This window comes from Aulonocara sp. 'chitande type north' Nkhata Bay, linkage group LG17 (genome assembly GCF_057382095.1).
Source record: "Aulonocara sp. 'chitande type north' Nkhata Bay isolate Kocher_YH1m ecotype deep benthic linkage group LG17, A_spYH_male_GT1.1, whole genome shotgun sequence".
NCBI lineage: Eukaryota > Metazoa > Chordata > Actinopteri > Cichliformes > Cichlidae > Aulonocara > Aulonocara sp. 'chitande type north' Nkhata Bay.
Genome location: NC_141360.1, coordinates 21,485,299 through 21,556,480, shown reverse-complemented (window position 1 = coordinate 21,556,480; position 71,182 = coordinate 21,485,299). Strand labels below are relative to the sequence as shown.

General features: G+C 42.2%; 3 protein-coding genes across 11 annotated transcripts; all 3 read right to left on the bottom strand.

The window, feature by feature from the left end:
* Positions 1 to 24,684: 24,684 nt before the first annotated feature.
* On the bottom strand, positions 24,685 to 31,719 carry LOC147310040 (uncharacterized). Its single transcript, XM_086269809.1, has 7 exons — positions 29,325 to 31,719; positions 27,768 to 27,910; positions 27,438 to 27,677; positions 26,689 to 26,763; positions 26,401 to 26,550; positions 25,982 to 26,041; positions 24,685 to 25,146 (listed from the first exon to the last, which is right to left on the bottom strand). The coding sequence occupies exons 3-7, from the start codon at positions 27,612 to 27,614 to the stop codon at positions 25,042 to 25,044; spliced, it is 567 nt and encodes a 188-aa protein (XP_086125935.1). The 5' UTR covers positions 27,615 to 27,677; positions 27,768 to 27,910; positions 29,325 to 31,719; the 3' UTR covers positions 24,685 to 25,041.
* A 3,829-nt stretch (positions 31,720 to 35,548) lies between these two features.
* saxo6 (stabilizer of axonemal microtubules 6) lies at positions 35,549 to 52,955 on the bottom strand. Of its 7 annotated transcripts, none has more exons than XM_086268099.1 (16): positions 52,743 to 52,955; positions 52,173 to 52,272; positions 51,947 to 52,078; positions 51,419 to 51,559; positions 51,179 to 51,273; positions 50,959 to 51,099; positions 49,820 to 49,981; positions 48,672 to 48,775; positions 48,511 to 48,598; positions 42,247 to 42,473; positions 41,992 to 42,171; positions 41,210 to 41,292; positions 40,283 to 40,344; positions 39,959 to 40,205; positions 35,885 to 35,947; positions 35,549 to 35,797 (listed from the first exon to the last, which is right to left on the bottom strand). In XM_086268099.1, exons 1-16 carry the CDS (start codon positions 52,758 to 52,760, stop codon positions 35,688 to 35,690), a joined length of 1,953 nt encoding a protein of 650 aa, XP_086124225.1. In that variant the 5' UTR covers positions 52,761 to 52,955; the 3' UTR covers positions 35,549 to 35,687. The 7 variants fall into 7 exon arrangements, 5 of the variants coding, with proteins under 5 accessions (XP_086124225.1, XP_086124226.1, XP_086124228.1 ...); XM_086268100.1 differs by having other exon boundaries at positions 48,511 to 48,553; XR_015125577.1 differs by lacking the exons at positions 35,549 to 35,797; positions 35,885 to 35,947 and adding an exon at positions 40,479 to 40,605 and having other exon boundaries at positions 40,132 to 40,205.
* A 5,046-nt stretch (positions 52,956 to 58,001) lies between these two features.
* LOC147310038 (ras-related protein Rap-1b) lies at positions 58,002 to 66,671 on the bottom strand. Of its 3 annotated transcripts, none has more exons than XM_086268194.1 (8): positions 66,564 to 66,671; positions 62,573 to 62,642; positions 61,469 to 61,537; positions 61,313 to 61,369; positions 61,091 to 61,231; positions 59,787 to 59,930; positions 58,685 to 58,773; positions 58,002 to 58,544 (listed from the first exon to the last, which is right to left on the bottom strand). In XM_086268194.1, exons 2-7 carry the CDS (start codon positions 62,627 to 62,629, stop codon positions 58,687 to 58,689), a joined length of 555 nt encoding a protein of 184 aa, XP_086124320.1. In that variant the 5' UTR covers positions 62,630 to 62,642; positions 66,564 to 66,671; the 3' UTR covers positions 58,002 to 58,544; positions 58,685 to 58,686. The 3 variants fall into 3 exon arrangements, with proteins under 3 accessions (XP_086124320.1, XP_086124318.1, XP_086124319.1); XM_086268192.1 differs by having other exon boundaries at positions 58,681 to 58,773; positions 66,564 to 66,669; XM_086268193.1 differs by having other exon boundaries at positions 58,681 to 58,773; positions 62,573 to 62,645; positions 66,564 to 66,640.
* Between the last annotated feature and the right edge of the window lie 4,511 nt (positions 66,672 to 71,182).

The window sequence follows — 71,182 nt, the reverse complement described above, 5'->3', positions numbered from 1 at the left end:
CGGCCCCAACTCATCTCTCCCTCTTACCAAGCTCACCAGAGAAGAGGTCTCCGCCTCCCTCCAGGCTTTGAGGAGGTTGAGGTGATAAATCTGCGTGGCTCCGCCCCTGTCCGACCGTACCACTTCATAATCAACGTCCCCCACTCGCCGTGTGACCACGAAGGGTCCTTGCCACTTGGCGAGTAATTTAGAGCTGGAAGAAGGAAGTAACACAAGCACTTTATCTCCCGGTGAAAATTGCCTAAGTTCCGCCCCTCTGTTGTACAGGCGTTGCTCCCGCTGCTGGGCCTGGAGCAAATTCTCCCGTGAGAGCCTCCCAGTGTGTGCAGCTTTGCTCATAGGTCCAGCACGTACTGAATTTCACTTTTCGCAGGGCTCGGACCTTCCTCCCAGTTTTCCTTAATCAGGTCGAGCACCCCCCCGTGGCTTCCTGCCGTATAACAGCTCGAAGGGAGAAAATCCCATGGAGGCCTGGGGCACCTCCCGCACTGCAAACAACAGAGGGTCTAACCAGCGATCCCAATTGCGTTCATCTTCGCGAATGAACTTACGAATCATGGATTTTAAAGTCTTATTCGGCCCCTCCACCAGCCCATCAGTCTGAGGGTGGTAGACGCTGGTCCGAATAGATTTAATACCCAGTAATTCGTACAGTTCCCGCAATGTGCGTGACATGAATGACGTGCCCTGGTCAGTCAGTATTTCTTTCGGAATACCGACTCGGGAGATGACCTGAAACAGTGCCTGCGCCACGCTCTTCGCTGAAATGGTGCGCAGCGGCACTGCTTCTGGGTACCGCGTTGCATAGTCCACCAGGACCAGCACAAAGCGATAGCCGTGTGCACTCCGGTGCAATGGCCCGATGAGATTCATGCCAATACGCTCAAACGGGATCTCCATCAGTGGTAATGGGCGCAACGGCGCCTTTGGCACGGCCGGCTGGTTAACCAGCTGGCATTCTGGGCACGACGCACACCAGCAGCGCACGTCGGCCCAAATGCCCGGCCAATAGAATCGGGCCATTATGCGCTCCAGAGTTTTCTCACCACCCAAATGCCCTGCCATGGGGTTCGAATGAGCCGCCTGGAAAATCGTTTCCCGACGGCTTTGCGGCACCAACAACTGTGTGCGGATCTCATTAGTGTGAGTGTCGCGACTCACTCGATAAAGCCAATCGTTCCGCAATTGGAAATGAGGGTATTTTCGCGCAGCGTCAGGGCGCACCAAGTGACCATCAATATCCATCACTTGGTCATAGGCTGAGCGTAGGGTGTCGTCCCTAGACTGCTCTAGTGGAAAATCTTCCGTGGGGTGCACAACAGGTCGACCCCGCGTCACCGCTGAGCGCCGCGCAAACGTTACACAAATTTATAGACCGCGATCGCATCCCCGCGTACTGCCCCAGTAAGCTGTGGAACCCCACCAATTCGTACCCAAAATAAGGGGATGCGACAGGCGCGGGCTAACCGCCGCCTTCACTCTATGCGTTTTGCCCCTGAATTTCAGCAACAGTGACACTACCGGGTACTTGTGAATATCCCCGTGCACACATTTAACCTCCACCCAGTCAGCCTCCAACAATGCCCCGGGGCGAACCAAACTTTGGTGGACCAGAGTCTGCGTGCAGCCCGTGTCCATCAAAGCATGGCGAATATCCCCTTGACACCTTACCGGCACGCGGTACGTCCCTCCTGGACCGGGGGCGGCCGCTGGAGCACCGGCAACACGGAACACCTGCCCCACCTCCATGAGCGGACATTCTCGGCACAGGTTCCCCCGGCCGCCCACACTTCCAACAGTCCGGCCCCGGCGTCTGTGCGGCTCCCCGTGGCTCCGGGGCAACCTCGGCGGCCACCGGGGTTCCGGCGGGTAGCAGTGGCCGGAACGGGTTCCTGGGGTTCCACCCCGCTGCCTGCTCTGTTCCCGCCGGGCCGCCGTCCCTCCGCTGTGACGCCGCCGCCGGTTGCCTGGGCGGCGGAACACGGGCGCTCCGCCGCGGCTCCTTGGACCCAAGAAACACTAGCCGGAGCGACTTTGACAATAGCAGAACTTTTATTAAACACTGTGGGTTTGTACAGGGACACAGACACTCCCGCTCTCTCTCTCTGCTGTCACGTCCGTCCTCCCCCTCCGACTGTCACTGCCAACATATAAAGAGACACAATCACTGTCAGATCCCAACACACCTGTTCACCCCGCCCCTGCGCCGCCCCAGGAGCTCACTGCGTCACCCCTCCTCTGCAGCTGGCCAGAGACCACACCCACGCCACATTCAGTTTTTGGTGATTGAAACGCCGTTTACATGTGGACAAAAGGTCCAAACACATAGAAACAGCTGCATTTTCAAAAATACCCGTGTAGGTATGGACATAGCGTAAAAGAGTTAGTAGTTTATTTTCTTACTACCTGTAATTTATTTCAGATTACTTGTATCTAGTTAATTGTTTACTAAATGTTTGAGGTGTGAAATAAACCAAAATATGGGTGTGTGTGGTTAAAGGATGTGCTTGCACGTGCATGTGCTTGCACATGCGGGGGGCGGCATTTTTCTTGTAAAAAAAAAAGGGGGGCCTGGCAAAAAAAGTTTGGGAACCACTGCTTTACCTAATCACATGAGCCAAGGTGTGAAAACAGGTGTGGGTCACAATCAGCCAGGGTTTCGGGTGAGCTCATTGTGAAATCTTGCCCCACCCCACAATCATGACAGGGTGGGGCCAGGTTTCACAATGAGGCCTGTGATGTTCTCCTTTATCTTATAGTGGACAGAAATTATTTTTTGGAGTGGCACAAATAATTTCTGTGGCATCTTATTTGATGCAGACATCTGATTGTTCTGTAAATAGATTGAAATGGTTATATAAAAAAAATATAGCCTTGGCTGCATTTTAAGGTAAATAGCTACAAATAATTTGTTGTTTGCAAAACTTGTGCATAGGTTTTTAAAATGTACAAAATGTACAGTTTATACTATGGACATTTTGACCCCAAAGCGCTTTACACTACATGGGGGCGACCGTGGCTCAGGGGGTTTGAAAGCGCATCTGGTCGCCGGTTCGATCACAACGACCTGGTCGTTGTGTCCTTGGGCAAGACACTTTACCCTACCACCTACTGGTGTTGGCCAGAGGGGCCAATGGTGCGATATGGCAGCCTCGCTTCTGTCAGTCTGCCCCAGGGCAGCTGTGGCTACAACCGTAGCTTGCCTCCACCAGTGTGTGAATGCGAGAGTGAATGAATAGTGGCATTGTAAAGTGCTTTGGGTGTCTTGAAAAGCGCTATATAAATCCAATCCATCATTATATTTGCATTTAAAAATGATTTTTTTAAACATGTTTGTGGTTGTTACAGTAAGCTCCTTAGACTATTTATCTTGCCTTGTTTGGTATCATGTTTTTCAGCACAACCTCACATGTCCGAATTTACAGTTAGTTTTTCGTGGGGGTGGCTGTAGCTCAGGTGGCAGAGCAGGTCAGCCACTAATCAGAAGGTCGGTGGTTCGATCACAGGCTGCCTCCTGGCTGCATGCCAAATATCCTTGGGCAAGATACTAACCCCATGTTTGCCTACTGGTGGTGGTCAGAGGGCCCGGTGGCGCCAGTGTCCGGCAGCCTCGCCTCTGTCAGTGTGCCCCAGGGTAGCTGTGGCTACAATGTAGCTTGCTATCGCCAGTGTGTGAATGACTGAATGTAGTGTAAAGCGCTTTGGGGTCCTTAAGGACTAGAAAAGTGCTATACAAATGCAGGCAATTTACCAGTTTTTCATTTTGGCATATTTTATTAACACAATTGATCTAAAATGAGACAAAAAACATAAAATCAGAGTAGGAAACAGTTATTTTTACTGTAACAAGTTTACAAAATCATTTTTGAAATGCAAATATAAATTGTACATTTTAAAAACCTGTGCACAAGTTTTGCAAACAACAAATTATTTGTAGCTATTTACCTAAAAATGCAACCAAGGCTATTTTTTTTATATAACCATTTCAATCTACAGGGTGGGCCATTTATATGGATACACCGTAATAACATGGGAATGGTTGGTGATATTAAAGTCCTGTTTATGGCACATTAGTATATGTGAGGGGGCAAACTCCTCAAGATGGGTGGTGACCATGGTGGCCATTTAGAAGTCGGCCATCTTGGATACAACTTTTGTTTTTTCAATAGGAATAGGGCCATGTGACACATCACACTTATTGGTAATGTCACAAGAAAAACAATGGTGTGCTTGGTTTCAACGTAACTTTATTCTTTCATGAGTTATTTACAAGTTTCTGACCACTTATAACATGTGTTCAATGTGCTGCCCATTGTGTTGGATTGGGGCAAAAAAGTATTTAGTCAGCCACCGATTGTGCAAGTTCCCCCACCTAAAATGATGACAGAGGTCAGTAATTTGCACCAGAGGTACACTTCAACTGTGAGAGACACAATGTGAAAAAAAAATCCATGAATCCACATGGTAGGATTTGTAAAGAATTTATTCGTAAATCAGGGTGGAAAATAAGTATTTGGTCAATAACAAAAATACAACTCAATACTTTGTAACATAACCTTTGTTGGCAATAACAGAGGTCAAACGTTTACTATAGGTCTTTACCAGGTTTGCACACACAGTAGCTGGTATTTTGGCCCATTCCTCCATGCAGATCTTCTCGAGAGCAGTGATGTTTTGGGGCTGTCGCCGAGCAACACGGACTTTCAACTCCCGCCACAGATTTTCTATGGGGTTGAGGTCTGGAGACTGGCTAGGCCACTCCAGGACTTTCAAATGCTTCTTACGGAGCCACTCCTTTGTTGCCCGGGCGGTGTGTTTTGGATTATTGTCATGTTGGAAGACCCAGCCTTGTTTCATCTTCAAAGTTCTCACTGATGGAAGGAGGTTTTGGCTCAAAATCTCACGATACATGGCCCCATTCATTCTGTCCTTAACACGGATCAGTCGTCCTGTCCCCTTGGCAGAAAAACAGCCCCATAGCATGATGTTTCCACCCCCATGCTTCACAGTAGGTATGGTGTTCTTGGGATGCAACTCAGTATTGTTCTTCCTCCAATCACGACGAGTTGAGTTTATACCAAAAAGTTCTACTTTGGTTTCATCTGACCACATGACATTCTCCCAATCCTCTGCTGTATCATCCATGTGCTCTCTGGCAAACTTCAGACGGGCCTGGACACTGGCTTCAGCAGCGGAACACATCTGGCACTGCGGGATTTGATTCCCTGCCGTTGTAGTGTGTTACTGATGGTGACCTTTGTTACTTTGGTCCCAGCTCTCTGCAGGTCATTCACCAGGTCCCCCCGTGTGGTTCTGGGATCTTTGCTCACCGTTCTCATGATCATTTTGACCCCACGGGATGAGATCTTGCGTGGAGCCCCAGATCGAGGGAGATTATCAGTGGTCTTGTATGTCTTCCATTTTCTGATGATTGCTCCCACAGTTGATTTTTTCACACCAAGCTGCTTGCCTATTGTAGATTCACTCTTCCCAGTCTGGTGCAGGTCTACAATACTTTTCCTGGTGTCCTTCGAAAGCTCTTTGGTCTTGGCCATGGCGGCGTTTGGAGTCTGACTGTTTGAGGCTGTGGACAGGTGTCTTTTATACAGATGATGAGTTCAAACAGGTGCCATTCATACAGGTAACGAGTGGGGGACAGAAAAGCTTCTTACAGAAGACGTTACAGGTCTGTGAGAGCCAGAGATTTTCCTTGTTTGAGGTGACCAAATACTTATTTTCCACCCTAATTTACGAATAAATTCTTTACAAATCCTACCATGTGAATTCATGGATTTTTTTTTCATATTCTGTCTCTCACAGTTGAAGTGTACCTCTGGTGCAAATTACTGACCTCTGTCATCATTTTAAGTGGGGGAACTTGTACAATCGGTGGCTGACTAAATACTTTTTTGCTCCACTGTAAATGGCCCACCCTGTATTTACAGAACAATCAGATGTCTGCATCAAATAAGATGCCACAGAAATTATTTGTGCCACTCCAAAAAATAATTTCTGTCCACTATAAGATAAAGGAGAACATCACAGGCCTCATAGGCTACGTCCACATTAGCCCGGATAGATTTGAAAACTGCGTTTTCGTCTGAAAACTGCGTTTTCGTCTGAAAACGCTCCGCGTCCACACTAGCATTTTTAGTCGTTTTCACAGAGTTGTGCATCCACATTGAAAAGGCCGAAAACGCTTACGTTCCAGTACTGTGCATGCGTGAAACACAAGAAAATTCGACCTGCCTCATTTCTGTCTGCTGCTTATTTACTTTCCGTCTCTTTGAAACGTCGTGGCAAAATATCGAGGAAAAGCACCGAGTTTTTTAAATGGACTAAAAATGAGGTGGAGTTGTTGTTGCAAGTAACACAAAAGTACAAAGTTGCAAAAGCGAATGAGAATTAAAGAATTTGAAGAAAAGCTATCTGGAGCATGTACTGACTGATATTAATCTTTAATTGATTAATTTTAATCTTTAATTAATCTTTAAAATTGAGAGCAAACAAAACAACTGCTGTATAATGCCCTCCGCTATCTTAGTTTAATTGGTCACTTGACTGCATCACATGACTAAAATGTGTCAACGTTTTCAAAAAGTCTTCGTTTTCGCTGTCCACACTGCGACGCGAAAGCACCGTTTTCAAATGTATCCATTTTGGAGACCGTTTTCAAAACGCTGTGTTTTCCATGAGTGAAAACGCCGTCTTAGTGTGGACAGGAGGCCAAAATGGAGAGAAAAGAATGCGTTTTCAAACGAAAACCCTTAGTGTGGAGGTAGCCATACCTGCAGGCCTCACAGCAGGAGGTGTATCACTCCTCCTGTTTCCAACCTGGAGACAGCCAATCTGTGAGCTGGTTTGCCCCCCAGCTCCCAGTAAGCTGAAGACACCTTCAACTTCCTGTGTGTTGACAAATAGTAACGCATCCGCATCGCATTTTCTTGGTAGTAACGGTAACTGAATTGTAACAATAGAAATAATAATTAGTTAGATTACTAATTACTGAAAAAACTAGTACCGTTGGTAACATCGTTACTTTTAACGCAGTTATTCCCATCACTGCTAACCACTGACCAACATATTTACATTAAGTCACTTCAACCATTGGTTGAGCATATAGTTGCAATTTTAGAGCATCGATTTTGTGCTTTTCTGTGATAATTATATAACAGGAATTAAATCCCCAGTCATGTGGCCACTCCTCCACTTTTTCTATTGCTTTTTGCAAATGTTTGCCTATGTGTTGAACAGTCCTTCCCCTCATTCAAATTGCAGCAACTTATGCATATAATGAAGAATGTATACCTCTAGATTTGAAAATATGTCATTATGTAGTTCCTGTTGGTATACTAAGTACTGCAGCAGGATATGTCCTGTAATCTATATTTTCACCAAATGTGCTGTTTGCATACAAAGTCTTCTGAAGTCTTCTAGATTTCTCCTAGCCCCCCTTTTCAAAGCACCATGAATGAATGAACTTCCTTCTTGTTAAAACACATTAATATTAACGTTAGTGATTATGAGGAAATGATCACTTCCTTTGGTGGAAACCCTCCTAAATTACCATTCTGAAGAAATAATAAACTGCTAGATACTAGAGTAAGATCTAAACATCTTGTTCCTTCACCATTATTAAGGCATACAGTGATCTGTCATCAATCAGCTCTTCTACTACATCACCATTACTGTCTGTGTGACCGCTTCCCCATAAGCTGTTGTGACTATTCAGATTTTCTTTTTTTTTATTTATACCATATCAAGATTTTATTTTTGCACAGATTATAGTTCAGTAAGGAGAGAGAATTAGAAAGAATGAACATGATTTATTGATAAACAGAATATAGATAGAAGTGTTTGGTGGTTAGACTCCAATGTCCCATCTTGGCAGAACAGAACTCGAGCTTTGAAAGGGATTAGAGAAGGAGACCCCGGTGCTTAGATGGTGGTGGTGGAGATCAAGGTGACTTGAATGGAATTTGTAAATTTTTGTCGTAAACTGTAAATTGTAAATATTGTAAAACTTTTCTTCTGTCATTTAATGGTCGGGCATTGTACAGCTACAAGCATTTCACCCCCATGTCATACTGTGTATGGTTGTGTGTGTGTGACAAATAAAATTTGAATTTGAATTTGAATTTGAATTTGAATTATTGAGTGAAGAGAGGTGGAGAAGGAGAGGGGGAGGTGGAGAAGGGTGTCCGCAAAGGAGAATGGCAGGTTCACAGTGACCATTAAAGTACGCGACATGAATGCTGATTGGCCCGGAGAATGCTGGGAGAGGATGATTCGACTAGACCAGTGATAACACAAACAGCTTGACAGCGTGGGGAAGTGGGAGTGATAAAGTTTAGATTTAGCCAGCAGCACCTGGGAGCAGATAGATCTGAGGCCACAGACCTTCCTTATTGAACTTACACATAAGCTTCATAAATTAACCAACTTCATATTTTCTTCTTTATTTGTATCACACATTTCTAAGTTAACACATTTGACATCCTGGGGTGATGGAACCTCAGCAAGATAACTAATTTTTAACACATCCTCCACCACTTTGATAGTTTTCTCTGTCACAGCTCATGGAATCAAATCCTGGAATACTAAAATCTAGCTGAGGATGCAGCCAATTGTCTTAAATGAATATAATGTGCTGAAGTATTTCTAATTCATGAACATCTTTTTTGAATTCTTGACCATCAGCAATGAGACTATGAGCAGTATGATCAGTACCATGATTATAGGGTTAATCCTCAATATTTCTATTTTCCTTGACTTTACCTGCTGTTAGCAGCTGTATGAATCTCATCAGCTTTAGCATCTCTGAACTCTAGAAATCTTCCAGCCGCTGTTACAATGGTTTCATTTTGTCGCTTTTCTTTTTGAGCTGTGAAGAAACATTAACATTATGGCAGATGAACACCACCAGATTCGCTTTACTCACTTTACTCACAAATCAAAGTCAAAGTCAAAGTAAACTTTATTCTCATTTCTGCTATATACAGTACAGTATATAGAGAGATGAGACAATGAGAGTCCAGTTCTATTCAGTGCAAAAGAACAACAATTAATATAGGAAGAGTAAGAAATAAATATACACACTTTAAGAATAAGGTAAGGGGAATACACTTTGAGGTAAAAAGGGTTAATAACAGTCTTCAATTGAGATTTAAAGTGGCCTTGAATTGCTTTAACCCCCTGGGCTCCAGGGTATAATTGGCTGTTTTTGACTACTTTTGCTTTTACCTCTATATTTCACCTTTAAAAACTCTTCATCTTGCCTTGTTTGGTATCATTATTTTCAGCACAATCTCAAATATCTGAAATATTTTTTCATTTTGACATACTATATTAGCACAATTGATCTAAATTCAGACAATAAATTTAAAATCCAAGTTGAAACATTTTTTATTTTTCACTGTAAAGACCACAAACATGTTTAACGAATCATTTTCATAACTTGAAATGCAAATAGAAATTGAACATTTCTAAAAATTATGCACAAGTTTTGCAAACAACAAAGTTATGTGGTACTATTTACCTAAAAATGCAGCCAAGGCCTCAGGTGTTTTTTTATATAACCATGTAAAACTATTTACAGAACAATCAGGTGTGCTGCATCAAATAGGAAGGCACACAAATTATATATGCAACTCAAAAAATAATTTCTGTCCACTATAAGACAGAGGAGAACACCACAGGCCTAAACCCTGCAGGTCTGACAACAGGAGGTGCATCAGTCCTGTTTTCCATGTGGGGACAGTGTTTACACTGGAATCTGCCTTTGGTGGCTTTTTTTGGAGCAAATGTGACATTCAGCAGTATAACTGACACACAAAACAAAACAATGACTACACTACACACTAACTATAACCTCCAAACACACTAAAACATCACTAATGTCTCTCATGTGAAAACTCGCGATCTCTCTTTCTTTCGCTCACCCGCTTTCTCTCACTGGCGTCACTCCTAAAACTGCCCTCCCTCTCTTCCTAAACACTAAATGCCACATGTTGCCATATCATTTTTTTGATTGGTTGACATGGCACAATTTAACACCAATAGGGAAGGGGTATTTTTCTTTTTCTTTTTTCACTCGCAAGCAGAGAGTGTTTGCTAGCGCTGTCCTTAGAAAACGCCGTTTTTACCATTTCTTCTCGCTGTAAACACCACTGTTTTGTTCAGAAATAAAACGTCACGTGTATTTTTTATCATAACTCTGGTTTTACGTGGCCTATTGAGACAATTTTAAAACTGGTATATAGTTTGAAGTTCACACTTTCGACCCACATTGAAATGAAGACTCTGGGTCGCTGCATCTTGATCACCAACATGAGCAGGATTCCTGAGATTAGGATTGTCCATAGAGCAGCATCTGTATTTACAAAGGCAGTCGTATGTGGAGTGCAATGGAGTCAGTTAATGGTTTCTGTGGGGGTGTGTGGTGGGGGGAATGGGGGAGCTGGTAGTGAGTTTGGGAATCTGATGGCTTGTGGGAAAAAGCTGTCAGATGGGAGGAGGTGGGGTGCCCCCGGCCTCTCGGCCTGGGGCTCGGTCACTCAGGCACAGCTGGCTGCCGGCGGAGCTCACGGGCGCGTCACTGCAACTCCCCCTGGCTTCTGCTCCGCGGCTGCTGAGTGAGCCCTCATCTGGGACTCTCCTCAGCTCTTACTGGGACAGTGGCGCGGCTGCCCCTCTGTTGGTCTTCCTTGGTCTCTTGTGTTCTGGGGGCCTCTGGATGTCTGGAGTTTTGATCTCCTCCCTACCTGCTTCATACCCTGGAGGACGGGGCTGTGGCCCCCCCACACTCCCTAGCAGATCGTTACATGGAGAAACCTTTGGAATGCAAGCATGCTGATCCACACAGGTATGCACACAGGTGTACACACGGGTATTCACAGACGCGGACTACAGCTTTCTTGGCTGCTGCCTCAAAGCACATTGTGTGCTGTCTATCTTGCGTGCTGTACAATATCGTTTATTATTTAGTATCTAATGATATATATTGCTAGCTAGTTTGTGATGGTGCCGTTTTTTTTATTATGTTGCTCTTTGTTGTTTGCTTTCTCTTCTGTTTTTTTTCTCCATACAGTTGACCCTGCCTCACACCTTCTGCCACCCTCTGCAATGACTTTTTATATTTCTTTGTAAATAAGATTTCCTCCCTGCAGTCTGTCATTCCACCTCCACTTTTCAACCCCTGTGTTTCTCCCTTGTGCCACTCTGCCTTTAACCAGTTTGAGCTAATCTCTCTTTCTCAGCTGCATGAAACAGTCTGCAAGGTCAAGTCTACCAACTGTTCCACTGACGCTATTCCCTCTCGTCTTCTGAAGCAGGTCCTGGACTCAGTTGGACCTGTCCTTCTGGTCCTGATCAATGCCTGTCTCAGCTCTGGTTGTTTCCCAACACTTTTTAAGCATGCAGTTGTTCAACCTCTTCTCAAAAAGCCTAATCTGGATCCATTTATACTCTCCAATTATAGGCCCATTTCCAATCTGCCCTTTCTGTCCAAAGTACTGGAACGAGTTGTCCTCAGGCAGCTCCAGTCATTTTTAGACAACAACAGTCTCTATGAGAAGTTTCAGTCTGGTTTTAGAGCTCGTCACAGCACTGAAACCGCCTTACTGAGAGTTTTTAATGATTTGCTTTTAACTGTAGACTCTGGTTGTGCTGCTGTCCTAGTAACCTTAGACCTGACAGCAGCCTTCGACACTGTTGATCACAACATACTGTTATCCCGCCTAGAACACTGTGTCGGTTTGAAAGGTACTGTTTTAAAGTTTTTCCAGTCCTATCTGGATAACAGGAGTTTTTCTGTTCACCTCGATGAACTGTCATCTCCCAGAGCTCCTTTAACTTGTGGTGTACCTCAGGGGTCCATTCTAGGCCCCCTGCTGTTTATTCTGTATTTGCTCCCTCTGGGCGATGTGCTGCGCAAACATAATGTGTCCTTCCACACCTTTGCTGATGACATTCAGATCTACCTCCCTCTGAGGTTAGACTGTAAGGACTCTCTGCAGCCGTTATTCTCCTGTTTGTCTGACATTAAGACTTGGATGGCTCTTAACTTTCTACATCTAAATGAAAGTAAAACTGAAGTCATTGTGTTTGGGCTTCCTAAAGACCCTGACCTTTCCTTTGATTTTATGGGACCCCTAACTTCCGAATGTACTTCCTCCATTAAGAGCCTCGGTGTTACTTTTGACAGTGCTTTTAAATTTGATAAACAAATCAGCTCCGTAGTCAAGGGATCTTTTTATCATCTACGGATTTTAGCTAAAGTCAAGTCCTACCTGTCCAGGAACGATCTAGAAAGGGTGGTCCATGCTTTTATTACTTCACGGCTGGACTACTGTAACTCCCTTTATGCTGGTTTAGATCGTTCCTGTCTGCATCGCCTCCAACTGGTGCAGAACGCTGCTGCTCGCATGCTGACCGGTTCCAAAAAGAGAGACCACATCACTCCGGTCCTCTGCTCTCTCCACTGGCTCCCAGTTGCTTTTAGGATTGATTTTAAAATTTTACTGCTGGTTTTTAAGGTTCTTAACGGTACTGCACCTCCTTACCTGGCAGAGCTTCTTAGCATTTACCGCCCCAGGAGATCTTTGAGGTCAGCAGACCTGATGCTTTTAGATGTTCCCAGGTACAGACTAAAGACTAGGGGAGAGAGGGCTTTTGCTGTGGCTGCACCCAGACTGTGGAACAGTTTACCTCCTCACATCAGATTCTCCACAAGCCTTGGAACTTTTAAAACTGCTCTTAAAACTCACCTCTTCTCATTGGCTTTTAGCAAGGTTTAACTTATTGTTTTAATTTATTGTTTTATCAGTGAGCTGTTTTATGTACTTGTATTTTATTGTATTTTATATTTGTATTTTATTGTACAGCACTTTGGTCAGCCTCGGTTGTTTTTAAATGTGCTTTATAAATAAACTTGACTTGACTTGACTTGACTTGACCCAGGTGTTTTGTTTTGTTTTTTGTTTGTTTGTTTTTTTTTCTTTCTCTCCCCCCCCCCCTTCTCACCGTCTCTTCTCCCCTTTGGTTTTCTTTCTCTCCCTCTCTTTCTTTCATTCTTTCTCCCTGTCCTATCCCCCAGTCATGTCTGTCCCGTTTGTAGCAACTGAAATTAAAATAAATTCATAATTATAATAAAGGTCAATCAAATGGACCAATATGGCAAGGCCATGATGATCCACTTGGTAAAATAAATCCGCTTGGCATCTTTCTTGGCCTTAAGCGGAGGAGATTATCCCCACTGCGAGAGTCACCACATTCCCAAACCAGAAACCGTGGATGGACAGATCGATCCGCACTGCAGTAAACGCCAGGACCGCCTCCTACAACGCGGGTCTCGCCACTGGCGATATGAGCGCCTACAAAGCGGCCTCATACGGTGTGCGGCGTGCGGTGAGAGATGCCAAACGCCGGTACCGGGAACGTGTGGAGTCCCACTTCCACCAGGGTGACACATGGAGTATGTGGCACGGACTACGCACCATTACGGACTACAAAGCCAGGGACACTGCGCTGATCAACACTGACTCTGCATTCACCAACGAGCTGAATCAGTTCTACGCCCGGTTCGAGGTTAGCCAGGCGGCTAATGCTATCTACCGCCTGACTACCGAGGACAGTGACGTCATCAGCGAGAGACCGGTGACCAGCATCGCGGAGCATGACGTCCGAGCGGCACTGAGGAGAGTGAACACAAGGAAAGCGGCGGGGCCAGACGGCATCACCGGCCGTCTGCTGCACTGCTGTGCTGACCAGCTAGCAGGTGTGTTCACTTACATCTTCAACGAGTCCCTGGCGAAGTCTGTGGTCCCCACATGCTTCAAAAGATCCACCATCATCCCTGTGCCCAAGAACAGCAAACCCTCATCCCTGAACGATTACCGGCCAGTTGCACTGACCTCGGTAGTAATGAAGGTGTTTGAGAGGCTGCTGAAGAACATCATCTCCTCCTCCATCCCAGACACCACAGATCCGCTGCAGTTCGCCTACAGATCCAACAGATCCACAGAGGATGCCATCGCCCACGTCCTACACACCACTCTCAGCCACGTGGACAAGAAACAGGGTAACTATGTGCGAATGCTGTTTGTTGATTACAGTTCAGCGTTTAACACAATAGTGCCCTGCAGACTGTTCACAAAGCTGAGGGATCTGGGACTTAACAGCCGTCTGTGTGCATGGGTGTTGGACTTCCTCACTGGCAGAACTCAGGTGGTGAGGGTGGGCAGGTGCTTCTCCAACAGCATCACCATCAACACAGGAGCACCTCAGGGATGTGTCCTCTTGCCACTGCTCTACTCCCTCTACACTTCAGACTGTGTGGCCACCCATGGCTCCAACACCATTGTGAAGTTTGCTGACGACACAGTGGTGTTGGGTGCCATCTCCAACAACGATGAGGCGGCCTACATGGATGAAGTGAAGAATCTGGCATCGTGGTGCCAGGACAACCACCTCCAGCTGAACGTCGGCAAGACCAAGGAGCTGGTGGTCTACTTCAGAAGGGGTCAGCACAGAGACTACAATCCCATTATCATCAATGGAGCTCCAGTGGAGAGGGTGCAGTCCTTCAAGTATCTTGGTGTCCACATCTCCTCAGACCTGACATGGGCTGCCCACATTCAGGTCCAGACCAAAAAGGCTAGGCAGCGCCTGTATCACCTACGGCAACTGAGGAAGTTCAGGGTCTCTCCAAAGATCCTCAGGATTTTCTATACAGGCGCTGTGGAGAGCATCCTCACACAGAACATCACATCCTGGTTTGGGAACAGCTGTGTGAAGGACCAAAAAGCTCTCCAGAGAGTGATCCGTACAGCAGAACGCTGCTGCAGGATTGCTCTCCCCCCGCTTCAGGACACCTACACCAGGAGATGCCGGACTAGAGCAGCGCAGATACTGAAGGACCCGTCCCATCCTGGCAACAAACTGTTCCAACTTCTGCAATCTGGTAGAAGGTTCCGCATCTTCCGGGCAAGGACAGAGAGACTCAAGAGGAGCTTCTATCCCAAATGCAGCTGGTCAGAACGCTCTCTATGGTGCCCCTGCAGAACACGGTGAGGGTGGGAGGAGGAAGGTTGGCCCGCTTCAGGCATCTCAGGAAGTGGAGACACTGCTAGGCCTTTTTGGTGATAGGGGTGGTGTTGGTGGTCCAGGTGAGGTCATCTGAAATGTGAACTCCCAGGAACTTGGTGCAGTTAACAGTCTCTACTGTGGAACCGTGGATGCTGAGTGGTGTGTGGGTGGAGCGAGTCTTCCTGAAGTCGACAATCATCTCCTTGGTTTTGTCCACATTCAGTGACAGGTTTCGCTGCACCAGAACACCAGCTTCTGAACCTCACCTCTGTACGCCAACTCCTCGTTGCTGCTGATGAGTCCAACCACGATTGTGTCGTCAGTGAACTTGATGATGTGGTTAGAACTGTGTAAGGCAGTCGTGTGTCAGGAGACTGAACAACCAAAGGCTGACACAGCCCTGAGGAGCTCCTGTGCTGAGCCTGATGGTGCTGGAGATGTTGCCTAATCGGACAGACTGAGGGCTCTCTGACAGGAAATCTAGTATCCAGTTGCAGAGAGAGGTGCTCAGTCCCAACTTGCTGAGATTGTCAAACAGTTTTTGGGGGATAATGGTGTTGAATGCTGAGCTAAAGTCTATGAACAGCATTCTGACATCGGTGTCTTTCTTGTCCAGGTTGGAGAGGGAGAGGTAAGGTGTAGTGGAAATGGCATCCTCAGTTGACCAGTTCAGCCAGTATGCAAACTGCAGCAGATCCAGTGTGCAGGGGAGGTTGTTTTCCACATGTGCCATGACAAGTCTCTTGAAGCACTTCATGATGATAGGGGTCAGGGCGATGGGACGGTAGTCATTCAGACAGGATACTGAGGATTGCTTTGGCACCGGGATGATGGTGGTGGACTTGAAGCATGCTGGGACGATCATCTGGCTCAGCAATAAGTTGAAAATGTCTATGAAGATATTGGCCAGCTGATCAGTGCAGTCTCTCAGCAGACGACCTAGGATGTTGTCTGGTCCAGCAGCTTTCCGTGGGTTGACCTTGGTGAGAGACCGCCTCACGTCGGCTGCGGGCAGTGAGATGGTCTGGTCGGTGGTGGGGGGCGTGGCTTTCTTTGCTTGAGTGTTGTTCAGTGCATCAAACAGTGCGTAGAATTTGTTCAGTTCCTCAGGAAGTATGATATCTACATCACAGCCTTTTGGTGCAGGCTTGTACTGTTTGACGGCCTGAATGCCCTGCCACAAACTGTATCTTTTGTGCATGTGCACTCTTTGCTTTTTAGATGGCGCGAGAGAGGTTGGCTGTGACTTTCTGACCAACAGACCCCAGCATTTTAGGTCAGGCCATAACTACTCTACCACCATCACACTCAACACAGAGCACTACGCTCCCATTGCTGTAGATATACTCATAGGACGGCTAAAGAAGATGCAAGTTTAGTGATCTGTTTACCTCACACCGATACATTAGCATATATATATATAAATATAGCACTTCTGTATATATTTAGCAAATCTGTATATTTGTTCATAGTACATCTGTATATCTGCCCGTCTGCATAGCAATGTAGAACATCTATATACTATACAGATTATCTGCATATCTGTATATCTGTACATATGTATACACAGTGCATCTGTACATTTGTCTGTAGTTCATCTGTATATTTGGTCTCTCTGTCCATAATCTCTTCATAACTATTCCACCCTTTATAGTACCCTTATCGGTATACAGTGGGGCAAAAAAGTATTTAGTCAGCCACCGATTGTGCAAGTTCCCCCACCTAAAATGATGACAGAGGTCAGTAATTTGCACCAGAGGTACACTTCAACTGTGAGAGACAGAATGTGAAAAAAAAATCCATGAATCCACATGGTAGGATTTGTAAAGAATTTATTCGTAAATCAGGGTGGAAAATAAGTATTTGGTCAATAACAAAAATACAACTCAATACTTTGTAACATAACCTTTGTTGGCAATAACAGAGGTCAAACGTTTACTATAGGTCTTTACCAGGTTTGCACACACAGTAGCTGGTATTTTGGCCCATTCCTCCATGCAGATCTTCTCGAGAGCAGTGATGTTTTGGGGCTGTCGCCGAGCAACACGGACTTTCAACTCCCGCCACAGATTTTCTATGGGGTTGAGGTCTGGAGACTGGCTAGGCCACTCCAGGACTTTCAAATGCTTCTTACGGAGCCACTCCTTTGTTGCCCGGGCGGTGTGTTTTGGATCATTGTCATGTTGGAAGACCCAGCCTCGTTTCATCTTCAAAGTTCTCACTGATGGAAGGAGGTTTTGGCTCAAAATCTCACGATACATGGCCCCATTCATTCTGTCCTTAACACGGATCAGTCGTCCTGTCCCCTTGGCAGAAAAACAGCCCCATAGCATGATGTTTCCACCCCCATGCTTCACAGTAGGTATGGTGTTCTTGGGATGCAACTCAGTATTCTTCTTCCTCCAATCACGACGAGTTGAGTTTATACCAAAAAGTTCTACTTTGGTTTCATCTGACCACATGACATTCTCCCAATCCTCTGCTGTATCATCCATGTGCTCTCTGGCAAACTTCAGACGGGCCTGGACATGCACTGGCTTCAGCAGCGGAACACGTCTGGCACTGCGGGATTTGATTCCCTGCCGTTGTAGTGTGTTACTGATGGTGACCTTTGTTACTTTGGTCCCAGCTCTCTGCGGGTCATTCACCAGGTCCCCCCGTGTGGTTCTGGGATCTTTGCTCACCGTTCTCGTGATCATTTTGACCCCACGGGATGAGATCTTGCGTGGAGCCCCAGATCGAGGGAGATTATCAGTGGTCTTGTATGTCTTCCATTTTCTGATGATTGCTCCCACAGTTGATTTTTTCACACCAAGCTGCTTGCCTATTGTAGATTCACTCTTCCCAGTCTGGTGCAGGTCTACAATACTTTTCCTGGTGTCCTTCGAAAGCTCTTTGGTCTTGGCCATGGCGGAGTTTGGAGTCTGACTGTTTGAGGCTGTGGATAGGTGTCTTTTATACAGATGATGAGTTCAAACAGGTGCCATTCATACAGGTAATGAGTGGGGGACAGAAAAGCTTCTTACAGAAGACGTTACAGGTCTGTGAGAGCCAGAGATTTTCCTTGTTTGAGGTGACCAAATACTTATTTTCCACCCTGATTTATGAATAAATTCTTTACAAATCCTACCATGTGAATTCATGGATTTTTTTTTCACATTCTGTCTCTCACAGTTGAAGTGTACCTCTGGTGCAAATTACTGACCTCTGTCATCATTTTAAGTGGGGGAACTTGCACAATCGGTGGCTGACTAAATACTTTTTTGCCCCACTGTATATCAGTACATTTGCCCGTAGTACATCTGTATATATGCTCTCTACATCTGTATATTTGCTTAACTTATCTGTATATAATCTGCTCTAATTGCACTTACTAAATTCAAATTTTATTTGTCATACACACAACCATACACAGTACGATATGTGGTGAAATGCTTATTGCTGTGCAATGCCCTCAACGCTCTCGTACTACACTTGCACTTCTGATTAGATGCAAACTGTATTTTGTTGCCCTGTATTTATATATATATATGTAATGACAATAAAGTTGATTCCTATCCTAATCTCTTCTTTTTGTACTGAAAATCCTCCATACTCAGAATCAGAATTGTGTTTATTGGCCAAGTATATGCGCAAACATATACAAGGAATTTCGTTCCAGTAGAAGCTTGTCTCTCAAGCACAACAATGATGTATATCACAACAATATGTAAAGGACACATTGTATACACACACACACACACACACATAGATAGATAGATAGATAGATAGATAGATAGATAGATAGATAGATAGATAGATAGATAGATAGATAGATAGATAGATAGATAGATAGATAGATAGATAGATAGATAGATAGATATCGCTAAATTCAGCGATTACTTTCCATTCTGCTCCCTCTGTTTGTTTGTTTGTTGTTCTTTGCTGATCATTTTGCAGTCAATGTTCAGTTTATACACTCTGCCCAGAAAGAAACTTTAATAATTCTCTCCTCTGTGTGACACCTCAGTAATTAGACACTTTTTTAAGCCATCAGTTAGGACAGAACCAGCTGAGATTAATTTGCACAAAGTGTCAGGATTGATTTCTAATAACTGATAGATTTCACCTGGTGCCATGGCTTTCCATGGCTTTTCCGCCTCCCTTTCTTCATGTGTTCAATACTTTTCCTTGTGTCCATCCATCCATCCATCTTCTTCTACTTATCCAGGGCCGGGTCGCAGGGGCAGCAGCCCAAGCAGAGAAGCCGAGTCCTCCCTCTCCCCGGCCATCTCCTTCAGCTTGTCCAGGGGAACACCAAGGCGTTCCCAGGCAGCTGAGAGATATAATCTCTCCAGCGTGTCCTGGGTCTGCCCCAGGGCCTCCTCCCGGTGGGACAAGCCTGGAACTCCTCACCCATGAGGCGCCCAGGAGGCATCCTTGTCAGATGCCCGAACCACCTCAACTGGCTCCTTTTCTACTCTGAGCCCCTCCCAGATGGCTAAACTTCTTATCCTACCTCTAAAGGAGAGGCCAGCCACCCTTCAAAGGAATGCCGCTTGTATCTGCAATTTCTTTCTTTCGGTCACTACCCACAGCTTGTGACCATAGGTGAGGCTATGGATGTAGATCGACCAGTAAATTGAGAGCTTCACTTTTATACTCAGCTCTCTCTTCATCACAACAGACTGGTACAGTGTCCGCATCGCTGCCACCGCAGCACCAATCCGTCTGTTGATCTCCCCCTCCCTTCTCCCGTCACTCGTGAACAAGACCCCGAGATACTTGAACTCCTCCACTTGGGGCAAGAACTTGTCCCTGACCCAGAGTGGGCACTCCACCTTTTTCTGGCTAGGGATCATGGCCTCAGACTTCGAGGTGCTGATCCTCATTCCCGCCACTTCACACTCAGCTGTGAACCGTTCCAAGGCAAGCTGAAGGCCACCACCTGACGAAGCCAACAGAACCACATCATCTGCGAAAAGCAGAGATGAGCTTCTGAGACCACCCAAGTGAAAGCTACCGCCACTTGACTACACCTAGAAATTCTGTCCATAAAATTTGTAAACAGAATCGGTGGCAAAGGACAGCCCTGGCGGAGCACATCACCCACCAGGAATGAGTCAGACTTATTGCTGGCTTCCTCCCCCCCTCCGCGAATCGCTACATTAATGTGGTGGAGGGGTTTGTGTGTCCCAGGGATCCCAGGGGCTATGTCTTCTGGGGGCTGTTTTGCCAATAGGCAGGGTCTCCCATGGAAAATTGGTCCTAGGTGAGGGACCAGACAAAGAGCAATTCAGAAGACCCCTATGACAAGACCATCAAGGGAACAGTTTACCCTGCCCTGGATAGGGTTATCAGGGCTCCACCCTGGAGCCAGGCCCGGGGAGGGTGCCCAAGGGCGAGCATCTGGTGGCCAGGCCTTAGTCCATAGGAGCCAGCCAGGCACAGCCCAAAAAAGGGACGTGGGCCCATCTTCCTGCAGGCCCACCACCCGCAGGAGGCAGCGTAGGGGTCGGGTGCATTGTGAGCTGGGCGGTGGCCAGAAGCGGAGGTCCAGGAGGACTGATCGGCTACCAAGGCTTTTCCTTGTATCAGTTCTCAGTATTACACATAATTTATGGACATCTATGGTTTATTTCAGCTGATATATACTTGATGAGTGGTACTTGCTTTGTGCTTTGACTAGTTTTTGAGTTGTATAAACTGATTTTAGATGATTTGGTTCTTTGGACCTTGGTTTGAAGTGATTTTTCGCAGATTGGTTTGAAGGGGTTTGACACCAGTTTCAAATTCATTTTGGTTTGGCTTTGGATCATTTTAGATTTGGTTTTGAATAATTGTGGACTGAGTTGACTTGCTTTTTCAGCTGAATTTTAGATGCAGTATTGGCTGATGTAGGGTCATTTTTGGACATTGCTTCAAATTTATCCTTTGTAAATCTGTTTGGACTAACTTTAAACTGGTTTAAACATTTGCTTAGTTGTTGGTTTTGGAGTAGTTTTAGACTGCTTTTGGACTGAGTTTCAGATTAGTCTTTCGGGTATTGTAATGTTTTAGACACTTTTCTGACGTGCTTTTTTTTCAATATACTTAAATTCTGTCCTTCTTACATTGGTTTCGATTGACTTTTTTTCTAGTTTCACACTATTCTTGACTGGTTTTAAAGTGTTTTACCTTTGGCTTTAAAGAGGTTTTAGACTGATATCAGACTTGATTGAGGGCTGGCTGTATTCTGGTTTCAGACTTTGTTTCTGGTTGTTGTATTTAACCCAGTTAGAAATATTTTGGAGTGATGACTCTTCTGTGGATTTAAACTTTTCTGTTTTATCACGTAATCCCAGACCGAATGGTTGAAGCTAAACTGTTACTGTTGTAATTATGGATCAGAAGTTGTTCTTCTGGCCTTTGTACTTTTGTAACATCAGCTCCATTAATGCCTCCTTGTGGACTGAGCTTGCTTTGCATATGACGGTGAAACAGGTTCTTATCTGATTTCCGATCTGACTGAGACACATTTAAACAGGGGTCTGAGTGAAAATGAAAGTCTTATCTGCATTAAACCCAGACACATCAACAAAGCAGCAGTGTAGATGTAGATGAATGTGGCAGCAGAGCAAACGGTTAAATTCAGTTTTATTTATATAGCACTAAATCACAACAACCGTCGCCTCAAGTCATCACGCCCTTCTATTACTGGTCATTGAGACACTATGTGCACTATTTACCTTAGACATTTACCTCGAAGTTATATAAATAACCACAGCGCACTGAGTCATCATTGTTTGAAATCCATGGCTTTCTTTCAGCGTCTCTTTCAATGGCTAAATTCAGTTCTCACACACATTGGGGGGAAAGTTTGCTAAGTTTCCTGCATTACCTGGTGACATGTGTAGGAAATCCCCTGTGATGACATCACACAGGTAGAGCAATGCTGACCCCTCCCCCTCACTGAGAGGTAAATAACTGGGAAGAGTGTTTCTACCTTTGTGAGGATCAGCTGTAGCTCTCCAGTGTGAAGTAAGAACAGTCCTCATTTCTAATAAAGCTCAAGGTGCTCCTTTAATAGGGATGATTAATAGGTTATTTTAATTTTACGAACTTACACTAAGGACACTTTCAAAGGGAAAGATATTTGTTTTGAGATGCAGCCTAATAAGTGATGTTAAAGGAACTACGGGCTTTGATTTACGGCTGGTTTTCATGTAAAAAACAAAACAAAAGTTAAAAATTATAAGATGTTTATCTTTATCAGACCGAGATGCCTTTTTACTGCTTCAAGAAGAGATGACATGAAACCAAGAGTAAAAGCAAATCCACGAGCTGGAGAACCTCCAACCAAGTTATATCTGCAGATTTGTTTTTCAGATCAACACACTGACCCCCCTCCCCCAACCCCCCGACACACACGCACAAACGCGCACACACACACGCACACACACACGCACTCGCACACCTCATACCAAGTATCTGCATATACGAATTAGCAGAGAGCTGAAACTAAGCCTGCAGCTCTGATAGTAGGTTAGTAGGTCTGCAAGGTCTGTGTGCGGTCTCTGCACATGTTGCACCAATTAAAGTGGCTGTGTCACCCTGAGAATAAGAGGCCATCATTTTATATTTAATCTAATCTCATAAAAAAAGTCAGTTATGAAACGAAATTTTGATTTCATGTAAAGTATGTCAAATTAGTAGACCTGCAGCTTGCAGTGTGTCGTAAAGAGCTTTGAAATAAGATCCAACCACAGGGCTTTTTTTTTTTTTCAGCCCTAATGTCAGTTTTGGGGAATTTTTCAGGATTGTTCTCGTCACTCGTCACTGGTTGTTTTGGATTTTTTTCTGTGGTTTAATTTTTTTTGTGGCATTTTTATTCTCTGCAGTTTTTAGCACTGTGTATTGTTTTTTGTGTAGTTCTTTGGCACTATTACCTGTTGTGTAGCAGTTTAGCACTGTTTATTTGTTTTTTGGGGTAAGATTTATGTCATTTCTATTGGTTGTAGAGTAAAGGTCGTTGGTTTTCAGCGCTTTCTTATTCTTTCACTTCATCTTTTTTGTTTGTTTGTTTGTTTGTTCTTTTAAGTTTTGGGTGTATAATTAGCTGTGTGTATTAGTTTTGTCCCTCTTTTTTGGTCATTTAGGTGGTTTGTTTTTTGTGTGTTTCAGCATTGTTGTTTATTCATCGTCCACAGCTCTTTAGCTCTTTGTTTGGTGTTTAGCAGTAAATACTTACATTGTTACTGCTGGGTTTTGTTTATCAGTTGGTTGCTGTTTTTCTGGAATTGTTCTTTGGTAGTTTTGTGTTGTAGGCTTTTTTTTCTGGTCATGTGTTTGTTTGTTTTTAGGATTTTATTAAGAAATTGTCAATTTTCACCCATTTTAAGGCCCAAATCTTTTTGCCAGAAGGCCTGAGTCTGCTCAGGTGTTGCTGCTTTACCTGTGGTGGAGAAAGTACATGAATATCTAAATGTATTTCACCAGACAACCCACCAGTCTTTGATTTAATGTCAACATTTTGATGTTAAAGGGCTTTGTACATTGACACAGCGTATGAGTCAAGTCACAAACACCCACTCTTTTTGTTCGCTTAGGTCGCGGTGTTGCATGTTGGCAGCGCTTCGATGCACCAGAACACGTCAGAATTCTCCACTGTCCTATTTTCCAAGCGCCAATGCTACAATAAGCTTTAACCACTGCTCACCCTGCCTGTGACTGTTACCCGTAACCTCTCAACACTTAAGAGGCCAAATACGTGCCAAGAGAGTTGCGTAATTCTGTTCAAAATGGCGTTGATTCAGTCTGGGTCAGATTTGATTGGCTGTCGCAAAGATTCAGATCAGTGTGACGCATTTTAATATGCCTATACCATGAAAGCTAATAGACACACAGAGGTGATGTAGGTTTTAACATTTTATTAGCTTTTATTTTGTTTAATTTCATTTTCATTTCAGTGACTGTCAACGTCTGAGGTGACCCATAAACTCAATAAACCAATGTGCTAATGCGTGCCAAATGATTTTTCTGTTTTTGTGACTCTTTATGCTTGTTTTTTGTTTTTTTTTGTTTTTTTTGTTTTTTTGGGGGGGGGGGGGGTACTGTTGTTGTTTTAGCATTTGTTGGTTCTGCGTATTTTTAAAATAAATGGGTGTACACTGCATGACAGCGATGTTGTCCACACTACGGACAACATTGGAAAGTCCCTTGCGGCGCCTCCGTGATGTGCCGGATCTTCAAAAGAGTGTGACGAGCAGTAGACTCATTCCAACACGGGACATTTTTCCTACCTGCAGCTCTCAAACTTTAGACCTCCTCTCCGTGACACCTGGACAGTTTGTATCACTGCTGTTAACCTTTGGAATATTTACCTGAAGCTTGAATAGAGCACCTAACAAAACAATTAAGTATTCTGATTCTGACGGTCGGTTTCTTAACTTTGCATTCCTGTTATTTTCCTTTTACATTTGGTACTCTCATTGGCATATTTTTGGGCAGGTTGGAAGCTTACAAGGAGACCAGGGTTTTTTTTCTTATTTTCTGTCAAATATGTTTTTGGTTTTTCCCCAAAACGTGTAAAACTTGTGTAAAAGTGAACAGAAATCATGTAGCCATTGTATTATATGATTAAAAAATGAAATAAGGGGATAAAATCTTAAAAATGTTTATTTCAAAATCTTATACAGTTCATTACAGCCAACAGCAACAACATCAGCATTTAAATACTGTAACAATCAGCCATAACATGGCAACGTGAGAGTCCAACGCCAGAGTCCTTTCATAGTCGGCATTAAAAAATTGTCAATAAATGTTATGATCATCAATAAATAAATCAACTCAGACCATTGACTAATCATACTTCAATCAATATAAATATTTTAACTGTATATTTATAAAATGTTAAATATGTCCTCAAATTAAATAAATGAATAAATAGAAGTATAAAAGCTGCTGGTATAAAACTTGGTGATAAATATGGCGGTGTTAGGCATCAGTGCTGTTCCTCGGCTCCACGCAATAGTCCTGCAGGTAGCTGAACAGGATGTCAAGCTCGCTGATTGCTTTGGTGATGCCTTTCATTTTCTCCATCTGAAGCAAACAGAAGCAAACACAGGGTGAGTTATAGGACATCCAAATATGCAGCAGAGCACCAAATCTGTATCAGTCCGCTGTTACAAATAGTCCCAAAAAGAAGCCAAAGGGAAGCCCTGCAGTTTTCAGGTATTTAGATCTGTATGTGGGCTCTTTGTCAGATTCATCAGGTTGAAGCTGACCGTTAAATTCCTGTACTATGATCATGCAGATTATCTTCTATCTTTAATCCACTTGCCATCTGGTGAATACCAAGTTGTACAAATCATCACATTACTCACTGTGTCCAACTAACAGTTTGGAATTAACTTATGAAAATGTAAATCCTCAAAGCTGATCATAAAATTTTGTCCCTTAAAACATGAATTCTGACTAATTTCTGTCATTTACGGATTAAAAAACACTGAAAACAACCTGAGAGATTGATAAAGTGTCAAAATTGTTGTCAGTTTAGTCTCTTTTGCAGTTCTGCATGATTTATTGGATTCAAATAACCCTGATTTATTTTACAGCGGCCCTTTGTTTCTGAAACAAGCTTTTTTTTATCTCCCTCCCCACATCTCTTTTACCCAGCTTTCTTCCTATTGGCTGCCCCTCTTGCGTCTGAGATGACCATGATAGTGTTTGGAGCAGTTTGAAACCACCCAGGGACTTCTTGACCTCGTTACAGAAAGCAGGTCAAAGCATGACGAGTCCACTCTTATTATTGAGCCCTCCTCCGAAGTTAATCGCCTCCTGATTTCATGATTTTTTTTTTATTCCTTCTGTGCTTCTTCTTTATAAAACAAACCTTCAGAATAAAGTTGCATTTTAAAAGAAAGTTCAATCTTACCTTCTCAAGCTTGGTGCGAAAATCCACTGCATTTTTGTGGTCGTGGTACTGAGTGACATTCTGCAGAGGTACATCGAGAAAGTTAGCAACTGTTATCAGTCCCATCTCTTCTATTTATGTGTGCACGAAACCACAGAAAGTCGTTATCGATTTTAGGATCAACCACAGCGCCGCCACACATGGCTGCAAAAAGTTTGTAGTAGCTCCATCCTCCAAATGAAGGAGGAGAACTTTAAAAGCATGCAGTGATGTGGGATTTTGTCCTTTTTACAGTGGAGTTTGTGCATGTCTCGTTTAACATTTCCAATAAATACCACCCCGGTTAAAACACCTACTTATAACTTGCTAATTTGTTACACATAGAAGGCGTTTGCTTCCTGCACTGTCTGCTAAAGTAATCCATCAAGTGGAACACTTACGCAGCCGTGGGCTTGCAGGTCGGTGCTGATGCGGTGGAGGTTGGTCTTTAGCCGGTGCATTTGGGCATGGTCGTTGTTGGTGTGGTGCAGGATGTTGGTCAGGTAATAGTCCAGGATGTTGGCGTGCAGGCAGCAGATCTCCAAGTGGTGCTAAAGACAATGAAGGGAGATGAGAGGTCAGGCTGTTTCATCGTCTTGAGTGGACATATTCAGAGTACTCTGTTACAAGTACTGCTTTCAAGTCAAAGTACTGATACAAAGAAGCTGCTTAAAGTTTAGATTACTCACATCTTTAGCATTAACTCTGGGTATCACTCTCATACTGGTGTCGTCCTCGTCGTCTTTCGGCTGGATCCTCTGATACTGCAGAGACACAGAGACGTTTATTTGGATTTTCTTCATTTCATGCATTCAAGTTGAGTCAAAACAGGATCCTAAACGCTGATGGTGATGGATAATCAGCCCAGTTTGTTTTTCTCAAATATTGAACTGAATCAACTTGATTTTTAATTGTGGTTCACTCAAATTTTTTTCCTCTGGTTGATAAAATCCCTTTTAAAATGTGAATCAATGCTTAAAACCCTACGGAGCAAGATTAGTGCCAAATTAGTAAAACATTTATATGTATCAGAGATGAAATAGGCTTCCATTTATATTTTTTTGTTTTAAAAGTGGTTAAGTTTGTGCAGCATGTGGGTTAAAGTGAACACATTTACAGATTTTAGCTCCTGATTGCAAACTGTGGAGTACAAATAGTGCCAAAACTATAACCCTTTTTTTATTTTATATTTTTTAAATAATTATATATACTTTAAAGTTCAGTGTGAGACTTAAAGCCAAAATTTCTGGATTAAAGTTGATGCGTCCCTTTATATTTTTTTACCGCAGTCATTCATAAGGCAGCAGTAAATTTGAAGAATATCACCACAATTTTTTTTTAAATGCAGAATTTCTCTAATGTAAAACTACATTCAAATGTAATTCAGAATTATGTTTCTGTAACATGTCTCAAATTTACAATCAAATTGACTACTCACATGTTCTGACACTTGCCCGACGTCCCGATAGGTCTGCGGATGTCTGAGCACCGGGCTGAATGGACGGTCCACAGGGTGTGCCCGAGCCTGCTCGTCCCAGCCGAAGAAAAGCAGAAGGAGAACTGCAGCTGCAGCGGGACGGAAGAAGGAGGCGACAGTGGCAGTGTTGCGCTTCATAGTACAGGTGGATAGGTGTATCTCAGTCGTTTTAGATTGCAGAGAGAGTCTGAGAGTTTCAACCTGCAACAGAGAAACATATGAAATTAGAACAAAGTCCTGAAGAAGCTTCACCTTAAAGCAATAATTTTGCTTCTCAGAGAGAGCCCTGACCTGTTAGCAGGTGCTGCTGTGGAGAGAAGGCAACTCTGAGACGTCTTTTATACACCTCAAACCTCCGCCCCCTCGTCAGAATGTAGGCCATCAAAAAAACCTCATCAAACACACATGCGCACGCACGCAGGTCAGTGTGTTTACTGTCACACAAAAAGGAAATTAACTCTCACTCAAGGTGTGCTTGCGCAGGATCAGCAAAGAGACATTAATTATAGTTATCCAGTGACATCATTTCCTTCTTTCAGTATTGGTGTGTGTGTGTGTGTGTGTGTGTTGTCGTCGTCCCTGGTGGATTAAGAACTGGAATTTACACAATTGCTTGGAAGAAAAAGAAGAAGAAAAAAAACACGTCTAACCGGTCTGTGACACCTGTTTAGATGTTGCTTTATTATCTTAGTATTATGCAACACTTACCAAAAAGCGCTGACATGCAGGCTGGGTAGTAAAATGTTTTAATAAATCAATTTAAATAAAGCTGTGGAGAGGCTTTGTTTTCTAATGTATGCATTAAGATGCAACAGACATAAGAACTCCAGGACAGAGCAAACGCAGCCTCTCACACTCTGTGACAGCATCATCCTAGCTTTTCATTAGCAACATGGACATTTTTCTAAGTTTATGCTTTAAACTTGCAGCATCTTCTTCAGCCGGATGGGCCGCCATAAACAAAAACTCGTTTATAGAATTCGTCATTCAACATTCACTTCAAATAGACCAGCTTCTACAGATATTACACACATTTAAAGCATGACTTTTCATCATAAATGGTAACATGGTTTCAGTCCTTGATAAAAAAAATATATATATATTTGCACCTAAAATTACATTTAAGGAAAATGTGTATTGTATAGAAAATCTTCGACTTCAGCTCACATAACTCTTAATATTGTAGGAGTATCAGTATATGTTTAAGACATGGTTAAACACTCCCAGGCTGCACCGTCAGATATTAGACCTGTGATACATGGTGAAAAATTGTGTATATTTTAATTAACAAATTAAGAAAAAAAATACAAATTAATGCATCTTTCCATCCACTAGAATAGAATAGCCTTTTATTGCAACAAAATTGTGAGCACTCAAACTGCTGGAATAAAATATATTACACTAATAGATTCAAATGAGTTTATTAATATATATAACGCAAACTGCATATAAAAAATAGCCATTTTGTAAGGAAGAAGACTCCCTACTACTATTTACATTATAATCTGTATAGCACTTTAGGAGCACCTTTAACATGATTAAAAAGCACCTTATCTAGCACTTTGTTTAGCATCGCACTTTAAGCATGGATTTGCACAGGAGAACATTTCCACACAAGAAGTTTAACTATTTATTGAATATTTTTGGGGTATTTTAAAATCAGTTGGTAGCCTTTGTTTCAAGTCCTGTACAGCTGCTCCTCATTAAGGACTGTGGTGGTTGTCTGTGAAAAGGTTGTGACTTAGAGAAAATAAGGTTTACCAGTAAGGAGAACTAATGGAGATGTGTGTGCGGAGGTCTAGAATTAAAGGGGGCGCAAAGAAGTGATTGTAAGATGTGATTACTCACCTGTGTTTCCTGTGTTCTCTCCAAGGTGTTTGGGCAAATGTTTCCCTGGGGGTCCAGACACCATTTAAAGGTTCTGGGAGAGACCGTGGGTTAAGTGAGTGTGGGGAATCTTTTGAGCTCATCCTCTGGAAAATATGAGATACATTTTAGTCTGGATTAAAACAGACTGATAACAGCTAGCCAAATAGCAAAGCATGGCTAAAACTTGATAAACTAGCTGAAATATATTAATCTTTTTGAAGAATATTAGCATATTTTAGACATAGCTGACAAAGCCAAAGCTAAAATATGCTCCTTTTTACACAAAACAAAAATGGATTTCGAGTTTTGAGCAAAAATCTAACTTTTGTTATCTATTGCTATGAAAATTTGCTTTTTTTTTTAATAATAGCTGTTTATCAATGCCCTATAATCTAAATGTAACTATTTATTTATTTGTTTTTAACAAAATCTGCATTTGTAGCTATTTTTTTAGTATTAGCTAATTTATTTTTTAACAAGATTTTGTAGCTGTTTTAGCTTTTATATATGTTTTAGCAGCAGCAAACCTTTTTCTTCTGCCTGTTTTGCACAAATTGAAAATTTATATAAAAGGTCAGAATGGAGACAATTTAAAAAAATAAAAATAAAGAAACTCTGGGGAAAAAAACACTAGTTTAAAAACTTGACTTTATTTGTCCTGCAATAGTATTTAGCCTTCTTCTAATTAATATACTTTGGTAACTGTCTAAAAGTATCTGAATGGAAATTGCACCACCAGCTTAAGTAGGCAATAAACATTTTTTTATTTTAAACATTTCCTTTGAAAAGTAGGTCACGTTTTGTGCTACATTTGGTGGAAATTTGATGACAGCATGCTTTAGACCATTATTATGCAACAGATTAACAACATCCTTTCTCAGGGTGTGAAAGAGAATATTACCTGCACATCCATGTTTGCAAACGATATCCCCAAGGGAAGCTTATAAATAAACAAGTAAATCGGAGAGAATAAAAAGGGCCCCTGAGTCTATCCCTGGGGGACTCCATGACACACTGGACCATTAACATTGGCTGTGTCTCTGTATCAGTGAGACACTGCTCCACAATCTAGCTCCAGATCAAGGATATTGTAATCATGCCTTCTTCCAGTGGTTGAATAATGACCTTGGGTCATGTGATAGATGCCAACACCCAGTTCCCCTCAGCGCTTACTGAATTCTGGGATGTTATATTTTCCGTCTTTAACATGAGGGATCAAGTGGCCTGCTCCTTTATCTGGTTTCTTTTATTTTGTTGGCCGTGGGTGTGAGAATGCCTCCAAAACCGATGATGGTATTAAGACTTGCAGCTAACACAAAGGTGCTGAGTGTATCAGTCATCTGTTGACAATTTAAGACTTTTATAACAGTAACAAAAGTAATATTTTTCTGTTTTTACCTTCAGCATTTTCCTCTGATAGCTGCTGAGTTTGTTGTGAAATAGAGGAGCTGTGCATCAGATGAGGCACTGCATCAGCCTTACATAACAATTTTGACCTGTTGCAACATGTTTTCTTTTTTTTTGCAAAACTGCAAACACAATCGCGTTCGAAGTGAATGACATCTCAGCAGAACTGCTGGGAGTTTTGATACAAGTCCAAGGATCCAAACAGGATTTTTCTATGCATTTAAAAATAACCAAGGAAGCTGCTCCAGAAGCTGCATTTATTCTAAAAATCTGCATTTGCTGTTTGTCATCATTTGAAAAAAAAGCTTTCCTAACTACTCATATCAATTCATATCGTATCAAGCAATTTATAGCACAGAAAAGATGTATTTTGTTCTTAAAGGAATGGACCTACAGGGAGTGCAGAATTATTAGGCAAGTTGTATTTTTGAGGAATAATTTTATTATTGAACAACAACCATGTTCTCAATGAACCCAAAAAACTCATTAATATCAAAGCTGAATGTTTTTGGAAGTAGTTTCTAGTTTGTTTTTAGTTTTAGCTATTTTAGGGGGATATCTGTGTGTGCAGGTGACTATTACTGTGCATAATTATTAGGTAACTTAACAAAAAACAAATATATACCCATTTCAATCATTTATTTTTACCAGTGAAACCAATATAAAATCTCCACATTCACAAATATACATTTCTGACATTCAAAAACAAAACAACAACAAATCAGTGACCAATATAGCCACCTTTCTTTGCAAGGACACTCAAAAGCCTGCCATCCATGGATCCTGTCAGTGTTTTGATCTGTTCACCATCAACATTGCGTGCAGCAGCAACCACAGCCTCCCAGACACTGTTCAGAGAGGTGTACTGTTTTCCCTCCTTGTAAATCTCACATTTGATGATGGACCACAGGTTCTCAATGGGGTCCAGATCAGGTGAACAAGGAGGCCATGTCATTAGTTTTTCTTCTTTTATACCCTTTCTTGCCAGCCATGCTGTGGAGTACTTGGACGCGTGTGATGGAGCATTGTCCTGCATGGAAATCATGTTTTTCTTGAAGGATGCAGACTTCTTCCTGTACCACTGCTTGAAGAAGGTGTCTTCCAGAAACTGGCAGTAGGACTGGGAGTTGAGCTTGACTCCATCCTCAACCCGAAAAGGCCCCACAAGCTCATCTTTGATGATACCAGCCCAAACCAGTACTCCACCTCCACCTTGCTGGCGTCTGAGTCGGACTGGAGCTCTCTGCCCTTTACCAATCCAGCCTCGGGCCCATCCATCTGGCCCATCAAGACTCACTCTCATTTCATCAGTCCATAAAACCTTAGAAAAACCAGTCTTGAGATATTTCTTGGCCCAGTCTTGACGTTTCAGCTTGTGTGTCTTGTTCAGTGGTGGTCGTCTTTCAGCCTTTCTTACCTTGGCCATGTCTCTGAGTATTGCACACCTTGTGCTTTTGGGCACTCCAGTGATGTTGCAGCTCTGAAATATGGCCAAACTGGTGGCAAGTGGCATCTTGGCAGCTGCACGCTTGACTTTTCTCAGTTCATGGGCAGTTATTTTGCGCCTTGGTTTTTCCACACGCTTCTTGCGACCCTGTTGACTATTTTGAATGAAACGCTTGATTGTTCGATGATCACGCTTCAGAAGCTTTGCAATTTTGAGACTGCTGCATCCCTCTGCAAGATATCTCACTATTTTTGACTTTTCTGTGCCTGTCAAGTCCTTCTTTTGACCCATTTTGCCAAAGGAAAGGAAGTTGCCTAATAATTATGCACACCTGATATAGGGTGTTGATGTCATTAGACCACACCCCTTCTCATTACAGAGATGCACATCACCTAATATGCTTAATTGGTAGTAGGCTTTCGAGCCTATAAAGCTTGGAGTAAGACAACATGCATGAAGAGGATGATGTGGACAAAATACTCATTTGCCTAATAATTCTGCACTCCCTGTATATACAGCAGGATGTACCCACCCTTTCATGCTGTTCATGCCACACGTCTCAGTGTCGCAGCGTAACTTTTCACACACTGATGGATGCAGACGCCATGACATCAAATCTAATTTCAAGTTCCATGTTTGGAACTTCACAAATTAGAGGTTAAGCAACCAAAAGCCATGAGAGACGGCATGCTCCTATGGTATTGATTTGTCAGTGACAAGGGAGCCCTGCAGGGTGATCTTCGCCAACGGATGTGGTCTCTGCTGCTGCTTCTCTAATGACCTCTGACATCAGCAAGGCATTTTCTCCCAGGGAACTGCTGCTGATATTTTTCCCTTTTTCAGGCCTTACTCTGTAAGCACTACAGATGGTCATGTAGGAAAATCCCAGCAGATCACTGAGACCTGTGCGTCTGACACCACCAACCAAGCCACTTTCTTCCTCATGCCAATGCTCAGTTTGAACTCATCTCTACATGCCTAAATGAGACAATTAAGATTTTTTTAGGTTCACCTAATAAAGTGGCTGGAAAATATATATTGTGTTTTTTTGGTTTTTTTTATTGGATCACTTTTTATTTAAATCTTACCCAGTGACCCAATGAGTAAAAAGGGAAAAATGCTCTAATCTGATCTAGAGGAAAAATTACCCACCATGCAGGTTATTTTTCCTCTGTGCAGGACTTTCACAAAGTATGATGACATCGCAGGAGAGCTAACGCCCACACGCTCCTTCAGCTTTACATTGTTTGCTCTGTGCTGTACATTGTTATGAGGGGAATTCAGTAGCTGCTATTACACCATTACGAACAGGCATCAGGTGCCAAACTGAACCAAGACAAAACTGAAGGGGTGTGGCTTGGACATCCGACCAGACAACCTAAAATGATGATCTCTCTATGTAGGGAGATTAAAATTCTGGGTATATGGATTGATAATACTGACTCTAGTTTACTAAATTGGAATAAGAAAGAAAATGAAATTAAAATGGAAATTATGAAATGGGAAAATAAAGATACAAATTATAAAACACGTATTAATATTGTAAAAACACACATAATTTCGAAACTTCTTTTCCTTGCCGCAATTTTTCCTCCCCCGAGAACAACTGTAATGAAAATAAGTAAGATGTGCATTAAATTTATCTGGGGATCCAATCGAGAAGTGACTAAGAGGAAATTTATGTACAAGAGTAGGAAGCACGGGGGCTTGGGAGCCCCAGACTTAGAGATTGTTTTGCGAATTCCTTTTATAAAAATTACTCAAAGCGCAATTTCTCGGGGTGCCCCGTGGGTTCGAGGGAAGGAGCAATTGTGGCAAAAGAAAAGGGGCAGGGCCAGAGCGGGTGTTCCATACCACAGACTTATGTTCGGTGACTTATCAAGTCAATGGGAACAATATAGTTTAAATTTTCTCCAAGATAATACGAAAAATATCTATAAAAAAATTAATGAAACCAAAAATGAAGGTGTAATTCAATATAAGTATGCAAATGAAGATGAAAACCTTTCAATAGTTAAAAATATACAAGACAAATTATTATCTGAAAGCATGAGAGACGTGGTATGGCTCATCTCGCTCGGGCGCCTCCCTGTGAGAGCGGTGGTACAATGGAGTTGTTTTGTTACCACCATGAAATGCCCTATGACAGGTTGTGATAAAGATGAGACCCTAGAACATCTCCTATTGGATTGTTATAGGACAACTGAGATCAGGCAGAAAATGACAGAAATTGGCTATGATGTGGATGTTAATATTAAAGCAGTTAAATATGGTTTGTTTAAAGAAAAAATGTGTGACGACAAAAGGAGACTCTTTTGGTTAGTAATGTGTGTAATAAACACACATATTTGGAAAACCCGTACCAAAGGAGTGTTAGAACAAAAGATGATAAGTAGTGATGTGGTGAGTAAACATATCATTACAGACCTTCGGAGAAGACGAACAATGGACCTGAAACTTGGGAAAGTTTTCCCCTGGAACGAATTAAAACTGTAAGTCTTGTGAGCGTTGTGTGGACTCAGATGCTAGATTTTCCTCCTTGTTTCTCCCTTTTGTATGTGCTCAAGGTTTTGTATATGTAATTGTATGTGTATGTGCATTTTATATGTAAACTTGTTTACTTTAAATAAAGTTGGAAAAAAAAAAAAGTAGCTGCTATTCGCTTGTTTGATGTTTTGGTATATCCATTGTGTTTGTACAAAGCAAGCTGCTCGGTATTGTATCCTCTCTGACTGAAGGAATTGATTTAAATATTTGCTTTTCCTCCCAGGGTGACATCACCTCAATGCTTACAGAGGAACAGACCATTAAAGAAGAGACACTAGGTGTGGAAAAAAAAAAAAAGGTTTTCAGGAATTTTTCTGTTCTTTCCTGGTTTAATGAAAGTGACTAATATAAAATCAGACATTTGACCTGTAGGAAACAAAGCAACATGATTGATTCATAGGAACCTTTTTCATGCCAGCCTCAAAAGAAACTTCATGTTTTTAGCTTTATTATTAGTAACAAAACATGAAACAAAAAAATAAAATTCTCTGTGTTATTGTAGGTTTTTACCTTAAAATAAAAAGCACAACTTTTGTTTGTGATTTGGCGCTATGTAAATAAAATTGAACTCAATTATATTGAATCTATGTACAGTTGTGTTCATAAGGAACTAAAATAAGCTGTCGCTGTGTGTCCCTTCAAAGTGTGTCACTGTCACGACTTTGGTGGAAACTTTTGTCCGACTGACCGGTCTGACCTCATTCCCTCAAAACCTGTTTCACACCAACATGTCTACATTTTTTCAAAGGTTTTAAAGTCCTGGAGTTTTAAGGAAAGTCGAGTAAAAGGAAACAAAATTGAGTCAGTGTATTATCATTTTCATTTGTATTTCTCTCAAAGGTCAAAGGATTACAGTAAAATCAATAAAACACACGATTATCGCTCTTATTTAAATTAATCTATAAAAACCTCATCCTGACTACATTAAAAAACATGCTGGGTCATCTCTTCCCCCAGAAGTCCTCCCGTCTCTTCTGAGCGCGCTCCAGAACGGCAGACGCCATGGAGCAGGAGGCTCCAGAGCGCCATGACAGCACAGAGACCCTGTCGTCTGGGTAACAGATGCAAAAAGAAAAAAAAAGTCAAATAATTGTCATTTTAATTAGAAGGAGTTTATCTTAAAAGACATTTGGTTCACCTTCGTCTGAGCCACAGCCTCCGCCCGGACACGGACGCTCCCTGAACCTCAACCCCAGCTCACCTAAGAACATGCACAACAACCAGATTCATTGATCAGTCGCTAGCAAAGACACACACACACACACACACACACACACACACACACACACACACACACACACACGCACAGATTGCCTCCTGTGGTACACTATCTTTCCCTGTGTTCAGGTCTCAATATGAAATCCGAGCTGTTGAGAAAAATGAAATCTGAAAAGAAAATGAGAAGGAAGTGAGGAGCGGAGGGGAAGGCCAGGCCATCCGCCTGTCTGCAGCAGGAGGAGCTGCTTGTATAATAAGATAAGATAAGATAACCTTTATTAGTCCCACACGTGGGAAATTTGTTTTGTCACAGCAGGAAGTGGACAGTGCAAAAGTTATGACGCAAAAATTAGAATACAATAAGAATAAATACAGTACACAACTGTACAGAATAGAATAAAATAAAATACTATATACAGTAGAATAAAATAGAATAAAAATATACAATAAGATAAAAATAGAATACGAATGCTATATACAACTGAGTAAAAATACAACGATGCCAGAAAAGATTATTGCACTTAGTGTTATTGCACATGTGTGGATGTGTGTGTTTGTTCAGTTAAAGTCTTTATTATGGAGTCTGACAGCAGTGGGGAGGAAAGACCTGCGAAATCTCTCCGTCCCAAACCGTGGGTGCCGCAGTCTCCCACTGAAGGAGCTGCTCAGTGCTGTCACAGTCTGCTGCATGGGGTGGGAGATGTTGTCCATCAGGGATGACAGCTTAGCCGCCGTTCTCCTGTCACTCACCACCTCCACTGGGTCCAGAGGGCATCCTAGAACAGAGCTGGCCCTTCGGATCACCCTGTTCAGTCTCTTCCTGTCCCCAGCAGAGATGCTGCCGCCCCAGCAGACCACACCATAAAAGATAGCAGAAGCCACCACAGAGTCATAGAAGGTCTTCAGGAGTGGGCCCTCCACCCCAAACGACCTGAGTCTCCGCAGCAGGTACAGCCTGCTCTGCCCTTTCCTGTAGAGGGCGTCTGAGTTATGAGTCCAGTCCAGTCTATTGTTCAGATGAACACCAAGGTACCTGTAGCTGTCCACAGCCTCAATGTCCATACCCTGGATGTTCAGTGGTTGCAGTGGAGAATGCTTGTGCCTGCGGAAGTCTACCACCAGTTCCTTGGTTTTACTGGCGTTGATCTGGAGGTAGTTCAGCTGGCACCAGTCCACAAAGTCTTGAGTCAGTCCTCTGTACTCCTTGTCGTCCCCATCAGTGATGAGGCCGACTATTGCAGAGTCATCAGAGAACTTCTGCAGGAAGCACTGGGTGGAATTGTGGGAGAAGTCTGCAGTGTAGATGGTGAAGAGGAACGGAGCCAGAACCGTTCCCTGTGGGGCCCCCGTACTGCAGACGACCCTGTCCGACACACAGCCCTGAGTCCTCACATACTGTGGTTGGTCGGTGAGGTAGTCCAGGATCCAGGTAGTGAGGTGATGGTCCACTCCAGAGTTCTCCAGCTTGTCCTTCAGAACCGAGGGAAGAATAGTGTTGAAGGCACTGGAGAAATCAAAGAACATGATTCTCACAGTGCTTCCAGCGGTCTCCAGGTGAGCGAGGGAACGATGTAGGAGGTGAATGACGGCATCATCCGCTCCAATGCCAGGCTGGTAGGCAAACTGAAGTGGGTCCAGTGATGAGCTTGGTAGGCGCCGAAGCTGAGCCAGGACCAACCGCTCCAGGGTCTTCATCAGGTGGGATGTCAGAGCCACCGGCCTGTAGCTGTTGAGGTCCTTGGGGCGTGAAGTCTTTGGCACTGGTACAACACAGGAGGTTTTCCAGAGCTGTGGGACTCTTCCCAACCTCAGGCTCAGGTTGAAGAGGTGCTCCATCACCCCACACAGTTGGTCCGCGCAGGACCTGACGACCCTCGAGCTGATGCCATCTGGGCCCGCTGCCTTCTTGCCATTAATCCTCCTCAGTTCCCTCCTAACCTGGGTGGTTGAGAGAGACAGGCTGGAGCCTTGTGTTGAGTGTGTATTGGATGCTGTTGTTGGGGGTGGGGAGGAGTGAGCAGGGTGAATAGAGGAGGTGTGAAGTGTCTGAGGTGGAACAGCAGCAGTGGGGGTGGGTGAGTCTGCAGCCGATGTTGTAGACTGCCTCATGGCTGAATCAAATCTGTTGAAGAAATGATCCAGTTCATTTGCCCACCTCACATCCCTCCCAGGCAGAGAGTTCTGCTGTTTGTGGCCTGAGATGGTTCTGAGGCCTCTCCAGACTTCACCAACGTTGTTTTGCTGAAGCTGGTTCTCCATCTTCTGCCTGTAGCTGTCCTTCCCATTCCTTATCAGTCCCCTCAACTCTCTCTGCACCCTTTTCAACTCCTCTTTGTCTTTGGATTTGAAGGCCCTCCTCTTCTGCTTGAGGACAGCTTTAATTTCTGGGGTAATCCAAGGTTTGTTGTTGGAGAAACACCGTACAGTCCTGGTAGGTACGGTGTTATCCACACAGAAATTAATATAGTCAGTAATGCATGTAGTAAGGACTACATGCATACAAGTAATCAGGACTGAGGAGTAATTCATAAAAGTGTGCCAGTGTTACACCACGCTCTCCACATTAAATGTAACACTTTTCATGTTTACTCAAAAACTGCCAAAGCATGTAGTTCCTCCAACTCCTCTTGAGGCTCCAGCAGTCAGTCAGTCAGTCAACACAGGCTCACATGATAAAAATCTGTTTACAGCAGAAATAAACATGTTCACAGCCTGATACAAACACTGTTTTATCTCTGTAACTATTGTCTTCTTTCATAACAGATCCACAGGAGCTGAACCTTTATTTAGCTTACCCCGGTTGAATTGAAGGCCTACAGTCTGTATTATTATATATATATATATATATTTTATTTTATTTTTTTAATTATATTATTATTATTATTATTACTATTATATTGGCCTCTTTGACTGGCATGTATTTTATTGATTGAAAGGTGCTAGCTGTCTGCTAGACTTCACCTCATCTAACTGGAGTCACTGAACTCTACCTCTAGACCATGTTTGTGCTGTTGATGTTTTTTGTATTATTTTTAATACAATTATCTGACCAATAATATGACTGCTGTATTGTAACTGTGCCAAAAGATCGTCCAAGAACTCGGAGCTCCAGTTTTGATGAGTAAGTCTATGCTAACTAGCCAGCATTAATTATTGGCTTAGCACTCCAACCTGTTGCTCAAACACAGTCACTTGCAGCTACAGAGAACAACAACGTGGTAGCCAGAATGCTACATTTAAATCTCCAAAGTGGAGACTCCATCTTTAATTTACAGTCTCTAATGATTAACCTTATGTGTAATTTCATGAAGGAAGACCTGTAATCCCTCACCTCCCTGCTCACTTGGCTATTCAGCTGCTAGTCTATTCTTCTTTTTCCCATACTGCCAAACTTAATGGTGACATCATTGGTTTAGTCTAATCATTGTCTCCCTCACATTCTGTGAGCCAATGAGCCTTCATGCTTTCAATCTCAGCACTCTTCTATCAGTCTGCCTGTCAGACTGAGACCTCCCTCCCCATCTCTTCTTCACCCTGGTCTAACCACTGGAGAGTTTATTACTAAATTCTGTTGTGAGATAAATCAAGTTGAACTCTTCCAAATGATCACTCCTCACTGAACTATGAACAGTTTATGAATCGTATGTATGAAGGTCTGAGGTCTCATCCGCTTGCTGAGGGGATAAGAACATGGCAAGAGGTCTGAAGAAGACGATGATCTCTAATCCTAACACGGTTTTGGAGGCCACTTCCAACCCTTTAACACAACTTGATCCTGATAGGCTGCAGGAATACTAATAGACTGAGTGACCAATCAAAACTTAGAGGCAGTTTATATAAAATGACACCTTATTTAGAGCAATCCTGCCTGCTGATGAGCTTGTACTTTAAATCTGTTCTAACTGCTCAGTAACAGAACTGGTGGCTTTCTCCAGGTCTTTCCACACCACTGCACAGCCCAATCAAGTGCCTTAATTCCAGTTCTGATGCTCACCGTTGTGCTGAAAGTCCGGGTGTCTCAGGGTGCCCTGGAAACCATGCAGCGGGGCCGGGACAAGAGGCGGTGGCGCTGCAGCAGGTGAAAGTGTTTGCTTCATCCTGATTGGTCTAAACGAAGGGCTGGAGGCTGATTTGTGGTCATGGGCTGGGCTATAGGAGACAGCGATATTGTCTGACCACGCTTCCTTACGTTTGGCTGGTGTTTCTGACCCTGCTGCCATGGAAACAGCCGACCCACATCTCTGAACACAGAAAGAATCACATCAGTGTCACAAGCCGATATCATTTAAGTTCAGATGATCTATACTTTCATCACTACCTGATGTTTGAGTGGAGAAGAGCCATCAGTGTTCCTCAGTTTCCCAACCAATATAGCGCCTCCTGCAGGACAATCACAGGCATTAATGTATTTATGTGCTGGCAGTAACATCTGCTCATTTACACCAATTTATTTATGACTCTACCAGCGTGGCTTTGCATGATTCACAGATCACAATAATCCTTCTTTATCTTACACAGGGCCTTAGTGCGGACCCTCAGTTCATTCTCTGTCTGAAAAATTCTGTTTTAGCTCCTCTCCCTTTAACACACTCTTCTGATTGGTAAGCCCTTCGTATATAGGCTCTTTGACATCACACAGCCCTAAAAGCAAAAAAAAAAACTGTGATAAACTGAGCTTCTGGCTCACACTGACTACTTGACTTCATTACCTGAAACATTGGTCATGTTTAATAATAAAATCCATCAGTAGAACAAAAGATAAATGTCAAAGTAAGTAATGGGAATATGCATAAGTCTTTGGGATAAAAGAATGAGAATTACAGCTGACAGATATCAGAGGTTTTTTTTACGTGTTGGTCTTTCCTCATGGATTCCGATGAACTTCAATCCATTCAGAATGTGTAATTTCAGTTTAGTTAATATTCTTCTCCCAGGTCTTGGCAATCGGGAGACAAAACATGACCACTCTGCTTTTCTACAACTGGTAGGGTTGGTGTTGGATTCCTGACGACTTGGACCTCAAACACTTAAAAAGCAAATAAAAAGCTCAGATAGGAGCCAGTGGGTTTAAGATCTGGTAAAAAACCTTTTTAACCTGCATGCAGTTGATGCCAGATTAAATGTGATTAGGTCACAGAACTCGAACTCGACTCGAACCAGCTTAATGTTACAGGTTACACTGCATCTATTTACTTATTAAATATGAAATTTATCTATCTAATGTGAAGGAAAGATGTCTGCATACCAGCAGCAGGGGTGGTCAGGTCGTGATGAGTCCTCTGAACCGGCTTCATTTTTATCTCGGGAGTTGGCAGCCTTCCTTCCTCTCTATGCGCGCGCGCACACACACACACACACACACACACACACACACACACACACACACACACACACACACACACACACACACACACACACACACACACACACACACACACACACACACACAGTTCCTGAGAATGAGCGAGGCTGCTTTGATCTGAGTGTCAAACTTTTGAGTCACTGTTTTCTTCAGCAGAAATGGAGCTGAATCGAGGCCCTTCTGTCTCCTCTCAGACGTCACGTCGGTTTCATGTGAAGTAACCAGCTAATGCTAGCAGACGACTGAACCTTTAAACCAGCTGCAGCAGACCTCATCTAACCTGTGGGTCTGTCCTGGTCTTTATGATTGATGATGTCATTCCTTGGTGCTGCATTTGATTGGCTGTAGTGTGTTCTCATCTACAGAGAGGTGACAGATTGAAGGGAAAAAAAAACAGACGAGTATCCAGGATCTCTGACAGTTTATCCTGGTTTTTCCTTTCATTTGTCACCAGCCTCATCAGGCTTATTTCCTTTATTTTTCTGGATAACTCAAACTTCAATCTGACCTTTTAAAATAATTTCTTCTTCTATTTTTTTCTCATTTTTTATCAATAAACTCCTGAGATTATCTGTCAAATCCAGTAGAGACAGTCCCTCCATTACTCCGCTATCCTTTCACAGAGAACAGTGAGAGAAAAGAGAGACTATAAAGAGGAAACTCACTCATCTGTAGTTTCTTCTTCTTCCTGTTTTTCCTCTTCTTCTTCATCTTCTTTTTCTTCTTCCCCCCAGGCTGTACGGCGTTCAGCAGGAGGTCCCGGTACGGCTTGTTTTTTTATTCGTGTGTCCTTGCTCATTTGCTGTGTTTCTGAGCCTGCGATGGAGGATCTCTTACTGGAGTGACTGAACAGACGACAGAAATCAGCACAGAGCAGCGTTCAGTTCTTTCTTTTACTTCTAACCAGCTGCATCTCTCACCTAGCCAGGTCCAGGGGCTCCACACAGGAAGTGCTGTAGCTGTGGCGGTCAGGTGAGGAGTCGGGGGGAAAGCAAGGGGAGGCAGGGTCATTAGCTGAGACCGTAGTGTCCGTCGGCTCCCACAGAACATTGTGTTCGGATACCAGCTGGCTCAGATGGTCTCTGGAAAAGTTGGTCCCCCAGGCGCGATGACGATACAACAACGCCTTCTGCCTCAACTCCTTCACCTGGAAACAAATAAATGGATCATCCCACCTTCTAAGGAAGAAGTCTTTATTTCCAGACATTTTTTGCTGGCTGTAATAAGCAGCTCATGGAGGTTAAGACTGTAACTGAATTCCCGTAAGAACTTAGTTGGATAGCTGTTTTAAAGCATTATCTAAATGAACTTCAGATAACTGGCCACAGACGCCAGTCGGTCAGAAACTGTATGAGTATCAGAACTGTAAACACTGTGTGCGCGGTGAGTCTGACACCAGCATTATGAAGTTTGCGGATGACAATACAGTCATTGTGCAGAGATGAGGCAAGACTGGAGGCCAGGTGGAAAATAACCTTTCTCTAAGTGCAGATAAGATCAAGGCATGTACATGTGTGATCTCACCTGGTCTTGCAGCATCCAGCAGCTTCTAAAGAAATCACAGCACAGACTTAACTTTGCTGAAGAAATTTGGAATATCGGCCAAAGTCCTTAGCAACGTTTACAGATGTGCAGTCGCTACCTCAGTCACAGTGCAGCTTCAGAACAGGAAGACTTATCTCCTGCAGCTCAGTACATCTCAGGAGCAGCCTTGACGTCACTACAGGACATTTACACCTACAGGATTGTAGGGAGTGTCCATAACATCGCCTACCCAAACTTCTGCCCTTCAGTATATGCTACAGTGGTCTGAAATCAAGGGCAGACTCCTGAATAAGACAATCAGTACTGCCCCTCTCCTACCCTATCACTGCTGTAACTATTATTATCTGCTATTGCACTTTCTCATTTCTACTTCAATCTAGAAGTTTTCAGTAGAAAAATTTACATTATCTAATACTGAAAGCAGAAGATCAGGTGAGGAGCGAGACCAGGAAAATGGTTGTGATTGTTTCACTGGGATTCATCCTCCAGGTTGAGGCTGTCGGTGTGGAACTCTTCTGTAACGTCCTGAGAGGTCAGACACTCAGAGGAAACGACCAAACTGTGGTGCACTTTTCTTCCCATGACTTCATCCACTTTCAAAAATCAAAATAAAGATGATATAATCCAGACATGAATGGTAAATGGGCTGGTACTTACATAGTTCACCAGTGTGTGAATGTGAGAGTGAATGAATAGTGGAATTGTAAAGCGCTTTGAGGGTCTCGAAAAGCACTATATAAATGCAATCCATTATTAATATTATTATTATAGTGCCTTTCAACTCAATGCTCCGTGCTCAAAGCACTTTCTACCACAGATTATTTTTAGAGCCTAACTCCTGCGATAAACGAGGGACCACTGTATTAATATAGAGATCCTCCAGATTTAAACTGTATTACCCTTCCAGGACCTGAAGCTCAGGAAAGCACTCCACCAACAGCCAAATCCATCTGTTCTCTGATTGAATTGTTAAGTTTGTGATTGACATGACATTGACCAATCAGCTGAAAGGAAGAAAAATTGGGTCAAAATTTGTGCTTGCAAGTTGAAAGTCACACACAGCCAGGGAACTTGAGCGCAGAGTTTTACACATAGTATTTTGCTTTGTATCTGTAAGCAGACCTTAACGAAAAAAAAAAAATTGCAACTTGTGTAAATATTTTTTACAAACAAGTACAAAATATTTATGACCACAATTTGAGCCCATATTTCTATGCCACTGAAAAGTAAAAAACACCAGAGTGGAGTGGTTTCAACTTAACTTCCACACACATAGGTCACCGCCAACCTATCTAGGGTTAGGGTTCACTTCCAGCCATTTCTGCAAGGCTTTGAACACGCATATGGAAACGCTTTAAGCAGAAAACGTTAAAGTTGAAATAAATGTTAATATCTAGTTTTTAAAAATGTGCTAATTTAGCATGCAGCTAAAACAAAACTTAACTGTAACACTTGACAGGTTCCTGGTGACCTCAAGGATGTTAACTGGGTTAATTAATTTAACAAGATTAATTTGATGAACTTTTAACATTGCTGCCATTGTACATTGTTTTCTTTACTCTGAAGTTTGCATAGGAATGCTATGAAACCCCCTTATGGTCACAGAGGGGGATTTCTTTTTTCTGGATAATTTCTCTGTTTACTTGAAGTAAAGTTTCCATTGTCTGTGACCACATAAAAAGGCTGAGATACAGCATTGTGTGTTTAGCAGAAAACTGCAGCTGTTTGTGACCACAGCGCGTAGTTACTGTCTCAGCTGTGACTGTCAGGTAGTCAGGTAGTCTTCACTGACTGTAACGGTGTTTGGTGTTAATATCCTAACTGGAACACATCAGTTAAAGTCTTAGTGGAAGCTTCTGTATCCCTGAACTCCTGTGGTGTAGTGCTGACACACCACAGCTATCAAACAAGAACCACAGCTTTAAACAGCACGGACAGATACTTCCGTGACAGCATACAATCGACCACAAATGATCTTTAAGTCTGAGCAGTAACCGTAAGCAGCCAAAGCCTCGGCAGCTTTATCCTGCCTTCTAAAAAAGGCAATAAGCAAGAAATGCATCATGTCACATCATCAGTCCTTTCTATAGCATCTGCACAGTGGGATAAAGGCAGGGATAAAGCAAAAGGTTTTGAAGACGGATGCAAAAATTATGTCAAAAATATTCCCTGTTAGGAAAGAACTTTCTAATTGTCACTCTAAAGGAGCTCCAACAAAAGCAGCAGCTACAACAATATTTCTTAATACACTTTATACATTTACATTAAGACTGGCTGAAGATAATTTCAGTCCAGCAGTTACTCACCAGACTGCCTTTAGAGCGTCAGGGTTGCCTGAGGCAGCTTCCTAATGATTTAGCACCTCCTGACTTTTCTTGTTGATGTCAAATACATTGTTATCAAGGTGTTTCTACACAGGACGAGGTTAAAGCAACAAGACTGACCAGGAACCACTGGATCCCAAACAAATTCAACAACGTATAGAAATAACCATTAGTGACTTTGGTACCTCTCAAAGAGTCTTGAACTATTATACCTAAAGCTTGACAGTGTTACATTCTGAAGAGTTTTTTTCATGTAAAGGATCCTAAGACCATCCCCCTCTGCTGTCTTTGACTACCAACAACATTAGACCCTCAAAAAATTCTACAGTTTGCAATCTGAGTACAAAGAGGAGCTCAAACTACATAGGGTCATGCCATGCCTGAGTCCCTTTCATTCACTGCTAAACTTTACAGAGGCACATGTTCAGTGTGGTGTCCTCTTTTGTTGGCTCATACTGCATCCACTGATCCTGAGACCCTCCACATCTTTTGAGCCTTTTTAGAGACATGAAATCTGATAAATCTGCACTTCAGCTTCAGCTGATTGTTTCATATGTGCTCTGAGAGGTATAATAAAAACTCAGAAAACTCTGTCAGCAGTCCAAACATTTCCAGATCTGTATGTGCTCCAATGAACCCTTCTGTCCTAAAAGTTATACAAAGATGACAAATTTAAATACTTGCATGTTGACTATATTGTGCAGCCTGACAGATTCGACAGTGAATGCTGCAGTCCAATCATGCCCAAGTTACTTGGAACGCAGCAACATGATGAGGCAACAAGAGCATGTGTGAATAATCGGAATAGAGTGGATCAAAAGACAACACAAATTCGTAGAAAGTGTGTTGGTTGGTGCACGTGATTGGCACATTAGCAAATTAATGAGTGAGCAGGAGGGAAGTGCTGAACAACAAGTTTCCTGCAGATTTATGGGAAATGATTTAAAGGTTTGCGCAACCAAATGTGCATTTGCTCAAAAGTTCTTCCGCCTTTCTCAGATCATGCTGGGATCAAAAGTTAACAATGAAGCTGCTAATAAAGATGCTGATCTGCTCTGATTGTGTAATGTGTCACAGTAGATTCTTGTAAAAAGTCACCCAACCCTGACCCCAGCCCAACCCTGGATAACCCTGACCCTATTCTGAAACCTCAGAATGTTTCCAGTCTGAACCTAACCGAGCAACCCAGCACCAGTAAGCCTGACGCTGCACCTCTCCCTGACAACTGTCGCCCTGATGAATTCACAGCTTGTGACGCCAGCCGACAACTTCCCTGCACACACTGGAAGTTTTTGAAGGCCACCGCAGGCTTGGAAAGCTTAACCAGATGGTTACACCTCCCACAGATTCACTGATCTTATTTTCACTGAGCAGCTGTTTCTGTGTGAAAGAATCTGCAGCACAGGTAGCTTTAATCTTCTACTGACTTTATTAGACAAAACCCTCAAAAATATACTCCTGAATGCTACTTCACAAAGTTTCCTGTGAAGAGTGGAGGTCTGGTTTTAAGAGGGCGGAAATTCACAATCAAACCACATTAAAAGACTTTTGTAAATGCTTGCTGTTTACAGCCAGTTATGCAATACATATGTTAAAGAAAGGGACAGAAATATGTGCCCGACGCTGTAAGATCGGTGTACATTTTGACCTTGAAGCACCTCTGTAGTCGTGCGTGGGTTATTTCCATTTATAAATGGAACTGGTCTGACCCACTTTAGATCAAACTAGGCTGCATGCTGCCCACGAGCAAAGATCAGTCTGATGCCCCTGGAATCAAATATAAAGTCAATTCCGGTTGTTTTGGTCTTTTTAAGTGTCAGACAAACTTCTGACTGACAACTAGTTAGCCAGCAAGTGTGCAGAAAAGATGGTGATGGTGAAAACGCTTTATCACTGGACTCCACACCCATCCTTCAAACAGTTAGGCCTTTGTGCAGCGTGTTTTTGTAGATACTTGCCTGCAGAAAGGCCTTTTCTCCAGAAACCCACTTGCGCTGTGTAAGCTGAATGCTGATTGGTTGAGGAGTAGGAAAAGCCAAAATAGCTACCGCAAGGTTGAAGAGGAACAGGAGAAGCTCGAATGAAACGTCAGACAGCATGAGACATAGAGACAGCGGTTGCAGTGGACACGTTCACTTTCACTTCAGATCTTTAAAGAACTTCACTCTTCTCTGTAGCTGATGGACCAGCAACACCCAAAGCTGGAGCGGCCCAAAAGCCAGCTGCACCACAGACTCTGGGCACTGCCTCCATCAGGCAGCAGATGCTCTCTGCAGGGGAAGCAGGAGCTCACTATAAGAGCAGCAAAGCAGCAGCATGGATGGAGCTGCAGGAACAGCTTCAGGAAATATTCAGTTGAAACAGGAGAGTTTAAAGTGTCTCATGTTGCTGTGACAACGCTTTCCATCCATCTGGTAGGAGCATACCTGTGTGTGTGTGTGTGTGTGTGTGTGTGTGTGTGTATGACTAAGTCTGACATGTTTCCCTGAAATGAAGCTCTGTGGTTTCACTGCTGACACTAGCACTCTGGTTTTCTATCAGCAACATACAAACACACACACACACACACACACACACACACACACACACACACACGCAAACACGCACACAGAAACACACACACACGCACGCACACAGAAACACAAAACAGGAAAACACACACTCTGTTCAGGCAGCATTGAGGGTGATCAGTGATCAATGCTGATGACTGGGGCTTACAGTTAAACATGGTTAAATACTGTTTGAAACACTGAATGTTAAACACGTTATTTTAAATCCTCCGGTGTGTTTGTCCGTTGCTGGATGGTGGAAAATGTCAAATTCAGAGTGAGGGGAAGCTGTGTAACAGTGCAGAGCAAGCACCCAATCTGACCCTGACTCAGGAAATCAGTTAACAGGTTGTGTGAAAGATAAGGAGACAGAGATGAATGGGAACGGTTTCAGGCATCTCCAGACACTTTCAGACCTGTCACATGAGCTCTCCTCAGTGCAGAGAACAAGGCACCGTTGGAGGCCCGACAAGCTTTGGTGTTCTCTGTGAAGGAAGGTTGAGCTGCACTGTGAGCAGAGGGCCCACTGTTAGAGGATGGGCACTGTGATTGGGTCATTTTGTAGGCTTTATTTCTGTAAATTTGTGGTTTTGTCAGTTTTGGTCCTCCATATAACCAGGTAAGAAACAAACTTTGAACCTCTCTCTTCTGTGCTCTGCTATGACCTCTGGTCAGTGTCTGATAGCGTCTCCACCTGCATAACTATACATAAATTAATATGTGTGAAACAGGCTGAGCACTGTGAACGGCTTCGCCGGATCCTGACCTGTTGGGCAGCGCTGTCCATGGCTCCGCCTCCCTCTGGGATCCTGCAGAGGGGAGAACGAAAGCTCGACTCATACTCTGTTAACATCCTGCCAGACACAAACAAACGATTTAATGAATTAGTTTATGAGCACAAAAAATGAGCAACACACACACACACACCTGTATCCTCTCCGCACTTGGCGCGGAGGGGGCATATCTCTCTGAAGAGCATCCCGCTGGAGGCGGGGCTTCTTCTGTGACTCCTCCTTCCTCCTCCTGGTGGTCTGTAGGTTGAAACAGAACAGATGTGTGTGTGCAGCTCATCAGCAGCTGTGGCTGTTTGCTTAAAGAGGTGTTACACTTAAACCTACACCATCACTGATTAATGGCTTTAAAGATGAGTAATGGTATAAATGCCTCTGGGAACAAAGGCTTTAAAAAATATGAAAATAGAGTACACAGTCAAAATGCTCTGCTTGGTCCCTTCCTCAACTCAACCTCTGCTTTCTGCTTATTTACAGTGACTTTCTTAGTCTGACATACATCCATTACAAAGTGCCATTATACTCAAATCTCAAAAAAAAAAATCACATTTACAGGTCTTTGTGCTTGAGTCACACGCAGAAATCATAAAATTTCACAGAGCCGACCTCACTGAATGCATTCAGGGTTGTTTTAACTGACCTGGAGTCTGCTCTGCATGACCACTCCTGCTCATTTATGGCCCGAGACTTCCTGGAAACTGACACTCACAGGTCTCATTTCTCCCGCTTCTGTTCTGAAAGCAGAGCTTTTAACTGTGACACACTGGTAATGGAGTCTTATCTGCCTATCTGACACTCTTCTTCACCTCGCCAGCAACTCTGTCTGTCATACTCCTCATCTCTTCTCTCTCTCCTAGTCTCCTGCACAAAACCAATAAAATCTAACCCAGTCAGCCCTGGAGGTTGACGCTTGGCGGGACACAAAGAAGAATCGTCTTGCCTGCAGAACAGCAAATGAATGTGGGGCAAAGTCTTCCTACTGCAGAATTACATATAAACTCAAAGATATAAGACAGAAAAAAAAGACATGAACTGGTTTGGTTTCCAAAAACACTCGAGGATCCAAACACACCATTAACCAAAGTATAAAGTGCAGAAATCAGCATCAGGATGCCTCGAGCTGAGCCTCTACCTTTCACACTGCCTGTGCCAAGCAGAGGTTTAGGTTGTTGACCTTCAGGCAGAGGACCATCAGGTTGGTGTGTGACCTTCAAAATACTATGTGACTTTTCAGGGCATAGTTCACTACACTAAGTAGGTCTTCACATCTGCACACATCTGTACCTTGTATGTTTGGAAGAGCGGGACTCTCTGACCCTCCAGGTGTTTCCGAAGCCGGGGGCCAGCAGGTGGCGCCAGACCCTGGAAGCTGCACTGATACTCTGTTTTCATGGAGACAGGGTTTATCTTGAAGGGCGGGACAGACCGGCTGCTGGAGTGCAGCACCTAGAGAGCAGAAGTGATAATCAATCAATGAAAAGATCCACAGCATCCACAGGTGTGATCATCTCGTTTCCACCTTTCACTCTGCGCCCCTGTATCTGTGTTTAAAGCTCGGTGCTGACCCCTGCTGTGCACAGCAGTACACAGTGTGCTATCAAACCACCCAGAAACTCTGAGTAAGCAGTGGCATATTCATCAAAGGGTAAAATCTGTGACAACCACATATGATTACCACAGTAAAAAACTATACAAAACAGTTGATTTACACAGTATCAGCACTTTGTGGCATTCATGTGCGACTGATCTGATCAGAAAATGTTACAGAAATGAATGTTTGTGACTTAATTTTATTTCAGTTCCGGTTGTGAAATAAAAAACTTTACAAATAGAAATTCATTTCATTTCTTTGATGTGAATATTTTACTTTTATGAATGCTTCCATTTATTTAGATACTGTTTCAAATGACTCACTAAAACTGTACGTTTATCATTAAATGCACCACAAAGAAACAAGCATAATTCCTAATATTATCTATTAACTTTTTTACTCTTTTTCTTTAATTTTTCTATTTATTTTATTTCTGTGTTTTATTTACAGTTGTACACAGATGATAAACTTTTGCAACTTTTAAAAATAAGATGCTTTCATAAATTTAACGACTAATAAAAACAAGACAAAAAATGCAGCATGTTAGAAACTCTACAAAATGACTCTGATTGGCTGAGACTTTTATGAAACTCAGTCTTTGAAATTATGATCTCGAACTAATTTACTGGAAATATATTTACAGTTTTTATTTTTCTTGCACTCGGCAGTTTTTATTGATCGGAGTGTGCTGGACACAAGGCCCCTCAGGGTAACTTCCAGGTCACACCTGAGGAGCACCGCATGTTTGGTTTATGAGCCGTCGGTGGGCCTGCTCTGCAGCAGCACACCTGGATCTGTGGGAGCTCAAACCTAGGTGTGCATCTGGTCTCACCTGCTCTGCAGTCAGTATGGGCGAAGCAGCAGCGGCTGTTGGCTTCTTCCATCCAAATTGTCTGTGATACTCTGAGTGTTTCCCTCCTGACCTTTGACCTCCTGATCTCAGCCCCACCTTTTGTCTCAGCGCATAATCAATCTACAGGACAAGAACATGACATGCTGTTGGATAGTCTTCAAAGAAACAATGAGGATTTGTCAGTTTTTGCAGACTTCACCTCAGCCCCTGATGGCGCTGGCTGCCCGTTAGCTGCTGTTGTCACAGACTGGCTGGGCTGTGGTTGGCTGTCAGGCTGCAGGGGACGGGGCTTCACTGAGGAGAAAAAGAACATGAAACTGCGTGTTGAACATTCAGAACATTAAAGGTCTGTCGGTCATCTGGAGCTGGTTTAGTTTCTCTTTGCTTTATGATATTTGAATCAGTCATCACGTAGCTGCTGCTCCATGTATTTACTCACCAGGTTTTCCATCAGCTGCCGGTTCCTCAGCAGGTCGTGGTCCGGCTGGAGTTTCCGGCTCTGTGGGGGATCCGGGATTTGCTGTTGGTGGATTGGGCTCTGGGGAGGGCATCCTCCTGTGGGCTGAGTGGCTCCTAAAACCTGGCAGTTTGAGAATCATCAAAATTTCCGGCTCGTTCTTTCACTGATAAGACAAACACGATCAAATGAAACATCCTGGAGAGTCTGACCTTTTAGTTAAAGCTGTTTTAGCAAAATGAACTAAACTTCAGGCTTAATCTGTAGTCAGAGAACAGTGTGAACGACTTCTGCTTTCCTCCTGCTGTTCAAATTGGCCTCTTTGTGGAGGCTGTTAGAAAGAGCAATGAAGGTAAACAGGACTTTGTGACTGAATGCAGTCATCCTTGAACTCCAGTGTGACGCTCACATTAAAGACACGTGTGCCACAGCTGGATGTCAAAGCTGGATCTGCAGCCTCTTCTACTTCATATACACCTTCATTATGCAGCAGCAGCATGAGGTTCCTACCAGCAGAGGGCGCTGCTCTGTGAGCCAGAGAGTGCTGCTGCTCATCACCTGGAGGATGGAGCAGAGAGGTGGAGGACTGAGCTGGGCCTAGAGGCCTCCTCAGGCGCTGAAGACCCGGCTCCCTGCTGACACCTGACAGACGAACATCTCATGTGTTCAACCACTTCATGTCAGAGCTCAGGTGCAGCTTGTGTTTGTTTTATTGTGGTGGTTTCGTGTTTCTTACCCATCTCATCGGAGCGAAGACCAGCCAACGGCATGCAGCGCTGAGGAGACGCATTTCTGGAGCGGGAAACACCAAAGCTCTTCTGATACTCAGTCTGACTCTACAACAAAGACACAGAGGTGCAAAGGCTCACAGGATGGAAACAGGTACAAGGTATGATTGAAAAAACTGCTGATCAATTAATCATCAATAGATTAATTATTTTTTAATATAAATATTGGAACTTGTTGCTGTGCAGGTAGATTTAAGGTCCTTACATCCACCGGTTAGTTTCAAAATAAAACTCTGCAGTTTATAACAGTTCAGCGCCAGTTCTTCACGTCTTTATCTGAAAAATCATCTTTCAAAATAAAAGCAGTAATATGGTGCACTCTTAAGCGAAACAGCTTCAGGTCGACGTGTTTTCGGTGTTGCAGTGAGGTGTATATTGTGTTGAATGATTTGGATGGTCTGACTTCATCGGATTAAATCCAGATTAATCCCTCCTCTGCTATCACATGCAGACTGAGGGTCAGGATAACTCATTGTGCAGCATCTGCTGCTAATGCTAACACCTGTTGCGTTGTTTACCTTGAATCGGACGGTCATGGCGCGCTTGCTGCTCTCCAGACACCGCGAGAAGTCACCCCTCTGTCATCACGCGACAGGTTAACTCGTTAACTAGTCGGTTAATGTGCTATAACTAGCTAACTAGCCTGACCAACATGCTGCTAACGACCGGCTCCGCTTCTCTCTTCGGACTAAATCACGGAAACAAGCTACCCCGGTTGCCATGGCAGCTTAGTGTCGTGCGCAGGCGCGTCCACAGCGGGGCGGCGTAGGACGGTGCGTCACTGGACCGACATATTGCTCCGGGATATCTTATGAAGGCAGAGGTCCAAATAGGGTAAAACCACCATTAAAGCACTTGGATGTGTTACAAATGCTACAGCGCTGTCTACGAAACCGGAAGTTTACTTAAATAAAAAATGTTTTAACTTATTATATAATTATGTATAATAATATATTGCCTAATATTTATTTTACAATCCTGCAGCTTGTAAACATCAAATTAAAATAACGTAATTATTTCAACACGTGTACTGACCTGTCAATCACGTGGCTCAAAGTCGTCAAAACGGCTAAACAGAAAACTGGACAGCTGTAGCTCAGATGTGAAGGTCTAATAAATGGGTAACAGATTCAACAGACAAATATAATTCTCATGAATTTCCTGGTTACATTATTTTAATTATTTCGTTTACGTAAACCAAGATTTAAGTCAGTTTAGTCGGGTTAAAATGACTATTATTTATTGTGATATTTTAACAGTGAGATGTCCCACAGGAGGTACTCACCTGTGAAAAATCATACCATGGTGTTTAGTTTTCTCCTACTGGAAAAGTCGAAATGCAGCATAGACATCTGGTATTTTATATAGAAACAGAAACGGACACGTTAAATCCAGCTGAAGCAAGTGCTGAAGAGACAAAACCGGCAGTTCCTCCGACGTCCACCAGAGGCTCCCATTTAAAACCATCCACCCTACAGCCTGGTTAAAAAAAACATGCTGCCTCTATTAACATTTTTCTTTTTAACAACAGCTTTGCAGAGAATTATGTTTTACAATGATTTATGTTCACTTCAGGCTCCAAAAGTGAACAAGATGGTAATGTTTAGGCTTCATAATGCAGGAACAGTTGACAGCATTGACATCACTAATGATTCAGGTCATAATCTATTAAACATATATTATTTCATTCATTAATCTTCAAACAGAGATTCTGATCTCAGTACCACCAGATCTGATGGTTCTTCACGCTGAAGATGTTACGGATCAGTCGGTCTTCTGTGGGTGACGGTAATGTGGGGTTTACACAAACCACTTGTTCACCACTTTGGTGGTGATGTGATAGATGTGATAGAAGTATTAGATCTTATGAATTCTATGACACTAAGCTTCTAGTTCCCACAGCTGCCACCTTCCAATACCCATGTTTCCCATGTTTCACACTGATGCACACTCCCCAACTTCAGGCCATGACATATATGCTCTTGATGCAGATCCCCAACATCTGCCTCCACATCCGCACACAATGCGGCTCAGGTGGTAGACCAGTTGGAAGATTGGCGGATGGTTCCTGATGCTGAACTCAAGAGTTTCCCCTGGTGCATCCATCAGAGTGTGAGTGTGTGTGACTGGTTGAATATGTCCAGTAGTAGGAAGTGCTCTCTGAGTATTTAATGTCCATCTTAGTGGCTCCTTGGTTGTCATACCTGGCAGCTTCATCTCATCCTGTTTGTGCAAAGCGAGGTGTAGGCCAAAGTCCAGGTCGCTGAGGCCTTTCTAAACAGCTTCAGGGTGACAAAGAAGAGGAGCAGAGATAGGACACAGCCTTGTCTGTGATGCTGAAGAAGTCCCAGTGACCATTTCTTGGTTTTGCAGCTCAATCGTCGACACAGATCTTTGAAGATGGTAACTAGAGCTCGAGTGATTTGCGCCGTTTGATTTCTACGAGTGGCTGAAATTCAGAATGACTCCACATCACAGGTTGCTGTTACAAAATTGCACCACTTTTATTCATTTAAGGCTTTTTAGTTTTTAACTTTACATTTGGCTTCACTGCCCCCTCCCCTCCCCCTGCCTCCCGCTGCCACTGTGGGTTTCCGTACTGGGAAGAAACCAGTTCAGACCATTTCAGCACCAGTGTTTAATCTCCCAGCAGCTTACTGGGTGGTTTTTTTTTTTCCTTTATTTTTTCAAAGCTGATACATCACTGGTTGAACTGGTTTCTTTTACATTTCACTGGTCATCATGCCATACAGAGAAAAAGAAGCAGAATTATATCAGTACTGAGAAAAAAAAAATAAAAATAATTTCTTCGTATTGTGAACTGCTCATTCCAGTTTGCATTCGGCTGTGGCTGCCATGGTCACTTTGACCTCACATCAGATTGAGGACTGGAAAGCAGAGTGAAGTATGTAAATGTGCCTCACATGGTCTGTGACACACTGTAATGCAGCTGTAAGAGTGAACTTTAATGCTTAAACACATGAAATGTAGTCAGATTTTTCTTTTAGTCACATTTACATGTTCATATCTGCTTACAGCTGCCGTACAGCAATACCACTTCTATTAAATGTTTACATGCTGCTCTTAAATGCCAAATACGGGCACTTAAAGTGAAGTGTTACCATCTGCACCTATTTACTGTAGCTGTCAAGACCTCAGTGCGCTTTAAATGAAGTGTGTAAAGACTTTAACACACGTCTGTTTCTGTCCAAACACTCAGTCCTGGCTTCGCGTCTTCAAAGCAACAATTGCAGCTACTTTTCAGTCTGCAGCATCGTTGCAGATGTGTGAAAATAAGGCCTAGCTCCCTTTCTTGTGTTTTCACACAGCTGCTTCTGTTGATTCGCACACGATTAAGAGATCTAAAGAACTTTTTTCCAAAACATCAGACTTGTTTCTTCTTCTTCTTAAACCACACTGACGCCTTCAGAAGTCACAGGAAATGACAAATGGCACCACAGCCTCTTGGCGAAGGCCCGAAAGGTCAGAGTGCAGCCACGGCTGGCCAGCGAAATGACTAAAAGTTGTTTCTGAGGATGAAACTCCCGCTTTAAAGCCAGAACCCTTAACAAACTCACTTTGAAGCAGTTCTAAACAGATTAAAGGACATTTCAAGCATTTATCACCTCATTTCCCCTCTTAATGAATTACTCATAACCATAATCAGCTATAATCACATAAATGAATACATAATATGAAGCGTCTCTATTGATACATGAAGAAATATTTTCCAACACTGAGAATACACTGCAATGCACAATGTATATGTGAATAAACAGTTAAAATAAACATAATCACACCATTATATGTAACTAAATATGCTTGCTAATCATCATTAATCATCAGTCATTAACTGCTAATACACCAGTTATGGATACTGTGTAGGAGAAGTGATAAAATATACTTAAAAATGGCCTCATATTGTTTTAAACTGTCATGAAAGTGGCTTATAAACATTATCAAGAGTACGATGGGGTGTATTTTTTATAATCCGTGTTTGTTTTTGGCTATAAAAGGTGCTGTGCGCTGCCCCTTGTGGCGTACACAGAAACACCTATTATACCTGCAGCTTTCAGAAATAACAGCAGTAGGTGTTTTCTGCTTTACGACCAACAGAGGCAGTAATGAGCCCCTCCTCTGTTGATATTACAAGAATAAAGCTGGAATCATCATAACGTGCTTGCAAGAAACAGTTGGCGATCGGCCTGCCGCAGCCACAAACGGCTCTCTGGCCCGGAAGCTTCTGCTCGTGTCATGCAAACTGTTGCAGCAGCACCTCCTGGAGGTCAGACCCGGTACTGGCAGAAACATCAACATGCTACATGACTGAAGACACTGGAGGAGACCCAGAATACTGACAGCAGTACCCTGCTGATAGTACAACACTGTGCACAGCAGCACTCACAGAGGTCACGGGTCCAGCAAGCGTTTCCTGTGAGCTGACCACGCCCACAAACACATATTCAAAGGATTTTTTCTGTGGGTTTAACCCCCTCCGGCTGGACTGCAGCCATGCTACTATTAAACTGAAACACTGAGACTTTAAGTTTGTTCTTCAACTGATAAGAAAACACCTCCATCTATCGATGCTAACAATTTAACATTTAAGTATTACTCAGCACGGTGCATGCTAAAGTGTTAGCACGACGTACCAAGAATACAAGAAACTCTGCCTTATCCTGATTGTATTTGGGAATCCATCCATCAGAAGCTTAAAGGGGACCGATTATGCTGTGTTAGTTTTTTGTTTATTCTTGAAATCTTGACTCTCATAAGCTTTACTTTGTTCCTCATAATTTTGACCTTATTTCCAAAATCTTGACTTTTTTAAAATTAAAATCTTATTTCAGTTTTATTCTCAAACTCTTGACTTTATTGTTGAAATACCTACATCATTCTGCAACTTTATTCTGACAATACAAACACATTTTTTCCCTAATATGTTCCTGGTACTCCTTTCTAAACTTTAATGCCAGATATTTATTTTAAACATGGCCATAGTTTTAAATAATGGGATGAAAACGTGTGAAAGTTGTACCTGTACACACAAAGCTCAGGCTTCAGTTTGTTTTTGGTGCTGCCCCTCTGCAGGCTCCCATCAGTGGACCGATAAGAAGAAGGCGGGCTTTCAGGGATGGGGATGTCCTTAAAGCGACGGGTTAAAATGGCTCATTTTAAGCAGATTAGCCCAGAAGCTCCAAAAAGGGCCGGGAAAGGACAGTAAGGGCATTAATTTACTTTTAAATCAGGTAAAACTGCTCTAGTGGAAATAATATAGAGCTGAAAAAGAGCATGACAGGCCCCCTTTAATATCTTATCAGTTAAAGTGACTAAAGGACCAATAATTCAGTGTTTCAACCGCGCAGGTCAAAAAACGATCATTACAGAAAGTGGCCTGCTTCACTGTTGTTACGTAGCTCACATACACTCACAAACACACACACAAACACACACACAGAGTTAAGGTACTGGACCAGTGTGAGTCTGCTGTCAAAAAGGCAACATGTCCGCCCTGAGCAGCAGATCAGGAGTCAGCTCGCCATGCTGCTATGGCAACAAGCCACCTAACATCTTCCCGTTATATCTATATTCTTCCTGATTCCGCCCAGTTTGTTAACTTTAGGCTAATTTTAATTACGGCACTGCTATCAGCACAGTAAGCTAACCTCTTGACCTGCTGCTACAACCCCCAACCCTGCCTCACCCCCACCCCCACCCCCACCCCTCCCGCCCCAAAAATCAAAAACATAAAATGACTTAATTGTTTTCACAAAGAATCATAATAATAATCACTGTAATAATAACCGCTGTATGAATCCACAGGTTTCACCAAAGCCACACACACACACACAGTCAGCCGTGTCGGCGTCATCGTCATCACCGCGGCGATGCCGACACAGCTGACGGTCACACTGCGTGTGATTGGCTCAGGGCTGCCGGAAAACAATAAGGCGAAAGAAACGGAAAAAAAAAGTTTAAATTTTTTTAAAAAGAAAAGACAAAAAAGCAAGAAGCCACTCCCCACTGCAAAGACAGCCTAGCAGAGAGCATGATGGGAACCGTAGTTTAAATCAAGCCCCTGCATTCCCGCAACAGCAGAATCATCATCATCATCGCCACCACCGTAGCAGTCCTTTGATGTTCTGTTTTAATGTTTCCAAGGTAACAGTCTCCTTTACATAGTGTGATGAAGGATGGGAGAAGAGATCGTCATGGTAACAGAGTGGCTGATGCTGATGATGACATGGTTGTGTTAAAGGGGCGTGGCCAGCTGGAAGATGTCCTGTGATTGGTTGGTTGGTTATCAGGTGAGCAGGAATCTGGACACAGAGAACCAGAGTGTGTGTGAACAACAACGTGTGTGATAAACTCAATGTGTGTGTGTGTGTGTGTGTGTGTGTGTGTGTGTGTGTGTGTGTGTGTGTGTGTGTGCGCGCATGGGACAATAGAAGCTACCTGCCATTAGAGAAGCTGACAAGTGGGCTTTTTGCGGGTTTTCCCTGGAACGGGACTCTTCCTGTTGATCTGTCGGACAAGGTCGTAGAAGATCTGCAAACAAACACGAAGAAATGAAACCTACACTGCCAAAAACTGCCAAACATTCCCCAAACTACTAATAAAATACCAAAAACTACTTAAAAATGTGTCTGTGAAGGTTCTCAGTCATCCAGGTCATCGTAATCTAAGGAGCTTGGAAAGAAAAGTGTGTGGACTTCTTTAAGTGGCTTGAAGACGTTTCACCTCTGAGAAGCTTCTCATCCGAGAAGCTTCTTCAGTTCTAGGGTCAAATGGTGGAGACTCCCAGATTTAAGCTCTGTGGGAGTAACCCACCAAGAGGGACAATGGACCCCCTAATGATCCTCTACCTAATCACACGAGCCAAGGTGTGAAAATGGGTGTAGGTCACAATCAGCCAAGGTTTTGGGTGAGCTCATTGTGAAACCTAGCCCCACCCTATCATGTGATTTCCTGAGGTCAGATGGCCCAGGATGTGAGTGGGCGTTAAGGCGTCTGGGAGGGATCTCAAAACTGGATTATAGATGCCAGACAGTTGGTGTTGTAAACCACTGCCTCTGTTCAAAGATGGTCGCTCACAGTGGACATAAATGGCCTCTTTTACTCCTCTTTCAAATGTACACATTTTGGACAGAGAGGATGGTTTGAAAGAGTCTAAATGCATATTTAGACTATAATAGTCCTAAAATGCTCATATCCCCAAAACCAACAGAGCAGCAGCTGAAACACAAATGCTAAGGCTTCAAAATGTCTGAAACTAACAATGAAATCCATTTTTTCTTTGTCTATGACAAAAACTCTGGAGGAATAGTCTGATGTTTGTATTATTACAGCTTCCAGCGTTTTTGAGCCAGGACCGCACACATCACAGTGATTCTCTCGTGTTGCACGCTGTAAGCTTTATTTCAGTTTTTTACAAACTCCAGATGATGTGTACATCATTTTGCCGAATCAATGGTGCTCAAAACTCAGAAGCCCAAAGATATTTAGGTTTAAATACAGCTCTGAGTAACTGTGTAAACTTTGCTGTGGGTGTGTTTTGTCACCTCGTTGACGTTAATCTTGCTCTTGGCCGAGGTCTCAAGGAAGGCGCAGGAGTTCCACTGGCGAGCGAGACCGATGCCTGACTCTTTGGCCACCACACGCTCCACCTCCAGATCGCATTTATTTCCAACCAGGATCATGGGAACCTAAAGTGGCGCACCAAACACTCACATTCAGACAGCTGTTTGCAGCACATTCAAAGATGATCACTGGATTATTTTAACGGGAGAAAAATCATGTGAAAACCAGAAAAGAGGACATCAGTGTTTCATCTGGTTTTAAAAATCTGTAACGTTTGACGTGAAGTCAGAATGTATGTTTCCTTAATTTTTTTATTTATATTTATCCATTTTGTAAATCATCTGTTTCATAACAAAATCATCATGTTTGAAATTTTATTCAGTGATTTTATTGACTAAATCAATGCAGAATCTTAAATTCATGTTAATATAAATACATTTCTAACTTGAAACATATTAAAAATATTGGGTTTTTAAAAAATGTTGTACAAAACAATGTTTTCTTTTTATTAATACTTTCTTTTTTAATTCATTTTTTTTTGTTTTATTCTCATTTTAAATGTAGATGTTATAAATTAATTTGCTTGTTTTATTTTATTTGTTTAAAAGCTTGTTTAGAAGCATTTTCTATTTTTTTTAATTACAAATTTGCTTTTTTATTCTTTTACATTTAAATTGCAAATTTGCAGTTTTTTTATTTTCTTCTTTCTCCACTAGATGCTGATTAAAAATAAAATTTTTTGGAACCTATGTAATGTAACTCATGTCTGGCAGGGGGAGCAATGCTAAAGGCCTCCACACAGGCTGGCTGATGGTGGCGTGTTAAAACAAGTGACCTCTGTTTCATGAGAATAAATTACACATACACCCATCAGCAGTCAGTTAGCTAGCTTAGCATAAGCCTGACAGCAGGATTATGTGGAGGTGATAGAGTCCACTTCCTCTTAAACTCAGATTTAACTGCTTTATCTCAAATTACATTTTTATATCATTGTAAACTATTTTTGGCTGCCACCAGAAACTTCTCCCTTTCTCCACTGGTTTTCTAGGCAACTTCCTCTGAGCCAAGAAACAAGAGTTTTAAATACAAACATCAGCAACTGACTAACTACAACCGGACAAATTACTCAGGAGCTCCTTAACTATGCTACAGACTCCTTCATCTGACAAAGAAGGCTCCAGAAAACGTTAAGAGGAGCTTCAGTGCTTAACTTAACTGAAACCATGACTTAAAACTGCATGTTAGGGTGAGTTTAGGCAAAGTATAGGGTGCTGTGGTTTCTTACATCTTCCGTGTCCTTCACTCTGAGGATCTGCTCTCGGAGGTCTTGAAGGTCGTTGAAGGTGGACTGAGCCGTGATGGAGTAAACCAGAGCAAAGCCCTGGCCATTCTTCATGTACAGGTCTCTCATTGCTGTGAACTGCTCCTAAAGACAGACAGACAGGTGGTCAGGACTCAGTCAGGCACATCTCATGGTCAAAAGTATGTAGACAGAGCCAGGTCTTACTGTTCCTGCTGTGTCCAGGATCTCCAGCATACACTGCTGTCCATCGACCTCGACTTGCTGCAGAAACAAAAGAAATGAATCATAACTGTGGATTATAACTAAAACTAATTAAACTATAGATGCTTCTAAAAATGTGTGAGGATGAAGAGGTCCTACCTTCCTGTAGGAGTCCTCTATCGTGGGGTCGTATTTCTCCACAAAGATTCCCTGAACAAACTGGACAGTCTGGAGATGGACAGACGGACGGACATGAGTAGCGGGACAAAGAGAAGTAGGACAGCAGTGTTAATGGAGCTCTGTTCAGCTCCCCATTGGGAGTCATTAGAGCGGAATTAATGTGACACTGTGACACGTCTCCATTATATCATGGGGAGTAAAGCACTTCATTGTAGTGTGACTGACACCGCCGTGTTAGTGTGTCAGTGATGGCCGGCGCAAAAACGAAGCACAGTGACATCACTGTGCAGCCATTTACACAGGAATCTGCACTGGAGCACTCCAGCCATGCAAGTCCCAAAGCTGCAAACACAGTTTTACCTCAATGTACAAACGTGAATGCACAAAAATCAGTATATGAATAATACAAACACTAGTGCAAGAACAGGAAACGCAATTTCCCGCAACGTTACATCACCTCTTATTAATTTTTGACTCTTCTTATAAAGTTTTGTAAAACATAATGACTGAAAATTGTTTTTCTAGTCTTTCATACACACATTTTGAATATAATTATCTTTATATAAGTTTTATTATATCTTTATATAATTAGTTATATTATTTATTTGTCTATTTATATTGTATTTTTTATCTTTAATCTTTATCTTATTCAGTATTCATAAATATATTTTCTATCTTCCTATTCATTCTTTATCAATTTTTATTTATTTTAAATATTTAAAAAATAATAATTTATTTATTTTTCTTCTATTTTTCTTCTTTTCTTTCATATATTTTATATAAATATTTGTCACTATTTCAGTGGGGGGTTTTATATACATATTACAAGTATTTATTTTCAGTTTTTCTATTTCTTTATTAGTTTTTGGTGGGGACTATTTTCAGCAGCGGATTAATCGACATTGAATATTTGAGTTAAAATAAAGTGCAAGGTGTTGCCATGTGGCTCTGAGCTCATCAGCAGGATAATTTCAGTGTTGATTACATTTTATTTTTGGCACTCACTGACATTAAATAGAATAACATCAGACTCTCACTTTAATGCAAACAGCTGATTAACGTGGATTTTTTTTTTTTACTTACCAGAGCTGACTTGCCGACGCCTCCTGATCCTAAAACAACCAGTTTGTATTCACGCATCCTGACTGTCTGTCTGCTGGGTGAGAGACACAAACACAGAGGAGGAGACCGTTAACAGGTCGCTATTGGACATCCAGTCACAGCTACCAATCACACAGCAGGATTACAGTAAGCCCCACCTCCTCCTATGATGCACCTGGAGATGTAACACCATCAATTACAAACACACAAATGAAAACTTCCTGCCCCTCACTGGGAGATAATGATTACCCAGCATGCATGTGGTAAGTTACTGAAAACTGCGGAGTCACATGATCTCACAGCTGGTGGTGATGTCACTGCTATTGAATCCTTCCTGGTTACTGTTGCTATGCGTTCATGTCTCAGTGTGTGGATGCATACCAATCATTCCTCGCCATGTGTGTGCAAACCTTCACTGTCACGGCAACAAGAAGCAACACGATGCACAAACACACACACACCCAAATACACACACGTTTAAGATTGTTCATGAGGACCCCCGCTGACACGATGTGTTTACAGACCCTAAAACCATTTCAAATTTTACCATCACAGCCTGTAAACAACACAAATACAGCTACTAACTGACAGCCAGAAAAGACTCTATAAGTGAGTAACACCAGGTGTAATCTAATATTTAAAGTCGACCCTTATACCCTGCCACATATCTCCTGCTCCGATGGTGGATGTTCATATTAAGCATGGCCAAGTTTCTAATAAGGTCAGCATATGTAAAAATAAGTCCCATGAGCCAAAAGCTTGCACTCTAAACACTGTGATTCAGACAGTTTCCACTATTATCGGATCTCTGTGATGTCATAGAGTGCAGATATCCCTAATCTGATCATCTCAGGCTCCAGAGCTCAACCTGCCTGCTGTTAAAACCAGAAATGTATTGACCACCAGGGGGCGGCTCCTCGCCACAAACAGGCTTCTGTTTTTTCATTACCGAGTTTGAGGTTTCATTACGAGACTTCACTGATCAGCTGGTGATGTAACACTGGCTACACCCATCTCATATCCTGTCTGTGGTTCATACATTCTCTTTACGAGGGGCAGCCAATCAGAACAAAGGTGACTTAAAAGAAGGATAAAAGTCTTGCAACCTGGAAACCATGTTAGATCAGGTCTCCAGAAGTTGTTACTTTAATTTTAGAGGCTGCAGGGATATAAAAGAAGAATCGCATGCATGAAAGTTTGGTTTCTGTAACTGTGCAGTGTACAACAAAAACGTAAATACTGTGTCACAAATACTCTTAACTGACCTAAGACAAGACTAACTCAAGACAAAATGCTTCTTAAATTTAAAGCTTTTATTTTGGTAACCAATCTGAGAATAAACACTTATGATAAACAAGTTACCATCAAACATTCAGCTTAAGTTAAAGTTGCTTAATATTTTGGAGGCAACAAGTGTTTACAATTTTTAGGTAAATCCGTTATCTCAAATAATAGGACTATTAATGTCTTCATGTAGTTATATATTTAAGTCACTGCAAGACTCCTGTTGTGACTAATCACACTCAGTGAGTACTCTTGCTTGAAACTTTTGCCCAAATCCTATTTTCAGAGTTTATCTATTCTATTTTGGGGACAAGAAACAAGAAGAGAACGACTCCCAGTGGATTTTATTGTTCAGGGCTTTTGTTCATATTTTAAATAAAAACTAGTGTGGTGTATGGGTCACAGAAAACGCCCTAAAAAACCCTAAAAATGTTAAATGTCTCCATCTCCAGTCACGACAGCTGTATAAATGCGCTAAATGCACACAAGTGATCAGGTGGAGACTGGGAGGAGTTCAAATCTCAGGTTTTATCTACCCTATTGTCAGTGAAGGCATCAGCAGTAATGGATTTCATTGCCTGAGGGTCTGAACAGGCTTGCCTCACTACAACGCTCTGCAGCAAGTCCAGACGGGTTCAACGCTTCGCAAGAAGTAACTCACTGGAGCAGCAGAGGTGAGGCCATCAAGGGGAAAGCTGGATGAGCCAAAACATCTAAAACCCTTCGATCACACCTGAAGCCCTATCTCTGGACATTTACAAGTCCGCCTGTCACAAACCTGCCTCTGCGGGAGAGCACCTGCATCGGGACTTTCCCCCTCATGCTTCACGATGCTGTGCTATGACGAAATATAATGAGACGTTACAGAAACACGCACAGACACACAGCAACAGCAGGAAGAAAAAGATCATCACGTCTTCCAATAAATCAGAACTAAGGTTTAGAAAGTACTTTAATTTAAAAAGCTCTCATAACCCATCCATATACTTCCACTTATCCACTTTTGGGTCAGAGCAAAGTGAGCAAATTAAAATAGACACACTCTTCTCTTAAACTTCTTAAAGAATATCAGCTGATTTGCTCTTACCAACACTGCTGCTCATGAAATATTTGTCTTTACAGCTCAGGCTGCCTAAACCTGGTTTGGCACACCCACAGGCATCAAACCCAGAGGAAGTGCCAAACAGGAACCTCGGGACGTGGAAAATTAACCTGAAGTACCAAAAAAGCTGCAGTTTCCCTAATATCGAACAGACACTGTTTTTGCTATAGAAAGATGGAGAGGCAGGTGGCTTCAGCTAATTGGAGTCTGTGAACTGGACTCCAATAATATCTCCAAAACGACCACAAAACACAAACGATGGTGCCTTCACCATCTTTTATACACAGTCTGTGGAGAAAGCAACACACAGTCATGTCCCAACAATACACAGAAGAAGAAAGCTTCCATATCTCCTTATAGTCCAAATTTGTAACAATTCAAAAAAGAAATACTGCCCTTTCTGCACACTATGAGTGTATTTCCTTATAAATGAACCCTCACTGTGGGTCTGTTTAAGTTTAACTCCAGTTCAGACTTAATGCATGAACAACAACAATCAAACTACACAGCAAATTATTATATAACTGTAAAATGAGGCGTCACTGAGGCTTTTATGTTGTATTGTGATTGTACCACATAAACGCTGACTGAAAGGAAGACTTTAACCTGAAACTTCATACTTCACGTCAGTGCTTCCTGCTTGTTTTGTTTACATGTGAACAAAAAGAGGATCTGCTGCTATCAACATAGACTGCTGGCCTTAATTTATAGGCTATAAATACATTAATCTTTAGTTACCAGAGCATCACTGCACAGATACACACAGTTCAACCCAACCTGAAACCTGCATTTTATTCTTATATTTCAGTATTTTGCTCACTCGGTGGGCACTTCTGCTTTTTCCAGCAATCACCGAATAATGTTAATCTACTAAAGTGAAGTTGTCAGAGCAGAAATATGGACTCACAATACGCACAGATCCCTGAGTCAAGCAGAACTAGGTGGGGCCTGTCAATACTCAGTGTGTGTGTGTGTTGCTGACAGGCAGTACAACAGGAGAGGAATAAAACCAAGCAGTGTCTGTGCAACCAAACTGGCTTTGATTGCAGGTTCCCTCAAGCTCCCAAACTCTGCATCCTCTCATCAATCACTTCCACTCGTTTTTTCTTTTTTTTGCCTCCGGGAGAGCAACGGGGCTTCCGCAGCTCTGTGGCCGCCTCACAATGCTCCCTACCCGGGAAGCTCTGCAAGCAGGCCCCGCTGCCTCAGAAGAGCGGAGACAAAACGCGAGCAGAAGCGGACTTCGGGCTCTACAGACCGGAAACAGACTCACAGACGGACAGACAGCCGCCGTGACGCCGTGAAGCAGTCAGCCCGTGTCTGATATAAACTGTATTCTCATCAGGACAGCCGCCGTCCGTCTGTCTGCCTTTACGTCCATCCGTCTGTCTGTCCGCCGGTCGCTTGCTTCCGCAAACCCAGCCCAGCGCGGCTCCCGACCGGCCTGTCGCCCGTCCCTGCTAGCCGGGACATTTCCCGGTTCGACTCAGGCTAGCTCATATCTACATGAAAGAGGGAGGAAAAAGGAGGGGGAAGCGAGGAAAAAGGGGTAAAAGCGCGAAACGGGAGAAAAGAAGCAGTACTCACAGTCATCCACCCGTCCGCTCCGCTGCGCTCTCCGCCGCTCACTCTCTCTCCTGTTCGCAGTGAACGTCGCTCGACCAGAGCCGCTCCCTCCTGCTCCCGACGCGCTGACGTTAAGCTCGACGCGGCGAACGCAAGAGCCTCCTGTTCGACTTTTCAAAATAAAAGACGTTAAAAAACTGGTTCAAATATGAAATAAATTGTAGTTTTAAACATATAATTCTGCTTCATCTTGAGGTTTTTTTTACATATTATTATATCATAAAGTCATAAAATAAATATAAATAACATATTATTCTTACTTTAATTTCTAATAATTTGGATTTCATTATACATTATTAAGATATCTCTGTTGTTATATTTTATTTTAGACAAGATAACATAAGATATATTTTATTTATAAAAACGATTTGGAAAAAATAGCATTAAATAAGTGGAAATTTATATACCTTAATAAATAAAGAAATATAATTTTGGAATTCTATTTGAATCAAACCTCTAATGACAAATAGTGACAGCTTATTTACAAGGTGTTGCTACCGCAGGTAGCTCTGTATACTTGAATTGGGCCATGATAGTGAGCTATGGCTGAAAGCTACAATTTTTTTTTTAAAAAGTGAGCCTTGAATTAAATGAACTAAAAATATGATTCAAGCATAAATAGCATGGCAATTATTTTCAGCATGAAACAAAAAACAGGCATTTCATGTCAGTATTTTCAATATAAAGCTTTCCTCTGAGCATTGAGTACAAAATGCTGAGAAAAAGTTGTATAAATTTACTGGTGTGAAAATAATTGAAAAAAACAAAACAAAATGACAATAAGCAGCCAGAATGAAATAAATATAATACAACACAGAACTGATGTTCTTCTTCAGAATTTCAAAGTAAAGACACCTTCATAAGCAAAAAAAAAAAAAAAAAAATACAAAACACAAATAACTAATACCCGGTAACTAACTAGTAATAAATAGTTAAAAATATAGAACTAGTGAAGAAACCAGCTAAGAAGTCAAGAAGTCTTTATTGCTAATAAGCTAAGAAATAAAAACAAATTAATGTCTATAAATGCACTAGCACAAGAAGATAATTTAAATTCTGTTATGAACAGCTAGATTAACAACTAAACACAAACAAAAATGTTATGTTTACATTAACTAACTGTAACCATGAACCTGAAGATTAGTATGATTTGATGAGACTTTGTATTTTTGTATTTTACTCACTAGAAGCCATTCAAAACACGTTTATTTAATATCAAACCAAATTACTTTCTCCACTCTTGTCCTCGGCTTATATGTTTATTTTGAAGGTAGACTGCATTTACTTCCGGTTTCTCCTAGGCTTCGTCACAGCTTTGGTTCAAGACCCCTCTTCTTTTTTCTTGTGACGTTTCAGCCTCGCTCTCAGCTGCTTCCTGTTTCCTGTAAAACAGAACCTCTGTTTCTCTGTGGTTTCTGCTTTTATTTCAATAAAGTCACATTAAACACTTTCAGTTTTCTATTGTTGTTGTTGTCAATGTTGTCAGCATCTCATCATCAGTCCAATTAGGATCCATATACAGGTCAGGTTTTTAGATAAAATAAGATAAAATTGTGAAAACATTTCAGTGGGAATATATCCATCAATTGTTTCATTTAGAACAATCTTTGTATTTTTTTTTATATGTAAAAGGTCAGAAATGTTTACAAACATTTTTAACCAATTGAAGTCTACAAAAAACTTTTTTTCCTTTCATCTGATTGTTTGGCATCCATAATGGGTTTTGTTTAAGTATATTAACAACAACATTCTAAAAGTGACAGAAAATAATGAAACTGCCAAATATTCACTAGCTAAAAATGAACTGCCACGTCTCTGTTCTTGGGCCTTTACTGTTCAAATTTTATATAAATGTTATCAAATACAGCAACCGTAGAGCCCTAATATCCACTAATAACAACAAATAAAAAAAGTCTACACTAATTATTAACATTTTCATAATCACCGTTCGTCTATAACATAATTTACTTCCTGTTTAATGTACAAATTGCACAGGAATAATGAAAAGGGGACATTTTTGTGCACTGTAATTCAAATACAGACTTCTATATTTTTTTCTAACCACTGGGTAAGATTTTGTATTTACAATCATGGAAAATGATGAAACTACCAAAAGTTTCCATGTGACCATGTGGTATCAGAGGCATTTGAGCTGTGGAGTACCCCAGGGCTGTGCTCTTGGTCCTTTGCTGGGGGTGCTCAAGCACCCTTAAATTTAATTACAGCATCCCTAAAAATAACTGTAGCAATAGTATGTTGTCTTCTAATGTTATATATCCCAACTCATCTACTGCAGACAGGATAGAGTGAAAACTATCCAGTGTTGCACATCGGGGTAACTTTGTGCTGAACTTTTTTTTCTTTTTTTGGGGGGGGGGGCAAGATCTCTGTCCAAATAAATAAATAAATCTGGGTAAATTCCCATATGGTTAAACATGACCGGTATTGCGTAATATTGATAACAACTGAGTTTAACATTTAACTTTTGGATGACGGCACACAGTCTTAGAGAAGAGGATAGAGAGGGAGAGAAAAGGAGAGAGCAGAAATAAACAGATAACAGTGGACACGTAGGCAACATGTAACAGCAAAATATTCTAGAGTTTCAGCTTCTGTTTTTCCCACATTTATTGTTGATGACTCACATAACTAAATATTCTATTATACTGATATCAAAGTAGTTGTATACAATGTTTTTGTATGGAATGGAGGAGTGAGGAAGATGGAGAGAAAGAAGAAGAACCAGGTGACTAAATCTTAAGGACCTTGTAGTACCATATCAGCCTATTAGAGCACTTCACTCTTGCACTGCAGGCCTACTTATTGTTCCTACAGTATTTAACAGTAGAATGGGAGGGAGAGCCTTCAGTTTTCAGGCCCCTCTTCTGTGGAACCAGCTTCCAACTTGGATTCGGGAGACAGACACTATCTCTACTTTTAAGATTAGGCTTAAAACTTTCCTTTTTGCTAAAGCATATAGTTAGGGCTGGACCAGGTGACCCTGAATCCTCCCTTAGTTATGCTGCAATAGACGTAGGCTGCCGGGGATTCCCATGATGCATTGAGTTTTTCCTTTCCAGTCACCTTTCTCACTCACTATGTGTTAACAGACCTCTCTGCATTGAATCATGCATGTTATTAATGTCTGTCTCTCTTCCACAGCATGTCTTTTATCCTGTTTTGCTTCTCTCACCCCAACCGGTCGCAGCAGATGGCCGCCCCTCCCTGAGCCTGGATCTGCCGGAGGTTTCTTCCTGTTAAAAGGGAGTTTTTCCTTCCCACTGTCGCCACAGTGCTTGCTCATAGGGGGTCATATGATTGTTGGGTTTTTCTCTGTATCTACTGCACAATATAAAGTGCCTTGAGGCGACTGCTGTTGTGATTTGGTGCTATATAAATAAAATTGAATTGAAATTAAATGATTATTGTTTTTTTTACCAAATATGTTGACATGCGTTTCATGGATGCTTTGTGTGCTTTCCAGCAGCACACTGAAAATGGTGCATGTTCGAAAGAACATATTTATTGACGTGAGTAGTAGAATTTGACAGGATCTATATCACTCTAAACATGGCATAAAACGATAGTTGAAACTACACTGATGTCACAGACTACAAATCTGTTCTCCACTCTTGAATTGGGGCTACATGCTGATGCTCTGTGCTGATTCTGCATAATAAAAGGAGGGTTTGTATGAATTTACAATCTTTAATGTAAAAGCAGCTGTCTTATCAGTTTACTTCATGTTGAGGTGTATGGAGTGGTAGTGTGATTTTCCACTTTCTTTGTTGAATTGTGCTGCTTTAAGTGCTTAATGATCTGGTCAGCTGCTTCTATGTGGTTAAGAGACTGAAAATACACAATGCATGTTTCTTCTTTCTCCTCACAAGTTGTTCTTTACTTTGGAAAATTCTGATCTATTGAGCCTTTGATTGAAGATTGATAACTAAAATTAAGTTGCTTTTAAATTTACTGCTTTTATTTATTGAAATAAGGTTTGCAAATGTGAAAAGAGCTGACTACATTTGAAAGTGGTATATTCCATTAATATTAACTGTAAGGTGCTATACGCATGACATTATGACTGGGGGCTGAGCCCCTCTAAAACTCTGAACCTACATTCACCTCTGTCCTTTACAATTCAAACGATATGGAAATAGCATCAAATCTGGAAACTAATATTAATAATACCCACCATAAATAACAATAGTAAAGTTTGTAGTTGGCATATTAAAAAGTTAAATTATTATTATGCCTCTATTAAACAATCTTCTTCCTGTTTAATCTATAAATTAATGATGAAAAAGGGACATTTAGATACCCTTAAGTCAAAATGGAGACTTTTATATGTCATCTTTTTCTAACCACGAATAACATTTTGTGTTTTTTTTTTTATGAGTATGTCTCTATAGAACAACCTGCTGATATTCCTGAGCACACTACTGATATTTCAAACAGTTTTTGGCTGTAATATGACAACATTAATCAAAATTTCCATCAATTTAAAACTAAAGAAATTCATTTGGACTTCCCTTTGCTTTGACACAACAATCACCCCAATACCAACACATTGCTCCTCC

Excerpts from the sequence above, each read along its gene's own strand:
- LOC147310040 (XM_086269809.1), bottom strand. The coding sequence starts at position 27,614 with ATGAAGCGCAACACTGCCACTGTCGCCTCCTTCTTCCGTCCCGCTGCA. Across the intron at positions 26,764-27,437 it reads TCGGGCAAGTGTCAGAACAT|TATCAGAGGATCCAGCCGAA; the intron begins GTGAGTAGTCAA and ends GTGTCTCTGCAG. Across the intron at positions 26,042-26,400 it reads ACCTGCAAGCCCACGGCTGC|AATGTCACTCAGTACCACGA; the intron begins GTAAGTGTTCCA and ends GTACCTCTGCAG.
- LOC147310038 (XM_086268194.1), bottom strand. The coding sequence starts at position 62,629 with ATGCGTGAATACAAACTGGTTGTTTTAGGATCAGGAGGCGTCGGCAAG. Across the intron at positions 61,538-62,572 it reads GCGTCGGCAAGTCAGCTCTG|ACTGTCCAGTTTGTTCAGGG; the intron begins GTAAGTAAAAAA and ends GTCCATCTCCAG. Across the intron at positions 59,931-61,090 it reads GAGTGAAGGACACGGAAGAT|GTTCCCATGATCCTGGTTGG; the intron begins GTAAGAAACCAC and ends GCGCCACTTTAG.
- saxo6 (XM_086268099.1), bottom strand. Across the intron at positions 48,599-48,671 it reads CAAGTGCGGAGAGGATACAG|GATGTTAACAGAGTATGAGT; the intron begins GTGTGTGTGTGT and ends TGTGTCTGGCAG. Across the intron at positions 40,206-40,282 it reads CTTCTCCACTCAAACATCAG|AGATGTGGGTCGGCTGTTTC; the intron begins GTAGTGATGAAA and ends TTCTGTGTTCAG.